This window comes from Vicia villosa, linkage group LG3 (assembly GCF_029867415.1).
Source record: "Vicia villosa cultivar HV-30 ecotype Madison, WI linkage group LG3, Vvil1.0, whole genome shotgun sequence".
In the NCBI taxonomy this organism is placed as follows: Eukaryota; Viridiplantae; Streptophyta; class Magnoliopsida; order Fabales; family Fabaceae; genus Vicia; species Vicia villosa.
Window position 1 is genome coordinate 44276464 of NC_081182.1, and position 65071 is coordinate 44341534.

Here is a 65071-nt window from a genome sequence, read left to right on the forward strand (position 1 = left end):
TTTATAGGGACTAAAAATGCAGGGTCACATATTTATAGGGACTAAAAACGTATTTAACCCAACAAAAAAAATAAAAGGGAAAGAGAAAGAAAAGAAAAGGAAAGAAAAAAATGAAGAAAAAAAGGTTTTGACAAAGAAAAACAAAAAATATCCCAAATAATTGTGTGAAGTGCTTCAGTGTGAAATTTTGGATTTTGAAGATGTTTAATTGGAATTTTGTGTTTGAATCTTTGGTGAACTGATCACTCCCTTAGGTTTAGGCAAGCTTTTGTTTCAATTAACCTTAGGAATTATCCCTTGTTTGTTCATCCGACCATACTACAACCTTGAAAAGCCCTTGTGATTCTTGCCTTTGTGTTTTCAACGTGATTTTTGAATGGTTGCCTAATTTAATCTATTGTTTGAAAGATTGTTGGATGAGTGAAAATACTCCACTTTTGTCTGTTTTTTCATCTATCGATGATTGTGTGCTAGGTATGATTCATTTGTGTACTAGTGTTGTTTTAAAATGTTTGGCATATTTTTTGTATTTGGCATTTGTTTCGTGCTTATGTTATCGTCGTAGTTTAGTGGTAAGTATTTACTTTGTGTGTATCGTTTTTCATTTGAGCCATGCATTTGTTTCTGTTTTTCAAAACTTGTTGATTCATGATTTTTAGATTCTTGTTTAGGAACAAACATGTTTAAGTTGGAGTGAGTTTGTTCAATACAAGAAAACTGGTTATTAGCTGGGTGAGTTTGCCAGGTGACAAACACTTCATAAATTATTGCATTTGTGGGGTGTAAACCACCTCGCAACCCAGTTTTCTTAAAAAAAAATTTTTTTAATGTTTTTCCATCTCGCAACCGAGGGAGGGAAGTTTTAAATTTTGGAAAAAAGTTGCAGAGTGTTAAACACCCCGCAACAAGATTTTATAAAAAGTTATTGGAAAATTAAATATTACATTTACTAAGAAGTCAGGGTGGCAGGTGACCTTTTGTTGATTTTACTGACACAAAAGTTGCAAAGTGCAAACCACCCCGCAAGTCTCAACGCCATTTTACGTTGCGAGGTAAGAACCACTTCGCAAGTTTTTTTTTTTGAAAATTTTGGACAAAAAAATTTGACAATTAATGATGGTACATAGTGGTAGGTACATGTGTCAGACACAGAGGTTGCAGGGTTAGAAGCACGCCGCAAGTGTCAACGAAAATAAAATTTGTTGGGTATTTCTCACCTCGCAAAGTTTCTTTAATTACCTTTTCATTTCCATCTCCCACATTCTCATTCTCTTTTTTTTCCACCCTTTGAGGAACCAGCCACCTCCCACACTTGATTCACTCAAATCAGAAAAAACAAAACAACCACAAAACCATTAACCCAACAGGAACCCTAACCCCCATTTCATTATCACGAATCAGAAAACAAATACTCCCACCTCACCCTCCTCCATCTGACGATGTTATCACGAATCTTCTCAACCTCCTCATCCACCTCACCCTCCTCCAGCCGACGATGTTCTCCCACCAGCCAACCTCTTTCGACGAACTTTCGCATTAGAGATACCGATATTCCTCATATAGGCTTTAACTTCCTATTCATACTCCTTCTGTCTCCAGCGACGATGTAGTTCAAGTGATTTTTCATTTTGATTTCATCAATTTTAAATCCAATTAGGCTATTTGTGAGATATTGGATCGAACTCTAGTATGGCCGAAGGGTAGCTTCTTGGTTCGACAGGGTTAAGCATGAAGTCGAAGGTTGTTCACATGCTTGTGTCGAAGATGCTAGGGTTGTTAGCATGTTAAATTAGGTTTTAGTGTTTAAACCCTAATTTATTAAGTTAGCTTGTTTATTAAGTTGGCTTGTGTAATGGACCTTGTGGAAAAAGCCCATTAGTTAGTATGTTAGGTTTTATTATAAATAACATACTAGTCTCTCATCATTGCTAAGCTGCAAATCCTAATTAGGGGTGAGAGAGGTTATTTGTTATTCTTGTAAACTTGTAATCTTGTTTTAAGAGAAAGTAAAAGAATAGCAGTTATAACCAATATTTGTGTTCTCCTCTTCTTCCTTGTCCTTTATTCTTCCCTTGTATTATACTTTGTTCTTGGCATTGAATTCACAACAAATTGGTGCGGTGAGTGTGGAGAAGATGCCTTCAACAAAGTATGAGATTGAAAAGTTCGCCGGAGTGAATGATTTCGGTCTGTGGCGCTTGAAGATGAAAGCCCTACTGGTTCAGCAGGGTTGTTTGGAAGCGTTGAAGGGAGAGGCAGCCATGAATGCAGAATTGACGGCAGCGGAGAAGACGAATATGATCGAGAAAGCACACAGTGCAATTTTGTTGAGCCTTGGTGATAAGGTTCTCCGGCAGGTATCAAAGGAGACGACGGCATCAGGGTTATGGGTGAAACTTGAAAGTTTGTATATGACCAAATCGCTGGTAAATCGACTCTACCTGAAGCAAGCTTTGTATTCATTCAAGATGATTGAAGACAAAGTGTTGGCTGAGCAGTTGGATATGTTCAACAAGCTGATTCTTGATCTTGAAAATATTGATGTGAAGATCGATGATGAAGATCAAGCGTTGTTATTATTGTGTTCTTTGCCTCGATCACATGCTCACTTCAAAGAAACTCTCCTGTATGGAAGGGAGTCCCTGACGTTTGAAGAAGTTCAATCAGCCTTGTACTCTAAGGACTTGAATGAACGAAAGGAGCATAAACCTTCGACTGTTGGCGAAGGTTTGGCCGTTAAAGGAAAACTCTTACGAAAGGATGGTAAGTTCGACAAGAAGAAAGGCAAAAGTCAGTCGAAGTCTTACAGTGGCGAAGCATCTGGCATTCGATGCTACCATTGTAAGAAGGAGGGTCACACAAGAAAGGTGTGCCCTGAACGCCTGAAATATCATGGAGGTAAGGATAATGGCAACGCTGCCATTGTTCAAGATGATTTCAAATCATCTGATGTTCTTGTGGTTTCAAGCAGTGACTCTAAGAAGGAGTGGATTATGGATTCAGGTTGCACTTGGCACATGACTCAAAACAAAGACTTGTTCGAGGAATTATGTGATCAAGATGGTGGATCAGTATTGCTGGGAAACAACAAGGCTTGCAATATTGCAGGTGTTGGATCTGTGAGATTCAAGCTCCATGATGAGTCAATAAGGTTGTTGACTGAAGTCAGGTATGTTCCTGATTTGAAGAGAAATCTGCTTTCTCTTGGTGAATTCGACAAGAAAGGATATGTTTTCCAAGGAGAGAAAAGTATCCTAAGAGTCATGAAGGGTTCGAAGGAAGTCTTGAGAGGCGTGAAGAAACAAGGCTTGTATACCCTTGAGGCTGAAGTTGTAAGTGGTTCGACAAATGTTGCATCCACGAAACCTTTGTCGAAAACAGAAATCTGGCACATGAGATTGGGCCATGTCAGTGAAAGGGGTCTGGTCGAATTAGGGAAACAAAATCTGCTTGGTGGAGACAAAGTCGAAAAGCTGAAGTTTTGTGAACCCTGTGTACTTGGAAAATCTTGCAGAGTGAAGTTCAACAAAGGCAAACAAAGAACACATGGATCCCTTGATTACATCCATGCTGATCTTTGGGGGCCTGCAAGGTGTCCATCACATTCAGGAGCAAGGTATTTTCTATCCATTGTAAATGATTATTCCAGAAAATTATGGGTATTCATCCATAAGACTAAGGATGAAACTTTTGAGAATTTCAAAAGTTGGAAGACTCTGGTTGAAAATCAGACTGGCAGAAAGGTCAAGAGGTTGAGAACCGACAATGGCCTTGAATTTTGCAATGAGGCATTCGACAGTTTTTGTGCTGCCTCTGGTATTGCAAGGCATAGAACTACTGCAGGTACTCCACAGCAAAATGGTTTGGCTGAAAGGTTTAATCGAACTATTTTGGAGAGAGTCAGATGCATGTTGACTAGTGCGGGGTTAACGAAGGTGTTTTGGGCTGAGGCTGTTTCGACAGCAACATATCTGATAAACAGATGTCCTTCGACAGCGTTAGATTTGAAGACACCTGAAGAAGTTTGGTCGGGACATCCACCAGATCTCGACAAACTGAGAGTATTTGGCTGCGTAGCCTATGCTCACATTAGGCAAGACAAGGTCGAACCTATAGCTCTGAAATGCATGTTCATGGGATACCCAGAAGGAGTCAAAGCTTATAGGCTATGGTGCCTAGAGCCAGGTCACAGGAGGTGTATCACCAGTCGAGATGTAGTTTTCAATGAAGCTGAAATGGATTTTAAGAAAACTGATGATGTTGGTCGAAGTACATAAACATCCGACGAAGAGCTGGAACAGGTAGAGATTCCTGTTGAGGTGGAGCATGTTGATGTTGAATTGCATATCCCTGATGAAGTCGAAGAAGAAGCAGAAGATGCTGAGGAAGTTAAGGAAACCGACGATGACTACCTATTGTTGAGAGATAGGTTGAGAAGAGTCATAAAGGCACCTCAGAGGCTTGGGTATGCAGATCTTATAGCTTATGCCTTAATCTCTGCAAGTGAGGTTCTAGACGAAGAACCTAGAGACTACAAGGAAGTTATGAGGAGTCGAAATAAGACTGAATGGCTGAAGGCCATGGATGATGAGATGAAATCTCTTCATGATAATCATACTTGGGAACTGATCAAGAAACCTGTTGGGGCAAGGTTAGTCAGTTGTAAACGAATTTTCAAAGTTAAGGAAGGAATTGAAGGAGTGACGTCGAAAAGATACAAGGCAAGGTTAGTTGCAAGGGGTTTCACTCAGAAAGAAGGTGTCGACTTCAATGATGTGTTTTCTCCTGTTGTGAAGCATAGGTCCATTCGAATGTTACTTGCCATGGTAGCACAGTCCGATCTTGAACTGGAACAAATGGATGTGAAGACTGCGTTCTTGTATGGTGATCTAGATGAAACGATCCTGATGAGGCAACCTGAAGGGTATGTCGAAAAGGGGAAGGAAGGTTATGTGTGCAAGTTAAAGAGATCTTTGTATGGGCTGAAACAATCTCCTCGACAGTGGAATAGGAGATTCGACAAGTTCATGGCACGCATAAGTTTCATTAGAAGTCAGTTCGACCACTGCGTTTACTTCAGATTTCGACCTGGTAATTCATTTGTTATTTTGTTGGTTTATGTGGTTGATATTCTCATAGCAAGCAACAATGTTGAAGATGTGACGAGGGTGAAGGCTGAACTCAATAAGGAGTTCGATATGAAGGATCTGGGAGCTGCTTCCAGAATTCTTGGAATTGACATTCGAAGAGATAGAAAGAAGTCTAAGTTATGTTTATCTCAAGAGGCATACCTACGGAAGATTCTTGAAAAGTTTGGTATGTCGAATTCGAAGCCAGTTGTGACTCCAACAAACCCTCAATTCAAGCTGAGTATTGATCAGTGTCCCAATACTGATGTCGAAAGAGCCTATATGAATAGAATCCCATATGCTAATATAGTTGGTTCTTTGATGTATGCTATGGTCTGTACTAGACCCGACATAGCATACGCAGTAAGTCTTGTAAGCAGGTACATGGCGAATCCTGGAAAGGCTCACTGGCAAGCATTGAAGTGGATTTTAAGGTACATAAATGGGTCTATGAAAAGAGTCCTAATTTATGGTGGAGCCTTGGGTGAAGATGGTAAAGCAGCAATTGGAGGATATGTCGACTCTGATTATGCAGGTTGTATGGATTCCAGGAAATCTATTTCTGGATATGTTTTCACTATGTTTGGCACAGCAATTAGTTGGAAAGCAACACTTCAGAAGGTTGTTGCTCTATCAACCACTGAAGCGGAGTATATTGCATTAACTGAAGCTGTGAAAGAAGCATTGTGGCTTGAAGGTTTTGCGAAGGAGCTGAAACTTCAAGGTCGAGGTATCACTGTTAAATGTGATAGTCAAAGTGCAATACACATGTCGAAGAATTCAGCCTATCATGAGCGAACTAAGCACATTGATGTGAGGCTGCATTTCGTCAGAGGAGTAATCGAGCGTGGAGAAGTCCAAGTGCTGAAGGTTTCGACTGAAGACAATGCTGCTGATATGATCACCAAGACATTACCGAGTTGCACGTTTTTCCACTGTATGCAGTTGCTAAAGCTGCATGAAGAAAGCCAGTTTGTTCCCTTGATGTTGTAGAGTTAGATCCAAGGTGGAGATTTGTGAGATATTGGATCGAACTCTAGTATGGCCGAAGGGTAGCTTCTTGGTTCGACAGGGTTAAGGGTTGTTAGCATGTTAAATTAGGTTTTAGTGTTTAAACCCTAATTTGTTAAGTTAGCTTGTTTATTAAGTTGGCTTGTGTAATGGGCCTTGTGGAAAAAGCCCATTAGTTAGTATGTTAGGTTTTATTATAAATAGCATACTAGTCTCTCATCATTGCTAAGCTGCAAATCCTAATTAGGGGTGAGTGAGGTTATTTGTTATTCTTGTAAACTTGTAATCTTGTTTTAAGAGAAAGTAAAAGAATAGCAGTTATAACCAATATTTGTGTTCTCCTCTTCTTCCTTGTCCTTTATTCTTCCCTTGTATTATACTTTGTTCTTGGTATTGAATTCACAACACTATTGTTAGTGTTAATAAAACTATTAGAAGTTAGTAGTTAATTCTTATTGGAAAATTATGTAGCTACTGTTAGTGTTATTTGACAGTGGGTAAAAGGCTGGTCTGAGATGTTTTTGTTTTGTATTTTGATTCCGTTTCATGATTGGACCCTCAACCATGACATATACAATCTTGTTTTAAAATTTCCAATTAGTATACCCAACATAGAATTGCCTCTTAACCATTTGTCTAAGAATGTGAAACCTTTAAGATAGTTCACTAGAAAAGACCTCACAATTGTTCTATACAATCTACTTCATATGTCTTGGCTGATTGGTATAATGAATTTACAGTCTAAAAAGTTCCCTGCAGTGTGTTTTACTGCATAATTCCAATTCTGCAGTTTTGAGACATAGTTTATTGTTTGTAATTGAACTTAGAAAGATGTATTGGTCATAAGATAATAGGTTGATTAAGGTTTGTCTTAGGGCTACTAAATTGTATTGATTCGGATTCCAATATAGTTTTATACAAAATATTCTAAACTACTAATGGTAACAAAAAATATATTATTACTATTATGGATGTTTAAATGATATGTAGTGCATGATTTTCCTTTATGGCTCTGAAATAGAAAAGTTTGAGTATGCATTGTTCTTGGCTCTTGAATGTTTGAACTTTTGAAATTGAATCTGTATGTATTATTTTGTGCGATTTGAATGTGTGAGCTTGGGGTTGATCTGGATTTGATGTGTGATTACAGGTCTTTTCTCTCGGATGGGTGCGAATTATGATGGCTCGAGTTGAACTGGTACAATGAATTAACTTTGGCCTTGAAGTGTTTTGGCTTGGTATGAATTTGTAGAACTTGAATTGGATGTTGAATTGAACAAACATGCTGGCTTTGGTTTGACTTGCAGGTTCATGTAGTCTTATTCTCTTGAATTGTTTTGGGCATGAATGCAATACTAATTTTCTGTATATTTTTGGCAGGTAATGTACTTGGCTTGACATATTTGTTTGGCGGATTTGTATTGGAATGCAGAATTGGTTCTGAGCTAGGTTTGAAGTTCGATTTGGTTTGAGGTGAGAATTAATCAAGCTATGGAACATTGAGTGAAGCTATTAGAATGTTATCGAATCAAATTGTTTATTTAGCTCTGAATTCCTCTTATGCATAGTTTCTGAACTGGTTTACAAATGTCAGCTCTTTTCACACAGAATTACCTTGTGTTTGGAGGTTATATTTTCCGCTCGCATTTTCTGTTCATATATAATTCTTGTAGTGCTGAAAATGTAATGCCATTCATTAAGATTACAACATCAATAGCTAAATTATGATGTTCATAAATAGTTAGTTTAAATTGTTAGTGTTAATAGTTAAAACTGTTAGTTGTCTAAAACAATTAGTAAGTTGATGAACCATATTTACTAATTAGTACAGCCCCCACATTATAAACAATGCCACTAATGTAGCATTGACCAATATGATTATGAATTATTATTTTCTTTTTTACTATGCTATCGATTAAATTCGTTTGTACATGATTACATTCCCTAGGTTTTATTATTTTACAGTGAGTGTAATTAGAACTATTTTTACTAATAACTTTAATAGCTAGCTGATTCAATTACAACGGTCAGCCGCGGTAAAGGATCCGGGTTTTGATATTATCTAATAGGGAGTTAAATCTTGTCCAGCCACTGGTTTTAAATACTTACAAAGTGAAAGTTTTAATGAAATCCATGAAAGTACTTTTCAATTCAACCAATGTGGGAATAGGACATTCAGATCCAGCTTTACAATTACTAGAATCATTACTTGTATACTGGCAGATCAAAGAGATAATCTTAGCTCCAAATCTGGTTCTTGAGTGTCACTTGATTCTGAATTCTGACTGCTTATGGAACCACTTCTATTGTGAGTCCTAATTATAGATAGATTATTTTAAATTGTGAGTCCTAACCATCTTGTTTTAATTTCTATATTGCAGGAGAAGTGTATATGGCACACACTAGATGATGAGCTGGTTGAGATTAATTTTAGGAAAAGAGCATCAGCACGACTTTCAGACATGCTTAGACGTGTCAGGCTTGAATTTGAAGAAAGAGGGACCAGGCCTCCATGGATGGACGAAAATGTGTTTAAAGAAATACTTGTTTATTGGAAATCAGATGAGTTTAAGAACAACTCTGAAAAAGCAAAGCAGCGTAGAGCATTAGAAAGGGGAGTCGCTAATCATAGAGCCATAAGCATTAGTATTGCTAATCATAGAACCGAAATGTTATTTTGAATTTAAATATTTTGGATTAATTATAAATTTCTTTATATTAAGTATGAAATTAAATATTTAGAATTAATTATAAATTTGCATTTTTAAATTTTTTAGAATATTTAAATTTTTTATTATATTTACATTATTCTAAATATTAATTTTAATATTTAGAATAATATAAATATATTTTTTTTATTATTGGTATCTCAATATTTGTCAGGTGAACTTCACCCTGCAAGTTTTTGAATATTTAAATATTGTTAGGTGAAATTTACCTAACATACTCCTACCCCTGCTCTGACTCAATTGTGGCACCTGCTTTGAACGAAGTCGTTCCAGTCTTAGAAAGCGTGTTTGCGGGGTGTTTTATTCCTGACAACGTTGTGGGGGTGAATACCACCTGGCAAAGTTGTGGGGTGCTAATCCCCTTACAACAAGTTGCGACTAACGTTTTTGCAGGATATTTGGTCAACCCCGCAATTATTGCGTTGCAGCGTGAGTTTTGCTTTTGCGAGGTGAAATTCACCTGGCTAATTGCAGTTTTTTTGTAGTGGTTGAGTGCTAAATTGTTGTGAATTTGAGCGTGAATAATTAGCACTCATCGGCTTAATTTATTTTCTTTTCATCAATAAACCTCAACTTTAGTGTATATTCGATATAATTTACGTTATAGTAGTGTATATATTGCGTTATCGTGTAAATATCATTGAGTTTAATTGTTTTTATCTCTCAATTGTTTTTATCTCATTTTTTGTAGGTATAGCAATGATATTTTGTCAATTTTAGAAAGATCATTTAATAAGTTTTCCAACACTCATAATATAACTCGGTCCACAACCTCTCATCCATTGTAACCTTTGACAATTGTAACCTTTGACAACAATTGCTTTCTTCCTTCAATTGGTTCACTCATCCATTGTAACCTTTGACAACAATTGGTTTCTTCCTTCAAGAAAGGTTTTTATAAATTCCTTTTTAATCAGGTTCACTTTCTCCTTCACAGTACTAACTCTTTGGTCTTTAGTAAAAATATCTCAGAACAACTATTTCGAAGGCTTAGATGCACATCTATCCGGTGGCTTGACCAGCGGCCGTGGCGTGGAAGTGGTGAAAACAAAACGCTCCATGCAAAAACTTCTCCCTATTCAAAAGTTGTTATCATATTTAGTGATTGATAAGTGTTGAATATAATTTTTATTTACTTTTAATAAGAGCTCCAAATAGAATATTTTCAAGTAGAATGAATTTTTGGGGGAAAATCACGCCTACTATCAAAATAAGCTCATGATTGTCTCAATATTTTTACATCTTCAGCGCCCGTTTTTGCTATAAAGATTTGAAAGTAGTGTAAAAATAATATAACAAAAGTATTATATAACTACATTGAAACTATATATACAGAGTAGTAGTACCTCTTAAGTTTTCACAAAATGAATTCATGTAGTTAATGACAACCACAGAGATTATTGAATTGTGCATTCAGTGCTATCTTTTGTAGCTAGCTGGTATCACTTGGATCACATGCATATATTGTTATCGTACGGAAGGTATACACTAATACATGTTGAAAAATCTAAGTTGAAAAATTGCTATTGCTGGTAGGTTCATTAAGTTGGCATAGTATTAGTAGTTTAGTACTATTTTACAAAGAAAATTGCTTATAATTGGTTGAACATATCTGTTGACAGAAACAAAAGAGTGAGTTATCTTATGGTGTCTGCACATTAGAATATTCAGACTCCGAGGATGTCCTGAAAAATCCCTTTGAGACTTGGAAGAAAAACAATACCTGAAAGCTCTTCGAGTATATACTGATTATAGTTCATTGTAATTACAACTTCACATCAGCATAAAAAGCACAGGTATTATCAACTTCAGATGAAGAATCGGCATAAAAAGCACAGGTATTATCAACTTCAGATGAAGAATCAACATAAATATATAAAAGCTTCAACAAACATGTCAATCCAATATAAATTTTATATAATTCAAAATACGAAAATTTATCAGAATTCAAAACTAAAAGAAACTTAATCAAACTCAATTACCAAAGTGATTGCATCTCCTTCTACGGTCAACAGGAGGAAACACATTATTATGAAATGTTTAGATGCATAACAGAAGAACAAAGAAAAACCAATAACAAGCAAAAAAAAATCTACAACTAAATGTAATGTTTGGAAACTACGCCATCATGCCTATAAGTCATTCAACGCTTGAATATGTCACTGTATCCACTCCAATTGTACTCAAGTGAATTCCATAGTTGCTTAACTGCCTCCTTCTTCTCCCCAGGCTTTTCTGCAGCCTTTTCTGAGATCACAACATTCTGTTTACTCACCTCTTTTTCAAGTTCTTCAACTCGCATTATCAGCTTATTTTCATCATTCACTTTAGTTCTATAGTGGACTTCCAGCTCCTTCAGTGACGTGTTCAGCTCGTCTATATGATTCTTCATATGTGATATTTGATCGCCCCGCGAGCATATCTCAGTCTTAAGCTTATCAATCTTGCCATTGGCTTCATTTATTTCAATCCTTACCTTGTTTGATTCCATATTCGCAGCTTTTGCATCATTCATCCTTTCACCAAGTTCTTTCTTCAAACAACTGATTTCGTTTTGCAAAAGTTTTACTTCGGCATAATGCAGCTTATTCTGACTCGATTTTTCAGCTCCGTGTAGCATTACTTTTTTTTCTAACTCCTTGTTTCTACTCTCGAATTCCTCCAGTTTAGAGGTCAATTGTTTTCTCAGTTTTGACAATCTTGCAATATCAGCATCCATCTTTTCTCTCTCCCAGGAGAACATAACCTGAGAATCAAGCAGTGTCTGATTCAATTTTCTCAACTCCTCCTCGTGGTTAATGTCATTCTCCTCTTTATTTAAAACCAAGGCTTCTATGTTGCATTCTAATGCAGCACGATTTTCCTTTGCCTCTTTAATCTGACATTGCAACTGATGAATCATAGATGACTTACTATCAAGTTCCTCTCTTAAATTTGCGACTTCATTTTTTGAAATCTTCTCCTTCTTTTGAGCCGCCTTAAGTTGTTCCATCAAATCTGTAATCTTGTTGGCAAATTCTGATATATGAATATCCAACTCATCAGTTTGTTTTTGCAGCTCCTCTTTTTTCAGACTCAATTCTTCGCGCACACTTTCGAGTCGATTCTCACTTTCTGTAATTTGAGTCTTCAACTTAAAAATCTCTTCATTCGAAAGTTCCTTTTGCTCATTCAACTCTTCCGCTTTCAGCTTCAATTCATCGCGGACATTATCAAGCTCATCTGCTTTCAGCTCCAATTCTTCCAGCATATTTTCAAGTTGATTCTCACTTTCTATAAGTTGAGTCTTCAACTTGAAAATCTCTTCTTTCGAAAGCTCCTTTTGTTCATTCAGCTCCTTCACTTTCTGCTTCAATTCTTCACGGACATTATCAAGCTGATGCTTTTTCAGCAACAACTCTTCCCGCATTTTATCAAGATCACCGTTTTTCAAATTTAATTCGCTCTCATAATCAAGTTGAACATGTTTCAAGTCCAGCTTCAACTTTTCACGCATCATAAAAAGCTGAGCATTCTTCAGCTTTAATTCTCTGTGCACACTATCAAGCTGGCCCTTTTTCAGATTTAATTCTCCGCGCACATCATCAAGTTGACTTCCACTTTCTCTAATTCGATTCTTCAACTTGAAAATCTCTTTATCCAAAAGCTCTTTTTGTTCATACAACTCATCCTCTTTCAGCTCCAATTTTTCATGCATATCATTAATCTGACTCTCTCTCTTCTCAGCTTGAACTTTCAACCCTACAATCTCTTGTTCCGAAAGATGAAGCTTAAAATTGGAAACTCTTAACTCTTCCTCCTTTTCAATGAACTTTTTGAGCAACTCTTCATAACTTCTATTGTCCATCTCCCACGAGAAACCATCATCATTGTTTTCCACACCGACGAACTGGTTTTCTCCTTCCAAATCAGGATAGTTTCCTTCAAGGTCAACATCCTGAAGGGATTCATCAGGCATTACATGACAACTGGTCACAGATGAGATATCAGTTTCGGGATCGGAAGCCCATGATGACATAGGTGATCCACAACCCTCCTTTATAGAAACCACAGAGCTAGCATCAGAGTCAGAGCAAGAAATCGAATCAATATTGATTGGTTGAAGGTCACATTTCAGCTCGGTAGTCATCTGATTTGGGATCACCCCTACACTCTGTCCATTACAAGGTGAATCACAGTTGGTAGAGTGCTCCATCTGATATTCTAAAAATAAAGTCAACTATTAGAACTCAACAATTACAAGAACTACATAGTAGAAGAACAATAAACACCATAAAAAGCTGCAAGTTTTCTATACCAATCAGAAATCAACATGATGTTCAAACTATAATAAAATGTCACGATGATTAAATTAATATAAACACACTAACATGATCAATAATAAACATGTATTGCAATTTGAAACCTACTTCGTGACCCTATTATTAACGTGCATGCAAAATTGACATTATTGTATACATAATAATAACAATAAGGCAAAACAAAGTACTCTTGCTATTAAAATAACCCATTACGTTTGAAAATTTCACAGCAATTAAACAAAAATTGTGAAAATATGAAGGGATGACGAAAATTTTCACCTGCTGAGAGAATGGAGTTGCGGTAGGGTTTAGAATAGAGTAGGGTTTGGAAATTGGAAAAGAGCTGAGTTTAGTTGATATTTTAGGGTTTATAATCCTTACGTGTTTGTTAAGTATATATTATGGAGGGTGGCTACTTCATGACCCAACAAAATAAGTTGGGTAACCCTACTCATTATGAGTTGTAAGCCATGCATTGGTTTAAGAAAATATCACTTGCCATGTCATTATGAAAATTATATATTATAAATTATGGTATTATACTTTTTAATAATTATAAATTTATCCATGTTATTAAATTGATGTTAATTCCCCATCTATAGTTATAATCAATGTTTTAAAAATCGGATCAGATCGGACGGTCGGACCGATTGAACCGGGAATCGGACAGGTAATCGGTCTGGTTCAATAGCTGAATCAGAAATATCATCGAACCGGTGTGAACCGAATAAAATCGGTTTAAACAGCTAAAACCGAGAAAACCGGCGGTTTAAATGCATTTTTTTATTTTTTTATTTTAAAAAAATTAAAGCGACATCGTTTTAATTATTTTTAATGAAAAATTAAAATATTAAAATAAAAAATAAAATAAAATAAAAAATAAAAATAAAATAAAAAATTTGTAGATGCGGTTGGTTTTGTTATCGATGATTGATATTGAAGAAGGAGATCACAATATTTAAACAGTTTTTCCTTTCTTAAATTAAATTTAGTAAACAATGGAATTGTTTTGTTACAAATTATTCAATTAGATTATGTTGCAATTAAACTTTGTTTGCAATTACACTTGTGATTTTGTACTATTTTATTATGTGTGATATTGAATTTAAATTATAAACTTGAAAATTTATTTTTAATATGATATTTTCATAAAATTTAAGTGCTAGTTATATTTTGTAGAGACTGAATCATCCGGTTCGACAAGTTTTATACCTATATAATTTTGTTATAACGACCGGTCTATTCAACCGAGTTATCCGGTTTAACTCGGTTCAGACATGCGGTTCGACCAATAAACTAGTGACCCAATACCCTCACCGGTTTGATGTCCGGTCCGATTTTTAAAACACTGATTTTAATTTCTTAGGAATATCACATATTATTTGAATATGCATAAAAAAACTAACACAATTGATTTTTTAGTTTTTTTTTTCTTTTTCGGTATTTTTTTTTAATTTCTAATGTTTTGAATTTTTTTATATTTTCAAATACTTGATTCCAAATACTATTTTTAATAGTAAGATTTACAATTTCTTTTATAAAAATAATATGATAGAGTTAATTAAGATATATTTGGTGACTATTCTTCTCAGATAAAATATGTTTTATTTAGATTGTGTGTAGTTTTTTAAAAAGTTTAACTATTAAATATGCATTGTATTTATTAAAATATTTTTTTTATGAATTTTATTTTATGAAATAATAAGGTGAAATGAGATTCAATAAATTGACTATATTATTAAAAAAAGCTTATCGATATTTTAGAGTAAATATTATTTCGAAATAAAAATACTGTAAATGAAAATCCTTTTTATAAACTAAATAGAGTAGTAAAAAAAGACTTGAATTAACTTTTTTTTAAGCAAATAGAAAATATATTAAATAAAAAGGAGGAAATACAAAGATTTGGTGTTTTGGATTGGTCCAATGGCTAGGCATGACCCAATCCACTCCTGCACCCAGAATGACCCAATAGCCTTAGCCCAACCAACTGAGAGTAAATGACACCCTTTTTCCTCCTGCATCTCTATCGATGACACATTTACATCTTGTCTGAGGAAAGCGGACCATCGATATCCGCGGCCAAACCTCCATATGTGCCAACAGCAATATATTCGACCTGCCCCTCGGCCGGGGACAATTGGCCTTCTGCTTGCTAAGCACCTATGTCGCCCAAAAGAACATCTTTGTCTGACCAACGGCTAGTTTCGGGCAGCCTCTCAGGATTCCTAAACATACCCCTAGAATCCTGGAAGTCACACATTTTAGGCCTAGATCCACGATCTAGCACAAAAGGTGGACCAATAGTCAAGCGCTGAGGGCAATATAAAAATCCTCTCATTGGAGAGGGTCAAGGAACACATTTTGAAACCCTAGAAACATTCAAACGTATATATGCTCCTACCTACTTCATCATCAGAGTGCCTTGCAGGTACACCCCATTCTCCTCATCACCGACATTATGCAAGAAGATTGGGCTTCTATTCTTAAGAGCAGGGCTCTTAGGTGTAGTGGAAGAATAAATCATCATATTGCCTCTACTATTTGGCAAAGGATCAAATCAAAATACTACACTGTATTGGATCACTTTTGTTGGTCATTGGGTGATGGTGCTAAGATTAACTTCTAGAAAGATGCTTGGTGTGGAAAGCATCCTCTTAATGACTTAGACTTGCATAGCTTCAATCATTTGAATTTATACTTTAATACCAAAGTCTTCTATTTCTTTGTTTATAGCAGTTGGTTCTTTCCAACAGATTAGTTGGACCTGTTCCCAATTTTTAGAAGAAAGAACCAAAGATATTACTCTTTCATAAGAGTGTGGTGATTTTCTATCATGGAAGGACTCTAGTAATGGTAAATTGTCCTTACAAGAAGTTTATTAGTTCAAGTATCATTCTCATTCATTTATTCCTTGGGTTGCTTTGATATGGAGCACTCATATCCCTACCTCTCATTCTCTCCTTGCTTGGAGATTGCTCAATAACAAATTGCCTAATTATGAGCAACTTCGGTGAAAAGGCATAAACATGGTATCAATGTGCCCACTCTTTAAAACTCATCAAGAAACCACAAATCACCTCTTCTTTTCCCGTTCAGTTGCCTCTAGACTTTGGAACTAGTTATGTAAGCTTTTAAATATTGATGTTTAAATCTCTTTCTATGTCATTTAGAAATCGTGTTCAAAAGCTACCCCCCTAAGGCTCTTTTACAATTCAAGTCTCTAATATTTCCTTGGTCAACGCCATCTGGAGCACAAGGAATTATGCAAGGTTCAACGACCAACCATTCTAATTTTCTTCTATATGTAATCATATTAGAGCTCAGGTGCAGTTGTCATGCTCTAAATCACCTCTTTCTTACAAGCACAATTGGTTTGATTAAGCAGTTCTTAAGGCCTTTAATATGTCGATTCATCATACAAAGGCCCTTAATATCAAAGAGATTTTTTGGAATCCTCCTCTTCCAAATTGGATAAAGTGTAATATTGATGGAGCATACTTATCTAATCTTGGATTAGGTGGGGGGATTTTTAGGTTGAACTCAGGCCTCTTCACTTTGGCGTTTGCTAAACCACATCCTTGGAAGAACTCCTTGTTACCAAAATTTTGTGGTGTACTTCATAGCATAGAAATCGCAAAAGATAAAGGTCGAAAGCAATTTTGGGCGGAGTCTGATTCTATAACAGTGGTTAAAGCTTTCTCATCCTTAAATTTCAATTTGGTCCCCTGGTAGTTGAAAAACATGTGGTGTTCTTGTATCAAGCTTCTTTTCGACATGTCATTCATCATTTCGCATACTTACAAAAAAGAAATAGTTGTGCATATTTTTTTGCTAACGTAGGTCGCGCATCTACAGGCTTCACACTTTTTAACTCTATACATATTGACATTAGAAATGACTATGTAAAAAATAGGCAAAATTTTCCTTTTTTTATAAATTTAAGTACTTTTGAGTGGGTATTGGCCTAATTCCCCATATTTTTTGTGTATCAATCTTCTTTTTAATATCTTCACCTTCATTTTTAAAAAGTGAGAAATTAGTTTTATTTTGGAATATCATTAGATCTTATATTAACATCGAAAGGGCATTACAATAGTGTGATTTAGATGAACTTCTCAAAATTAAAGAACAGATCCAATTAACATTTGTTGAAAATTTTAAACATTATATTTATAATTTATATAATGTATTAATTATTTAGTTTATAAGAATGATAGTTGATTTAGAAAAAGTAGAAAAAATTATAATTGAATATAAGTATAGTAATTAAAAAATAATATGAAAACAATTATTAGATTTAAACATTATTATTTTATTTAATCATAAATATTTATATTAATCGCAATGTTATTTTCTATGACTTGTATTTAGTATTATATTTTTCTTAACTATTAAATGGTAAAAAAACTTATTAAATCTATGTCAAGTATTTCTTTAAAAAGTTTTTGTTTTTAATGTTTTCTTTTAGAACATTGTTTATAATGAAACAAATTTAAATTTTTTATTTTAAAAACAGTTATCGATTTTAAAAATGATAAGATGTGACCAACTGATTTTGTTTAATTTTTTCGTCGTTAAAATTTATGTAGTTATAATATTTTGTTAAAATGAGTATTTTAATTTATGTGAATTATTGTATAGATTTTTTTTTCAAGAATTATAATTATAATTTATATTACTAAATGATTGTATAAGTTTGAAATTTTTTGGATAAATATTGATTAAGTTTTTAATTATTTGTATATATTATTTTTTTCATTTCATCATAAATTAACCATAATTATGTATTAAACAATTTAATTAAAACTTGTAAACGTTAATTTTATTACAATATATGAATTATATAAAAAAAAATATGAAAGGACATATTATTATTGCATATTTATAACTATTATTTATATATAAAAATAAAAATAAAAATTATTAAATAATTAATTAATATGTTTCTAATTAATATAAAGGATATTAATACAAAAGAAAAAAGTTTCTAAAGAGATGAGAGAGAAAATGCTCTCTTCTCTCTCCTAGCGTTGTATTTCGCTTTTTGTTTTTTCTCTGATTTCTTTTTCAATGGAGTAAGTGGTTGTTTTTGGTTCTATAGCTTCTCAGGGGTGGTCGACACAGAAGAGGAAGGTGTTTCGTTTCGTTTCCCCCAGATGGAACGTGTTTTCGACGAATCGGCGGTCGGAGGAGAGGAAGGAGGATTCGATTAATTCTATCTATTTTTCAGAAATTCCTGATAGGGTTAAAGTGGGAGAGGTGTTCAACATTTTTGGTTGCATTGGTAAGGTGGTATAGGTAGTTATTTCGCCGAGGAGGAATCGTTTGGGGAAAAGATTTGGGTTTGCTAGGTTTGGGGAGGTTGAAGATTTGAGGATCCTGGCTGTGAGATTGAATAATGTACAGTTTGATGGGAAGAAAATCCATGCCAACCCACCAAGGTTTGAGCGAAATGTCGTTTCGGTTCGTTCCAAAGGAGGGGTTCAGGACAACCGAATGAGGGAGGATTTGCGGAGGAGAGGTGGGGTTTTAGGAGGGATGCGCGATAAGAGATCTTTTGTGGATGTGGTTGGGGACAAGGCTTGTGTGAATACGAAGGGTGGGGATTGCTTGATGAGCTATCAGGCGGAGGAGGAAGATAAGTTACGATTAGCTAAGGCTCATGTTGGTCGCGTTTGCGTCCCTGGGTATGTGTATAATCTACAAGCTTACTTCGATATGGAAGGTGTATTCAGTATTAAGGTCACTTCGATGGGAGCCAATTTGTGCTTGCTTGAGGAGTCTAAAATTGGTTTTATTCAAGAGTTGATTAGCGAAGGGGAGTCATGGTGGAAGTAGTGGTTCTTGGAGGTTACTCCTTGGAAGGAAGAAGTTGTGGACGATGCGAGAGTGATGTGGATTAGAGTGTATGGTGTTCCTTGTCATTGTTGGAATGGTGATTTTTTTGTAAAGCTGGCTAATTCTTTGGGTTCTTTTGTTTCGTTGGATGAGATTTATTCGAAAAACACGCATATGGATATAGCGAGAATCCTGGTAAGAGTATCAAATGGTTTTATGTGCAGGTGGTGGTGGATGGTATTGTGTTTAGGTTGACTCTTAGGGAAGACACATATGGGCCCATAAGGTTATCGGCGAATCGACCTAAATCCAAGGCAATATCTTTGAGTTCGTCTGTTTCGGACGATGGATGGTCTGACGGCGTGTTGGGTGGGAAAGATGGTAACGAGGACGGGGGAAATAATACCATATTGGGTTTTTCTTCGGAGGAGGGGGGGGATGATAAGAATCCATTGGCTGGTAAGATTTCAGTAGAGGTTGAGACTAAGGTGAATGGCAGGGGCAATTCGGAGAATTCCAGATTTAGTAGCTCTTTTAATAATCATAATTCTTATCAGAGACATGACGTTGTTGAGTCCATAGAGTCTTTTGATTTAGTGGTTTTCAATGCTATGAGTAAATAGGTGGGGCCCGTTTCTGATGTGGGGGGAAATATGGAGGGCTATTGAGGATTTGGGGGTTGTTAATTTGGAGGGTAAGAGGGATTATAGAAAACATATTGAGGTTTTGGAAAAAGTTGATAAAAATATAGGGTTGGTTGGGAAGGAGAAAGTAATAGTGTCTCAATGATTATAGGTTCTTTAAGTATAAGAGGTGGTGGGAGTCAATTGAAGAGAAGGAGAATAGTGATATTATTAAAAGAGGTAAAGCGGATATGTTTTTGATTAAGTGGTCAAGAGTTTTTGGTCCAAGGAGAACATTAGTTACTCGTTTTCTAACGCCAACGGTCAATTGGGTGGATTGATTATTCCTTGGAAGGAAGGAGGGGTGGAAGTGGTTCATAGCTTTAAGGAAGAGGGCTTTTTGGGTGTAAAGTTAATATGGAGGAGTTATGTGTATTATATTGTCAATGTGTACTCTTCTTGCGATCTCAATAAGAAGAAGGAATTATGGAATGCGCTTTTATTGAGGAAGAACAACTATGTCGATGGCGAGTGGGTCATTGGTGGGGACTTTAATTCCATTAAGAATCATTCAGAGAGGAAGGGGAGGACGGATCGAGAGAGGAGCGAAGATTCGAAGGCTTTTGTAAATTTTATTATTGATAGTAAGCTTCTTGATATTCCTTGCAAAGGCAAATCTTTTACTTGGTATAGCGGTAATGGTGCTTATATGAGTAGGATCGATCATTTTCTTGTGTCGGATGTCATTGTGAATAATTGGGGTCTTGTGGGGAAATTTATTGGCTAAAGGGATATTTCAGACCAATGTCCTATTTGGCTAATCAAGGATGGGGTGAATTGGGGTCCTAAACCGTTCAAGGTTAATAACGAATGGTTTTCGAATAGTTCTTTTCTTCCTTTTGTGGAGAAAAAATGGAGGGAGATAAAGGTAGAAGGGAGGGGAGATTTTGTGTTGAAGGAAAAGTTGTGTGTTCTTAAAGATTGTCTTAAATGGTGGAACACTGCGATTTTTGGGAAGTTTGATTTAGATGTTGAAAATAATGTTCATGGGTTGAATGAAGGGGATTGTGCTTTAGAAAGAGCTTCGGAGGGGGAGAGGATTGAGATGCTTGCTAATAGAAATGAGACAACTAGTCGCTTTTGGTTGAATTTGAGAATAAAGGAGAATATGCTAGTTCAAAAATCTAGATTGAAGTGGTTAAACGGCGGAGAATAGTGCATTTTTCCATAGGGTGATGAAATAGAGGAGGATACATAATCATATTGGCCCGATTACGACTCCGGGAGGTATAGTGGAAGCGGTGATTGATGTTAAGGAGGAGGTTTTCTCTTTTTTCTCGAATAAATTCTTGGAGGTGGATGCTGCGAGACCCGTTTTAGAAGGTGTTCCTTTTAATGCATTATCTTTGACCGAGAGCTTGCTCCTTGAAGTTCCTTTTCTCGAATCTGAGATTAAGGAGGCTATATGGAGTTGTGGGGGTACTAAAAGTCCAGGTCCATATGGATATTCATTTACGTTCATCAAAAAGTGTTAATTTTTTCTCAAGGAAGACTTTATTCGCTTTTTCGATTCTTTCCATTCGGGTGAGTCTCTTTCTAAGTCGATAACCTCTTCTTTCTTGAGTCTAATTCCAAAACACCCTAATCCTTTGGGTTTGGGGGATTATATACCTATTTTCTTGATGGGTTGTTTGTATAAAGTTCTTTCTAAAGTTTTGGCGGCTAGATTAAAGGTGGTGTTAAATGTTCTAGTTTCTCCTTGTCAAAGCGCATTTGTTCCGGGTAGGAAATTATTAGACGGTGTGTTGGTGGTCAATGAGACGGTGGATTTTTCTAATAGGAAAGGCAAGTCTTGTATTCTCTTCAAGGTGGATTTTGAAAAGGCTTACGATAATGTAAGTTGGGATTTCTTACATTACATGTTAAAAAGGATGGGTTTTGGTATTAGGTGGAGGAGGTGGATGGAACTTTTGGTTTTTCAAAGTAAAATATCGGTTTTAGTTAATGGTAGCCCCACGAAGGAATTTTTGGTTGAAAATGGTCTTCGGCAAGGTGATCCCCTCTCTCCATTCTTTTCGTTCTTGTAACCGAAGAATTAATGGGTTTGGTGAGGAAAGCGGTTATTAATGAATCGTTCTAAGGGATAAACATTAATGGTAAATGTAGGGTGTATATTCTCCAATTTGCAGATGACACTCTCTTGGTGGGGATGGCAACTTGGAAGCATCTTTGGGCGATTAAGGCAACTTTGAGAGCTTTTGAATTAGTTTCGGGTCTCTGAATTAATTTTCACAAAAGCAAGCTTATTGGTATCAACATCAATAGTAATTTCTTATAGGCGACGGCTTTATTATTTTCTTGTAAAATTGAAGAAAATAAGTTCATCTTTCTTGGCATTCCGATTGGTCATGATCCGAGGAAGATTGCAACTTGGAAACCGCTTCTTGAAAAGTTAAAAAAGAGACTTTTGAATTGGAAGAATCGTTTTCTTTCTTTTGGAGGTAGGATTACTCTTCTTAAATCAGTTATTTTTTCAATGTCGATTTTTACTCTCTCGTTTTTTAAGTTGCCAAGGTTTGTTGCGAAGGAGATTATTAAGCATCAAAGTAACTTTCTTTGGGGAAGAACGGGAAAGAATTGGAAAATTCATTGGATGAGATGGGCGGAGGTGTGTTTGCCGATTGATAAAGGTGGTTTGGGTATTAGGTGCATAGAGGATTTCAACAAGGCCCTTCTTTTTAAATGGAGATAGAGGATATTGAGTAGGTCGAAGTCTCTTTGGTTTGTTTTGTTGAAGGCTAGATATGGGGATATTTGCTTGAAAATGATTAATGGAGGCGGCAATACAAAGGATTTCTCTTCTTCCTCTTCTTGGTGGAAAGATTTATTGTGCATCGATGATCGGTTAAAAGGAGACTTCTTCGTTAACAATGTTAGATTTGTCATTGCTAATGATTTTAATACTTCTTTTTGGCATTCCAAGTGGCTAGGAGATTTTTACTTGAAGGATTTGTTTTCGCAGTTGTTTGGGTTATTGTCTTTGAAGGAGGTAGCGGTAGAGGGTATGGGCGGTTGGCGTGATGGTATTTGGTCTTGGGGGGATTTTGGTTTTTCTATTGAGGCGGGACAGCAGCAGTCCGGGTTGGAGCTACAGTTTTAGCGGCTGCGGGGGTTGTTGGAGGGGCGGTGATTTCCCCTATCGGAAAGGATTCTGTTTCTTGGGCGGTTGGCCACGAACTTTCTTTCACGGTTGGTTCCGCTTATTTAGCTTTATTTTCCCGTTGCTTTCCTTTTGGTCCCGAGCATAAACATGACAAATCTTTGATATTGGTTTGGAAATCCCACGTTCCTTTCAATATAAAAACTTTCGGTTGGAGAATCCTTATCGATAGGCTTCCAACAAAAAAACTTTTTATGTTTAGAGGTGTGCATTTTACCGTGGATTCTTATAATTGTGTGTTGTGTGGGGTTATAGTTGAATCTTCAGATCATTTGTTTTTTTCTTGTTCGGTGGTTCGGTTGATATGGAAAGACGTGGCGGAGTGGTTGGATGTTACGGAAGGGAATGTTGGTGGGTGTAGGGAGAGTTTCATGAAGTGGTTTTTATTTTGCAAATTCAAAAAGATTTAAGGAAGGTAAAGAAGTTTGTTTATGGTTAGCTTTTTGTTGAAATATTTGGCAACGGTTTGGAGGTGATCTTTTATTGGTGATATTACTCACTCCAATTATAACTTTTACGATTTTTGCAAAGATCCGGTGTTCTTTCTACCACAATTGGTTTGTAATCTCCCCTTTTTTGTCGAGACTCTTGTTCTCGTTTTTGTGTAAAAAGGATTGAGAACCCTTAGTTCTCTTTTTATTAAAACCTAGCTTACACAAAAAAAAATTATAAAAGTATTAAATATGTTATTATTTATAATTAAAAAAATATTCATATTTTAAAAGGAAATTATGCTATATTTTTATTAAAATTAAAGAAAATAAATGAGTTTAAATGCATATTCATTAGAAAAATAAATATATAATCATACAAGAGGAAAATGTTAAACTCTTTTTAAAAATTATTTAGGATAATAATGCTCAATTGTTGAATAGAAAATAAGGAATTGAAGTTTAGTACAAAAACATAATCTATAATTAGGAAGAAAAAAAAAGTATAATATAAGAGAGAATGATTGTATAATTGATATTTCTACACTTTAATTTTATTATGTAGGAATTATGAAAAGAATTTTTTTTATTACATGAAATAGATAAGAGATAAATAAGAAACAACCAATAACATCCAAAAAATCTACCAAACAAAACAAAATAAAACCACAACACACCAAAATGTTAAAGTAGGAAGCTATAAACCATATCCAAAATCAAACTGTTCTGTTTTGTTCTACATCATTTATTCTGTCACCAAGTTTTTTCTTCAAATAACTGATTCCATTATGCAAGGCCATTAGTTGAGCAGAATGCAGTTTTTTCTGTTTCAGTTTTTCAGCTTCATATCCTTGTTCTAATGCCTTGTTTCTAGACTCATAATACTCTAGTTTTGAGGTCAATTGTTCTTTTTGTTTTGACAAACTTGCAATATCAGAATGCAACTCTTCTTTCTTCCAAAAGGACTTAACATGCAAATCAAACATTGTTGAAATCAATTTTCTCAACTCCTCCTGGTGGTTAATGTCATTCTCCTCATTTATTCTAACCAAGCTTTCTAACTTGCTTTTTAATATTGCCGTATTTTCCTTTTCCTCTTTAATCCGATATTGCAACTCAAGAGTCATAGATGACTTATTATCAAGTTCCTTTTTCTTTTGTTCATTCAACTCATCTGATTCCAGCTTCAATTCTTCGCAGACATTATCAAACTGACTCGCTTTCAACTCCAATTCTTTGCGCACATTATCGAGCTCGACATTTTTCAGGTTTAATTCTCCATGCACATTATCAAGCTCAACATTTTTCAGATTCAATTTTTCATGCATCATAAAAAGCTGACCCTTATTCACCATTAATTCTTCAAGCACATTATCAAGATGACTCTCACTTTTTTTGATATGAGTCATCAACTTGAAAATCTCTTTATTCAAAAGCTCTTTTTGTTCATTCAACTCATACTCTTTTAACTCCAACTTTTCATGCATATCACTAATCTGACTCTCACTCTTCTCAACCTTAACTTTCAACCCTATAATCTCTTGTTCCGAAAGTTGAAACTTGAAATTGGAAACTCTTAATTCTTCCTCCTTTTCAATGAACTTTTTGAGCAACTCTTCATAACTTCTATTGTCCATCTCCCAAGAAAAATCATCGTCATTGTTTTCCACCGCAACGAACTGGTTTTCATAGTTTCCTTCAAGGTCAACATCCTGAAGAAATTCCTCAGGCATTACATGACAACTGGTGACAGCTTTGATGTCAGTTTCGGGATCGGAAACCCGTGATGACATAGGTGACCCACAATCCTCCTTCATAGAAACCACAGAGGTAACATCACAGTCAGAGCAAAAAAACGAATCGATATTGAGGGGTTGAAGGTCACATTTCGGCACCGTAGTCATCTCATTTAGGATCATCCCTCCAGTCTCTCCATCACAAGCTTTATCACAATTGCTAGAGTCCTCCATCTGAGATTCTAACTATAAATTCAATGATTAGAACTATACAATTACAAGAACTAAGCAGTAGAAGAAAAATAAAAACTAAAAAAAGTGCATGCTTTCAATTTCAATCATCAACAATCAAAAATCAACAATCTATTTGAAAGCTATATATCCTATATTGCAATTTGAAAGCTATATAAACCTATATTGCAATTTGAGAGCTATATAAACCTATATTGCAATTTGAAAGCTATATAAACCTATATTGCAATTTGAAAGCTACATAGTAACCTAGTGTATCATATACTAAAACTATAAAATGATAAAGTATCGTCATCATCATCATGAAACAAAAAACAACTTGAAAACTCAAGCAAAAATTTTGAAACCCTATTATTAACGTGCATGCAAAATTGACATTATTGTATACATTATAACAACAATAATGCAAAATAAAGTACTCTTGTTCTTAAAATAACCATTGCATTTGAAAATTTCACAGCAATTAAACAAAAATTGTAAAAATATGAAGGGATAACGTGATTTTTCACCTGATTAAGAGAATGGAGTTGCCGTAGGGCTTGGAATAGAGCTCACTTTAGGAGTTGCCGTAGGGTTTGGAAATTGGAATAGAGCTGAGTTTAGTTGATATTTTAGGGTCTTTTATAATCGTTACGTGTTTGTTAAGTATGTATTCATAGGTATCGCTGGTTTGAAGCATAATTACTAGCTTGCTGTTTTGATTTTTTTTTAAATATTTGATATTCATAAAAATAATGTTTTGTTGTATAATAAAATCAAAATTATTGAATGTTAGATACCTATCAACATAAATGAGATATTAGTTTTTTTTTAATAAGCAAGATTCATGATTCATTAATGGAGAATAAAATTCTCGAACCCGATTACAAAAATATCGAGATACTATTTGGGAAAGGAAAAATTACACACCAAATAAAATCCAATTACAAAAATTTCTTATTTATATTTTATTCTATTGATTCAGGTATATTTTTATTGAGAATTTTTTTCATCATTTTTCTATACATCTTCAACAATTTTTTTGAAAGACAAAGTATATATATATATATATATATATATATATATATATATATATATATACTTTGTCTTTCAAAAAAATTGTTGAAGATGTATAGAAAAATGATGAAAAAATGACCAATACATGAGGGGCTGATTCAATCCAATCCCTACAAATTATACAAGATATACACTCTGGGTTGACAATGACCTTTCGCTTGAATAGGTTTTCCTTAATAGAGATTTTGTCTTGTAGATATTGCCAAGGAGGTGGTGAAGAGTCTATGAAACCTATTCCTAAGAGGTATGTAATACTTATCCAAGGGTCTTTCCAAAAAGATGAAGGCGTGAAAAACACTAGAAAGGGGGGAGGGGTTGAATAGGATTTTTAACAAACAAAACTTGATCAAAAAACAACTTCCCTCTTTAAAAACACAAACTCTTTACTCTTGATAATAACTATAGATTACAAGAAGGAAAGAACAAGGTATGTTTATACTAGTTCACTTGAGAAATTCCCAAGCTAGTCTAGTCCACCCGCCAAGATGATTTCGTTTCTCTCAATCGAGGTCTTAATCCACTATAACCAAACTGGTAACAATGCACGGGCAGTCGCCCGTGACTAACACTGCACAAGCAACCGCAAGTGATTAACTACAATGCACAAGCTACCCGCAAATGACTAATCCTGCGCAAGCTACCCGCAAATGACTAACCCTGCACAAGCAACCGCCTGTGACTAACCCTGCACAAGCAACCGCCTGTGACTAACAACCTTTAAGACTCTCTAGTCCTAAACTTCCCAAAACTACTGACCAACAGGTCTCTTGAGACAAAATCAAACAATAGTTTGAATCAGAGATTGTTTACAATGTAAGTGCTTCTACACAAAGTTGAATGTAAACGATATATTTTAAAACTAGACTAAGAGTATAAAGCTATGAACAGTCTTCCCATAATGGATATGATCGTGAATTAGCAGCTTTTCTCTTTAGTCTTCAAGCCCTTTATATAGCCAATATAATAATATATATGTTGGAGGGAAATCCTGAAACTTCCAGAAAATTGGCGGCTTGAACGTAGTGGGAGACAAGATAGTACGCAATGTCTGTCATTTCTTGGTAGTGGAACGAACATTCGTCTGTACCTTATACCTCGTACTACATAATTCTATCTTCTATTCTTCTTGAACTTCAGAGGCTCACAACATAAGTTGGAAGAAAGGAAAATAAGCTTTGGATCTTCGGAACTTCAAGTCTTCAGCACTTGGTCTTCAGAACCATTTGTCTTAAGAAACTTGAGTCTTCAGAACTTTAAGTCTTCAGAACCACGTCTTCAGAGTCTTCAGCACTTAGTCTTCAGAATGGTTTCTTCGGACTTCGTATTAGAGTAATGACTTTAGATGCTTCTGAAGCTTTGCTACTGTTTATCAGAACTTGTGTAGCGCGAAAACATAACTTGGTAGCTTCTGATGTTTTGGCCACGCCTTACAGTGACAAACGGAAGATTGTTAAGCTCGAGTATCGGTCACCTTCATTTGACGACGGAGGGAACGTCATTTACAACAACTTTGAGCTCAAGGACCGAGCGGATGTTTTGGCGATGTGGCGAACGTATGAAGGTTTCGAAAAGAAAATCACTCGAGTTCGTAGCAACGGTGCAAAGAACGCTTGAGCAAATCTTAGAGATGTGCAAGCGTCCACCGGGCTATTGATATGTAATATTTAATTTTCTGTTGGAATTATCGATGTAATGCCGACCGATTTTAATAAAAAAAATTGTTGCTTTTCTCATTATAAATGTTGTTTTTCTGGTTTACTGGTTATGGGTTTATTTCGTAAATGTACCTACGGAATGTTCCGTATGTGCATCTACGGAACGTATTTACGCAAATATAAAAAAAATATTTTCGGATGTACATCTACGAAAACAGATGGGCATTTTTTGAAGCACACATGGTAGATAAGAGATTCAAGGGGTGGGATTAGAGTTTCTCTCTGATAAAAAGAAAGTTATATTTACAAGAATAAAACATTGTACCTACGGAATGTTCCGTATGTGCATCTACGGAACGTATTTACGCAAATATAAAAAAAATATTTTCGGATGTACATCTACGAAAACAGATGGGCATTTTTTGAAGCACACATGGTAGATAAGAGATTCAAGGGGTGGGATTAGAGTTTCTCTCTGATAAAAAGAAAGTTATATTTACAAGAATAAAACATTTGAGTCCATTTAAAAAAATGGTATATTATTGCAAAAATCACGGCGACAAAACTGAAAGATGTTGATACTGGTACCATTATTCATTTTTTAATAAAAAGAAATTATGATTGATTCACACCCCAACAACCACAATAACTATTAACCGAAATCACAAGTCTTTGTCTGACCGCGACTTAAAACATGCAATGGATATACCTTGAAGAAAATTTACAAGATTACGTGGTCTGCAATGGATAATAGTTAAATTTAAATTATTTCCAATGACTAAACAACAATCAGCCAAAAGTTTCAAAAGGTAACAAATAAGTTGATACATGAAAACTTTTACTACCAACTTGAAAACAAAGATTAGTAGTAGTACTATTTTACAAACAAAAATTGCTTATTATTGGTTGAACATATATCTGTTGACAGAAGCAAAAGAGTGAGTTATCTTATGGTGTTTGCAAATTAGAATATTCAGACTCCGAGGATGTCCTGTTCTTAAACTCAGGATGTTTAATTTCCTCTATCATTCTAACAGCTTCATCCATTCTCGGCCTCATATCCGGCGTCTTACCGACACACGCAAGTGCAATCTGAAGCATCTGAACCATTTCCTCTTCAACATATTGTCCTCTAAGAAGTTCTTCATCGAATACTTCAGCCGTCCACTCCTCTCTCACAACGGACTTAACCCATCTTGGAAGTTCGACAACATCTTCATAACCGGGATATCTCAGCGGAGTCTTTCCTGTTAGCATTTCAAGTAGCAGCACACCGAAGCTGTATACGTCGGACTTCTGCGTGATCTTTTTGGAATCGGTTACTTCTGGTGCTCCGTATCCGTTTGTTCTAGACATTGTTGCTGGCGCGTTCATCAGAGGAGGTAGTCCAACATCGGAAATGCAGCTATCGAATTCTTGTGTTATTAGTACATTGGTCGACTTTATGTTTCCGTGTGTAAATTTTGAACCTCCTTCTGAGTGAATGAAAGCGATTCCTTTAGCTGTTCCGAGTGCGACTTTTACTCTTGAATCCCAATCAAATGGTGTTCTTCCTGCACCTTTGTTTCCTATTGTTTGAAGTGATACAATCATGCAATACAGTTAAGCAAAGATATATTATAACATACATTACAAATGCATGCATGTGTCAACACAATTCGGCCCTGCTTGGATAAAAAGCTTCAATAAGCGCTTATAACATAAGCTCTTATCATATAAATGCTTATGTATACACTACAAATGACATAGGTGAAGGCATGCATGTGTCATCTAGCTTAAAATTTAGAAAAACTTACCATGCAACAAGAAAAATAAGCTGCCTCCTGGCATGTAATTGTAAACCAAAAGTTTCTCATCTTTGGAATAGTAATAAGCTCTAAGCGGCATGACATTAGGGTGGCGTCCGAATCTCCCGACAATATCCAACTGTTGTTCAAACTCCTTCTTTCCTACCACAACTTCCTTCAACCTTTTAACCACCATTGTCACCCCCTCCTCCAAAACCGCCTTGTACGCTGTACCGTAGCTCCCTTTACCGAGAACTTCAGCAGAAGCCTTCAGCAGATCTTCAAGGTCAAAGGTATAAGAAGAACCTTCAAAAAAAAATAGCTTGTTCTTTTCAGCAGCCTGCACTCCGCTTCCAAAACTCTTCGAAACTTCGGTCTTTCCAGCACAAGAAGAAGCCTTTCCTTTCAGTATGCCGCTTCTTTTATTGGTTTTTTTCTTCAAGAAGCATACAAAGAACACTAACACTAGTAGAGATAGTAAGGCGATTCCTCCAATGACTAGAGCAAGTATAACCGCTATGCCAAAGCTTTTCTTATGGGCCGTCGTATCTTTTTCGTTTTGTGTGAGTGTAGGGGAAGGAGATGGAGAAGGAGAGATTGAAGAGCAATTATTGAGAAGAGGTGGACCGCATAAGAGAGAGTTTCCGAGAAAAGAAGTAGACGGGAATGTTTTGATGGAATTTGGAATAGAACCGTTCAAGTTATTATTGCTCAAATTCAAGTATCTGAGACTTGGGAGGTTGAAGTCGGGGATAGGCCCAGATATAGAATTGTTTTGGAGATAAAACCAAGTGAGTCTTCTCAGGTTCTGAAACTCGGATGGTATGATACCAGAGAAAGAGTTAAAGGAAATATCGAATACAACTAGTTTAGGAGAGACGGAAGACGGAATTAGACCTGAGAAGTTGTTTTTCTGCAGGTGTGCGAATTGGAGTGAAGGAATGGAAAGGATGTTAGAAGGAAGACTCCCTCTAAGACCGTTGGAATGAAGGCTTAGAACTCTAAGAGCATCTAGTTTTCCTATTGTGTTCTCCGGAATCGAACCGGTTAATCCGATTCCTGGAAGATGGATGCCTACGACACGAGTTCGGTTTGAGTTGCAAGTTACACCAGTCCATGAGGTACAAATTGAAGATGAGTCATTCCAGTTGAGCCTTGGTGCATGTGGAACAGAAGAAGCAAACTCCAATAGAGCTTGTCGGTCCGAGTTCAAATCAGAAGCAGCTACAATCAAGCTAAAGAGAGACAGTGATGCGATTAATAGAACAAAAGCAACATTAGAGAGTTTCAACTTCATGTCTTGTTTGATGAGAAATCAAGGCTAGTAGTCACTAGTGATTGTTCCAAGTTCCGAGCTTAACCGTTCTTCATCCTTTCCTGGTTTTGTTTCGCAAAATACAACAAGTTGTTAGTTGGTCATGGAGCTATGAATCTATAACATATACAAAGTTTAAACTAACTAGTTTTTATTCAGGCAAATATAGAAGCACTTGATCTAAGCATAATTGCAGAATTCAAACATAAATGTTGCAAGTTTACAGAATTATTATCGAACAATATGAACCGATTTTTTTCTCTGAAAATTTGAAAGTGAGAAATGTTTCTGTTCATGCAGATGACATCACTTATTGCAGCTTTTTCTTAGAAACAAAAACTAAAATAAAATAGACAATCTTATTCGTACTTACCGTTGAGAAGGTTTTCAAGGAAAGAGAGCTCCTTCTGTCAGATGCATAAGTTTATTATGCATTTTCATTATTTCAATGCTTGAAGTGTTATGCTGACTCTTCCATTTAAAAAAGAAAAAGAAAAAGCCAAAGGTTTGGCTGTGAACTTTAAATTTTGTGGGACTAAAGTTCATTTTTCATGAAGAATAAAGAAATCATCTCACAAATTGGTGCTTATATGTTTCAGCAACAACCAAATAAAAGCACTGTGATAATTGAGAATCCAAGAAAAAATAGAACTAAAAAAGAAAAAGCTAAAGTTTGATTCTCCTTTGTACTTTATAAAGAAAAAGCACTCTTTAACAAAAGTGGACTATACAATGTATTCTAATTTTAAAAAGATGAACATAAATCATAGGTGTTGATTTCTCAACATTGCCACCATATATCTGGCCAGTGAATACTGCAGAAAGGTCACTTAGAAGTACTCAAACTATTTGATGAACCAACTTTATTCGACACGTAATTAAACAGAAGATAATTATTAAAGAGATATTGCATTAAAAAACTTAAAGCAAGCGCTTAATCAAAGACAACTTGTTAATTATTTATTCCTTTGAAGGATTACTAGTAATCAAACTAGAAATTTGACAGCAGTGAGAGAGATATTACCTTAGCATGAAATTCAGCTTTAGGACATCAAAAACACATCATAGAGTGAAGCATCACATCAGAAAAAAGAGCAAAGAGATATCATTGTGGTCAAGAATAAACCAAGTTTCAAAAAGAATAAAGCATCACAACAGTACTTAACTTTAGTGCATTGAACACTTGCATGACTTGAAAAACATTAGCATTAAGAATAAGGTTAGTTTCACTATACCGTTTGAGTTGGTGGCAGAAAAAGAGTCCTTAACTATAATGACAGCAATAATAGTTGGAGAGTTTAAGATCAAAGTCTTTAAGAATGTTGATTTGATATTGAAAAAAGCGCGGCATAAATGGAAGGAACAGTGGATGGATCTAATCTAATAGTATGAAAAGAAGTACCAAGAGTAGAGGCACATAAATGAGAATTTGATGACATGCCATGAGGTCCCAACTAACTAACCCATTATCACTTCATGATTATTGCACTCAACAAGACTCAAACTTTAACTCTTTTATTTCTATCTAAAGTAAAATACCAAAACTTTGGCTAGTGAGTGACATATGGGTCTGTCAGAACTTACATGAAAAACTGTCTCAGTAGTTATGATGGAGATGGAAACCTTTCACAGAGTGAGTAATTAGTAATTACAGAGTTCAAAAAGAGGACAATCATTGTGTTTTGATTTCATACTCACCGGCAAAATTCATCACAGTGGTCCCTACATGAGGATGAAAACCGAATTGCACTGGATTCTGTTCATATCTTATAGTTCATATACAATCTGTTATTTATGAAGGACTGGTTCAGCTCAAAAGTCAAAACAGACCTATTTTTGTTAACTAGCTATCAATATCATTAACCAACAGATTCAACCGAAAGGTAAGTAGTAATATCTAATCAATAACTTCGATTCAGCCAAAATTTAAACTCGAATATGCACAGTTGATTTTGCTATTGTTGTTTGACCGAAGAGGAATTAGAAGACAAGGACCAATCACAAACCGTTTGTTGAGCATAAACTGAACATCTAAAGTTGGCACATATTGGCTAGGTTGGAGAGAGGAGAGAGACTAGACCAAGATGGGACCAACTGTATAATGAGCTATTCATATAAGCACAAAGAAGGTAGTTGGGTGTTGCATATAATATAGGTGGACTGTCACTTATATTTCATTATGTCGACATTAACCATCAATGCCCCTTTCTCTATTTGGATTTTTGAAAATAGAACATTAAGTTTACATTGTTGGTTATTATATGTTTCAAGGAGTTGTTTTCCTCTTGGCTTATATTCCATGATAAGGATGAGGTCTTAAGAAGATTATTTCATGATGAGACTTGTGAGAGAGAAGATTAAACTGAGTTTGCTGATAATTGTCATTTTATAAGCTATGAAAAAGTAATTTATTTGAACAAAAAAACAATTTATCGAATCAGTCTTTGACACTCAGCATTCGCCTGTGCTCATTATTGCTTACTAATTTAACCATGTCATAGACAAGGATTGTACACTCAAGACAAGGCAACATAGAAACCAACAGACAGTTGAGTTGGTTTTAATGTATGTTGATACCTGTCATCTTTATTTTATCCACTTTGGTTCAGATAAACTCAGCAATTGGTGTTACAAGATTCAGTAAAAGCCTTGAGAAAACTCAAACTAATACAAAATTAATTTGTTCTAAACAACAAAAACAACTCTTGTAATCAACAAGAGAAGAAACCGGAAGGGAAACATTATGGATGATCATTGCTTGGTATCACTACTATTTTCAACCTTTTCAATCTCTTCACGGACCTTTCGTTCGGCCTCCTGTCTTTCTTTTTCAGCATCCTCCTCTTCCTCAATCTCGTCAAGATCATCAAATTCTTTGGTTGCTGCCATTGCTTTCACTACAGGGTCTCTAAGCACAGATATCAGTCCCCCGCCAACTCTGTACTCTTCTTCATCCCCAATCAGATACAACCGCTGGTCTGGGCCAGATGCCATGGGAACATCAACGGCCAGAAGCTTCATATCATACTGCACATGAAAATAACAGGAAAGGTGGAGTAAGCGAACCTTGAAGCATGAAGCATGAGTTTCCCCTCTGCATTATACATATTTTTTCCTCTAGGAAATCATTTTAGCTAATATTTCACACATAATAATTATTCTTGCATTATATATTTCTTTCTTGTGTTATATCACACACACACGCGCGGAGGAAGAGAGGATGAAAATTAAAATAAACAAAAAAAAGACAACTCTCTCTCCCAAAGTCTCATAAGGTGATGTAGATAGCATGTGAGTTTCAAATCTCTGTTATATCAGTACATAAGGAGAGAAAATTAAGAAAGATTTCTCTTCTCTTTAGCAAATTTGTCAAAAATCATAATTGTTGGTTAAAAAAATTGAGCCACGTTGAAGGGCTATAAGCACAGTAGGTACGATTTTGAGGTTGTTACTTGTTGTTCTGCTGTTTTAAATCATGCCAAAGATAATGCCAAATTCAGAGACTGTTACTCCTCCCAATTTTCACTCCAAAACCAAAGGAATAACTATGAGTTGGAATCAAAAGTACAAGCTCTGCACCGCCACTGCAAAACCACTCATCTATGGTGCAAACCACCATGGTCATCCTCCTCATGCACCTGCAAATTTGAACAATCACTCACAAATCGACAATGAACATCCCTCTTAGGGCATAGAACGAACATGATGCCTCTTCGTCGTCTTTCATCAACTTATGGTTTCTTCGACAACCTCTGTCTCACGAATAGGAATTTTTTTTCCAAAGAGAGAACGAAAAACAATTTGGGACAGAATTGTCATTTTTGTTTGTTTTAATTTTTAGTCTCCCAGCCGTGAGATTAATTTACTGGTTGAGATTTAATGTTGTAGAGTGAAGGAGAGGTTAATTGTTGCTGAGGATCTGGATCCAGGAAAGACAAACAATCAAAGAATAGGTAGGAAGTTTATTATTGGAAAATTAAAAGAAAATGAATAGAAGTCTCCCCAAGGGTTCTTTTTTCACTAACAATATCAAATGTACAGGATTAGTATCCTTCTTTCTCCTATTTATACATGACGTCCTCTCTAATTAACAAACTACCCTAACTACTTTAAGTCACTTCCAATCTTTACCCTAATAATATACCATTTAACTCTAAATCTCTCCTAATATAACCGGTTCCTTTAATCTTCCTCCACCTCTACTTATTGGACATGGAATCCTCCTTAACAAACAAGGAAAATGAACAAGTAATATAAAATCATCAACAAAGCAAAGTAGCTCAATCCCTCAGCAAAGTGTTATATAAATCGGCCCAGACCGACTTGAAACGGCTTGCTGGTATTTGTGGTTAAACTGGTGACCAGACCGGTTTATAAATTCTGTACAAGTTTGCGCTACCTATAAACAAGTGCAAACAAAATTATAAATTATTCCAACGAAATTACAAAAAAGTTATCACCACAACAACAACCAAGTCTTATCTCACTTGGTGGGGTCGGCTACATGGATCAAATGACGCCATAATGTTTTATCAAATACCATATTTCTATGCAATGTAACTCATTAATCTATAGATCTTTTTTAATAGTTTCTCTTTTAGTTTTTCCAAGGTCTTCCTCTAACTCTAGCGGTTTGACTACCCTCCATTTGATCTACTCGCCTTAATAATAATTTTTAATTTGGCTAGGTGGTTATTTATTCTCTTAGTTACTATTAACTATTCTTAGAATTTTGGGTTGGTCCAACTCAACTTTACAAAACCGGAATGTAAAGTGAAGGTTGTCCAACCTTTATAAACACGACACAACACAAGTCAAATCTCTAAACAATGTGAGACTAAATCCACTCTTTCACACTCAACACAATGAAGATGTTGGAGGCTACAATGAAGGCAATTGAATTGACAACCCAAATGCCGCAATTCGATGGCTAGGGGTAGACTGCTATGAAGGTGAAATTTCCAACACACACCCCTCACGCTCTAGCCTTAATGAGCCTGAAGTGTGGACAGTGTGGGAATCCCAACAACATATTTAGGATAAACTCTAATACTATCTTAGAATTTTGGGTTGCAACTAACTCCACCTTTTAAAACTGGCTAGTAAGGGGAGTGCTGTATGAGAGCTTTATAAACACCACACGGGCCATATTTCTAGGCAATGAAGGACGAAATCAACCCCTTCACAACCAATATAAGGAACAAGTGGGAGGTTGCAATGAAGGCAACCCAAATGCTGCAATTAGACGGCTAGCAGCGGACCGCAATGAAGATGGAATTTCCAACAATTTTAAACAATGTTCTATATTAGATCCATGAAGTTATAATAAACTATGAACATCTATTGAAGTACAGTGAATTTTTAAATAGTTGATTTTGTAATTTTTTTTTTAAGTATACAACTTTATAAGATAAATGGGTTCATTTGACTCATTGGTTTGACCAGTGGCCTCACCAAGTCAGTGACTGGTCCAGGTTTAATAAGATTGCCTTCCCTTATATGTAAAGGCAATGTTGCAGAAGAAAGCTACAAGATATAATATCATTCATGAGCTCTCAACTAACAATAGTTAGATCATGACGTGGTATCAAATGCCTCAATGACCACGTGGTGAAGAGTTTACTACTTGTTTCCCATGTTACTCTAATAAAAATATAAAATTCAGCACAAATCATTGTAGGCATGTGCATTGTTTGTGACCATGTTTCAAGTCCAAAGGAAACTTATGTAAGCATCATTAGGTGATGTTACCTAATAGCTTTAGCTTTGGGCATATATGATAATGATAAAAACCACAATTTTTGCACCAATTATAAGCTAGACCTCTAATAAAGCCCATATCAGCTTCAATGTCAAAGAAGCTTCCTTAAAATATGACCATTATGCTTCAATGAAATGTACCAAGGAACACTGATCACATAATGCCTAAAAGACTTAAACTCATTGCTATGTTCATTAAAGCATGCAGTATATTAGTATCTTACAATCATAGGCAGCATCCCCACCCTATCCAATCAAGCCATGTTGTGCACAGGAACCACATGAATATGAAATTTCATGTGCTCACATATGTGAGCAAACCCCTAATTTAAAGAGTAGCATACAACCATATCAATCAATAGATTTACAATATATATTTAAAAGTAAAAACACCCTTTAGAAATTGTCCTTTCTGTACATGATCAGAGTTTGATAGTCGGTATGTTTCCATTCGAATACTTGCATATATTCTGGGTTAGGTAGTTTATTACTCACTTCTACTCATAGTCTAAACACAATACTGATGTGGTTATTTTAAGAATTAGGAGGACATAATTCGGGGGGTGGGGGGGACCATGAATGTTTCCAAGAAAACAAAGTTGACGCTAGCTAACAAATCTCATAAGACGGGTAAAACAAAAGGTACGAAAGTTTACAATTTAATGGAGAATGGAAAGATGGCGTGAAGCAGAATATGAAATACAACAAATTCTAATGTAAGACAAAAAATTCTAACAAGTAATTAATGATATAAACAAGAGGAGCCTTAATTTACCTTGCCCTGCTTTTTCTTGACTTCGACATTGACTAGACCCTTTCTCTCGGAACCTTTAATAGGGAAAATGAGAAAACAACGTCGGCTCCTCAGACTTGGTTTGATTTTCTTTAACGTAAGGCTACCCCCTGACATCACATAGGCTCTTAAATCAGTTCCTGTAAGAGGAGCACCCATAACTTCAAGAATCTCAGCAGATGTGTTAAGTCTTGTCATGGCCATTCTATAAACTTTATCAGGGTTGATTGTGAACCTTGAGCGGATATACAAACCCTTAAAGTTGTTAAAAACAAAATAATCAGACAACAATCCATATATCAATGCAAAATTCACTAATAACAGGTTCCACCAGACGCAGTCTGCATATACCTCAAACGAAAAATTCACAAATTTCACCCCAATCTAAACAAAAACATTATTGAACTAGATATGATCACAATTAACATAATCAGTAGTGTATTGCCTAATGCACATAAAAGTACTATTGTCAATCGCTGATCATGGAAAACATGGGTTTATTCAAATTCCGCTACACTACAACACAATAGCATATCTATAGCAGTTAATTTGCTATCACTTGAACAAAAATTTGCATTCAATCATTGAAATTGGAAATGAAAGAAAGGAACTTACAGTAAAAGCAACAATGGCAGATGAAAGGGCAAGGAAGCCATACTTAGCCATGCCTTCAGAAAGTACAACAAAAGTATTAGCAACGCCAAACAGAATCCTCCATAGAAGAGCACAGAACACAACTCCAGCAGCACCGAACAGAAAAAGCTGATTTCTCTTGAAGAAAGCCTCAAGCTGCAAAACCATGGCCTCGCGGTACCGCGAGAAAGCAGACGTCAACGCGGCCGTAGGTTTATCGAAAACCTTCTTGGCATTGAAGCCGAGGTTAGGTGACTTTGAGGAGAAGAATCTGAAAGCGCCGATACGAGCGGCGGAAGGGTGGAAAATTGGCGATGAGTGGAGAAAGGAAGAGAGTGTGGATTTAGGGTGAGGTGCGAATAGTGAAGATGATGAAGAGGGGTGTAGTGGAGGAGGAGATGTGGAAGTGAAGGGTTTGCGGAGGAAAAGTTGGTGGAGTTGGGTGATTCTTTGGGAACAACCACCGCATCTTCCTCTTGACATTTGCATTTCCGATCTGCGATGGAAACCGACCGCCGCTGCTGCCGTGAATTGTGGTTACAGTCGGGTCGACCCGTTGGTCGCTAAAATTGATATTAATTTATTCGTCAATTGCGTCTCATTGTTGTCTTGCCAGTAGCTAAGTTACGCAGGAACAAACAATCAATTGAGGCAGAGACACCTTCTCAACAAATCTATTATCATCTATTATCAATGTTACTAGTAAAGGACTCGTGCGCCCGCACGAGTCACGTAAAGTCGATATAAATATTAAATAAATATAATATGGTTATGCTTAAAAAATGTATTTTAATTTATACGAATTAACAGAAAAAAATCAATATTAATTGTCATATAAATATTAATTTAATTTATTATGTTGTACAGTTGTAGTAGTTGTTAGGATATAGATAGATTGTTTAATTGCTATTAAACCAAATATATGGTGAAAAAAAAAGGTTTGGCCCGTCGGGCATGCCAATAATTTTTATAATTGTTTATAATTTTAATTTTACAATTTCTATCAATATTATAAAATAAAATATATTATACAACAAAAAAACTATATTGGTTTAATAATTTGATTAGGTTTAATGTAAAATAAAAAAATATACACCAAAAAAAGATGGATAACACAATTTGATTATGTTTGTTAAATTTGTGTAGTAATTTATAAGTTATATGCTATAATAATTTAGAATTCATTAATATATGATCTCTATATTTGTTCAAATATTTTGTCGGTCCGTCAAAATAATAGGTTAGGCACGTCGGGCATGCCTATAATTTTTAAATTTTCTGTATTGTAAATTTATTAATTCTATTGATAATATATAATTTTATCATCTAATAGAAAATAAATTTAAACACAGTTAAATTTTATAAGGAATCTCTGACAAATCTTAAACAAATAATCATTGTTGAAAAATTTAAAAGAAAAAGTTTTTATAAAATGCAATGTGATAAGTAAATTGTAAAAGATATTATATGAGTATAAAATTCATATGAATATAAAATTTATATATTATGAATTTATATATGCAAAAATATAGTATGAATTTATCCATCTTTTTTATAAATATTGAATACATAATAAAATAAATTAAATAAAAATAATAACAAATTTGAGTTTTTCATAAGAAAATTGTGTTATCCATCTTTTTTATCAATTTAATACATGCAAATTTCTCCCAATTAAGAATTTTTTATAATATTTAATATGTAATAAATATATAAAATAAATTTTATAAATATTCACCATTTACAATACTAATAAATTATTATTATTATTATTATTAATAATAATATTATTATTTTATTTTTTTTATAGAAAGTATTTTTATTATTGTTGTTGTTATATTGTTATTATTATTATTATTAGGCTTAATTAGTCACGAAGTCCTTTAATTTAATTTTAGAATTCACTTTAGTCCCTTAGTTAATAAACGTTACGTATCGGTCCCTTAACAATAGTTGTGTTAGCCAAATTGATCCTGTTAAATGTTGCTGAAAAACGTTAAGTCTGACTTATGGGGCATGACAACAAAGCATTTTTTAAATATCTGAGTCAGCATATGCATGGTAAATGAACAACAAAAAACAAGTATGAATAGCGGGGTTTTTTTAAATCTAATTTGATGTGGTTTTTGACTTCCGCAATATATATATATATATATATATATATATATATATATATATATATATATATATATATATATATATATATATATATATATATATATATATATATATATATATATATATATATATATTCTTACAAAACAACATCTTTCAATAGAATTATTCTATGATAGAGAGCAACTCCTAAGATCTGAATGCCTAGTATCTCTTTACAACTAAATACTAATAAAAAGAAGAATCTATCTAATTAAACAAAATAAATACTAAACTTGAAGACCAACATCCAATGCAGATTCTTTATCAGCTTCATCACATTCTTCATTGATGTAGAAGAAAGATCACAGGTATCAACAAAAGCTCTGTTTTCTACACGTTACGATTAAACATAAGAACATAAAACCACAATAAACCTTAAGGCTATGTTTGGGAGTTTGGAGAGGAGGGGAGGGGAAGGCTTCCAAAAATAAAATTTTAAAAAAATATAGGAAAATATTTGACATTTTTTGAAAAAATGATTTTGTTTGGAATGATAAAAGAGTCATTATCATTAATAAATTTTTAATTTTCATAATACTATAACAACCTAAAACATATTTGGAAAATTTATGTAAGCCCTTCAAAACCCTCCAAAACCCTCCTACAATACAATTTTTATGTTCCCCCATTTTATGGGGTTTTTGGTGTTATGAATAAACTTAAACCCTCCAAAACCCTCATACCCAAAATCTTTTTACCCTTTTCACTCAATTCTTCCTATTTTTTAAAACCCTCCCCTCCCTTCCCCTCCAAACTCTCAAACATAGCCTAAAAGTATTATCATTGTCAGATGGTGAATATTTGGTTTCAATAAGTGGAAAGCTACTGGTGTGAACTACACTAATGGATGAGACAGGGGACAAACAAAGGGCAAGAGCTTCAAGCTGCGAGAAAAGTCGAAATACAAGAGTTAATAGTGAATTCAAGGAGCACATCTCAAGTTTCAACTTCAAGGAAGTTTGCTGTTATTTTCACAAAAGAAAATTTACAAGTCAACAAAATCCAATCTACACAATTCAAAATACTCAAATGTGACACTATGTGAAGGAACAACCAAAGATTTGATTATGTTTCACTTAAATACAATGAATATGTATGATTCTATTCTTAATTGATTTCTAAATGACCATGACACATAAATGATCTTCTATTATGAAAAGGTCAATGTACTGCTACTATCTAAGCACATACATTTAAGATTAAGCACATACCGGGCAAGAATTTCAGCAAAGATAAGGATAAGAATCATTCCAACAAAAAGTTTTGGCTGTTTTGCATTGGCTCTGTAAAGGAATAAATTTATTAAGAATGATTATAAACAATTTCATCAAGAATGAAATTTATCAAGAATGATTCAAAAGAAAAATACATTTTCCACTACCAAGCTCATACCTCTATTTCACCGGACGAAGCAAGAAAAACACGAAGTTTGTACCTCATATCACCGGACAACAACAAAATCTCAATTAAAATACAAGAATCACTCGAAGCAAGAACAATAGACTTGGAATCAATTTCCCTTCAAGAACGGTTCACTTCTTTTTGTGATAATCGTCAGATATGAATGCTTCATTGAACAACAAAACCAAAATGAAATTGACGGAGTTTTCGAGATCTAGAAAATGTCGGGATTGCAACAGTTTCATATCCTTGCTGCTGCGACTTTGTTGGTTCTCTTCCCATCTCTTAACGATTTTTGCTGGTCGATTTTCTCATCTCTAAGGCTTTGCATGTTCTCTTCCTATCTCTAACTATCCTTCTGCAACAACAAACACAAGATCGCTGGTAAGTTTGGAGTTTACCTTTGATCGATGGTGAGAAAATCATGGAAATGAAGATGGTGTTTAGGAATTTTAGAGTTACTGTTGATAGATTGAGGGTGAGTTAGGGGATTAGGATTCACTGACTTTAGCGCGCTAAAGTTACTCTAACTTTCAACTTTTACAGACCATTAGATCGAGCCTATGTTTTAGATACAGCCACGTGTTGTTGTTTTTTATTTTTTACATGTTAGCATTTCGTCTTCTTCCTCTAACTTACAAGGTTGTTGAACCATTTTCAAATTCAGCCACTGCACCACCGTGAAATTCAGCCATCGCTATTGACTCCGACCACCGCATGTCTAGTTTCTAAACGCCCCAACTACATAAACATTGACAGTGTTCCATTTCTAACAGTTTTTATTTATGCTTTGGTTGATTCAAAAATCCTCAAGCTCTGCAACTCCACTGCCATGGCTAACATTTATGCTTTGAAGTTTTAATAGAAGGTTGTTCACATTTTTTAATTTATTTTGGATCGCTTTGCTAATCTCTTTCTCAACCTTGTTTTGCATTAGTTGTTGTGCACACCACAGGTTTCTGCCGCCGCCGGTGGTGTGACGGTTAGCACTTCATCTCGCTTAGACATTGCAGAAAGAGTTTAGATTCTCCGAAGCTAGCCAGCTAGGCCAAGTTTAGCTAGCAATGGAGTAATGCAAAAAAAGAGCATGATAGAAACGGTGAGAATGGTTTTTGGTTCATGACTGCAACAGTGTGGTAACATCGGCAATCGGTGGGGGATGGCTTTGGATGATAACCTTCCGGTGGTGGGCGTGGCGGCAAGACGATAAGGTTCACCCCTTTTTTCGTGTTTAAAAATTGATTTTTAAATTTGCAACAAGCAACAATTCCACGCGGCATCATCTCAAGCTCTCAAATTCATCCAACGAACATAAATACTTGAACGGTAGACTAACTTTCCCGCAATAACGTTAGACGATCCATATCCGTGAGTTAGGTGAGAGATGGAAAGAAAGAAAAGGAATCTAGGGTTCCTCAATGGTGAGGGACACTCTTGAGCTTTGAGACAGAGAGATATTAAGAGAGATATTGTAAAAGCCAGTTCAGATAATAAAATGCCACATATACTGCCACATAAGCGAAAGTTAACGTTTTCCCCCAACATTTAACAGAAAGGATTAAGTTAGATAACAGAATTATTGTCAAGGGACCAACACGTAACGTTTATTAAACAAGGGACTAATGTGAAACTTTAAATTAAATTAAGGGACGAAAGGATGTATTAAGCCAAAAGATTTAAAGACAAATTAAAATATTTTTATAAAAAATTATGGCAAAACATATAAACTAAAAAGTTAAATATAAGTCTCACATGATTTTTATTATAATATAAAAAAATTATATAAAAATATTCAACAATTTCAACAACATTGCTTATTAATACTATTAATTTATTGGTTGTTATATTTACAAAAATGATGAAATCAAGTACATTAAAATGTAATAAAAATGATTAAACCTTATACATGAATAACTTATTGATATTTGTTAAAATATATTATATATTAACTACAATTATGAATATTATTATTACACATTAAATATAATTTATAATATTAAAATTTAAATTAATGCATTTTGAAATAATGACATGTTTAAAAAATTTATTGGTTGCTATATTTACAAAAAAAAAATGATGAAATCAAGTCCATTAAAATTTAATAAAAATGATTAAACCTTATAAATGAATAACTTATTGATATTTGTTAAAATGATTTAAAAATATATTATACATTAACTGCAATTATCAATATCCTTATTACACATTAAATATAATTTATAATATTAAATTTTAAATTAGTGATGAAATTTGAATTTATAATGTTACATTTTAATATAGTAGTTTAAATCAATTTAATGACTTTAAATAAATAAATTAAATTTAGAATGATTAAGCTATATAGTTTTATTAAAATCAATTTCAAATCTATCAAATTATTTTCTATCTATTATTATAAATTTTTGTGTAAAATATCAATTCATTTTGACAAACATAAAATAAAATGATCATTTGTTATTTGATTTTAAAAAGATCACTTAATTATGATTATTAACACACACACACATATATATATATATATATATATATATATATATATATATATATATATATATATATATATATATATATATATATATATATATATATATATATATATATATATATATATATATATATATATATTACCTCTATCAAAGAGTTTTTCTCTTCTGTTGAAGTTTAAAAATAAATTTACTTAAATGTAGCATGGAAAAAATGTGTGTTTTTTTGCAATTATTTATATTACTAATATAGAAATCAATGAGACAAATATTTATAAGTAAAAAAATACTAGACAAACATACATAAGTAATGTATAAATTAAATAACATTATAATTATATACTAATATAAACAATTTATAATTATTTTATGATCACTAAAACTAAAAAAAATCATAATTATTTTGTGTGAATTTGTATGATATATTTTATTTCATTTTACTAATGGTGTGAATTTTATAATAATAAATACTTTATAAATTAAATCAATTACATGAACTTAAACACAAATAATAATAGAATTAACACACCAATATCGGTACAAACACACGGATATTCATATCAAAATTCGGGTGAACTGACGAGTTGTTAGTTTTTTTTTTGTATGATTTAGAAAACATATGAGTGTAATGGGTCAGTACCGATACAAACACACGGATGTCCAGATCAAAATTTATGTGAATCCACGAGTTATTACATTTTTTTGGAAAATAAAAAATAAATAAAAAAATTTAAAAATATATGAATTCAAACACGAGAAAAATTTATTATTTTTTAACTATTCATAAAAATATTGAATAATAAAAGAACAACTTTACTATTTGTTTAAATATTTTTGACAATAATTCCAAAACAAAAATAAGATATATATATATATATATATATATATATATATATATATATATATATATATATATATATATATATATATATATATATATATATATATATATATATATATATATATATATATATATATATATATAATTGATTCAAATATTTTATATATTGAAAGAATTATAGGCACCAATTTATTATATCATTTTAAAAAAATCTCATTTTATTTTTATTATATTTTTTGAACAAATGAGCGTATCAATTTTCCTTCATATCTTCATATTCATTTTTTCATATCATTTTTATTTAAATATCCTATTTAATTTTCTATGTAAAATAAACCATTTAAAAAAAATGAGCGTACCACACTCGTACCCGTGAGAATGCACAGGTATCCCGTTAATATTCAAAATATTAAATATTAACGGGAGCATGCAGTTATTGATTAAAATATTGAATATTAACGGGAGCACGAAGTTACTGATCAAAATTTTGAATATTATCGGAAACATTAAGTTACTGATCCAAATTTTTAATATTAACAGGAACAAATTTTAAATATTAACGAGAACACGAAGTTACTGATCAAAATAATAAATATTAACGGGAACACAGAGTTATTGACAAAATATTGAATATTAACGAAAACACGAAGTTAGTGATAATTTTTTTGAATATTAACATAAACATTAAGTTACTGATAAATTTTTTGAATATTAACGGAAACAAATTTAGAATATTAACGGGAACACGGAATTATTGATCAAAATAATGAATATTAACGGGAACACGGAGTTATTGATCAAAATAGTGAATATTAACGAAAACATGAAGTTACTGATCATAATATTGAATATTAACGGGAACAAATTTGGAATATTAACGGGAATATGAAGTTACTGATCAAAATAATTAATATTAGTGGGAACATGAAGTTACTGATCAAAATATTGAATATTAACGGGAACATGGAGTTACTGAATAAAATATTGAATATTAACCAGAACATGAATTACTGATTAAAATATTGAATATTAGTGGGAACATGAAGTTACTTTTGGTAAAACAGTAATATTTTAAGCCAAATATATGATCTTTCTAATTTTTATTGCATACTAAGAAAATAACACTTAATTATTCTTTTATTTAAAAATAATAATTTCTCAACCCAATGAATGTACCCGACCGGTACCCGTGCGAACGCACGGGTATCCCGCTAGTTTTATTTATAAAAATATAGATGGTCTTGCCAACATAACTTAAACCCCGTTTACACTTTTATTCGAGTGGGTTTATTAATTTATTCATCGTTTTCATAAATATTTAATTTATAATAAAATATTTATTAAATAATATTTATACAATACAAATGAATAGTATAAATTATAATATTAATATTTTATTAAATATTATTCATGCAATACAAAAAATTTATATAAATTAAAATAATTTTTTTTATTTGATTTTACAGTTTGTCGGCTTAAAATTCTATGTTACGAAATTGAAATAATCAAAAAATAAATTAAATAATAAAAAAATGAAGTGATTAACCTATGTTTTGGTAATACTAAATTTAAATAAGCAAATTAATTGAAATAATATTAGAGGTAATTATTATTCTTGTTTACAATTTAAACTCAACAAAATAAAATTCTTAATCCTGCCCCATTTTTTGGGACGCAAGCGGTTGAGAATGAATTTTGTTTTAGATTTTAAGGAGCAATTGGCTTTGGAAATATATATAAATGTTGATCCTATATAATAGGTTATACTTTGTTCAAAACCAATACAAAATATTTATGAGTAACAAATACATTTTTTTTAAAAGAACATCACAAATAAATAAAATTATAAACATATAATTATTATAAAATATTTTCTACATTATTTAATGTGATTAAATTTTTTTCTCGCGCTAATTTTGTGTGTACTAATTATAATAAAAAAATAATTATCTTTGGTTGTTTCTTATGTTATGTTAAACTGCTTCTTATAGAACAAACTAAAATTGAATTAATTAGGCCTCAAAATTTATTGGGTGATTCTATGTTTAAAAGAAGTAGAATATTAATAATTCACCCCCTGCCAAATAAGCGAGATTCGGTTTTCCCCCTTATTAAAAAAAAATTTAGCCTTCGCCCCTTAGAAAACAAGTTTCTATTTCCAGGAAACCCCTATCACCTGTTTGGCTGACTGGACATGTGGAATCTTGCTGACTGGGCGCCTGATTTCTTTGTTTGGCTGCTAAAGGATAAGTTGGACAACCCAGGATTCAAACCTAGCTCCAAGGGGTTCACATGCATTCCTTCTACCACTAGGCTATAGAAACTTTCATGTTTTACATATGGAAGGATCTGTATATGTAACATATTTTCTACTTTTCTACTTTTTTTTCAATAAAAGTATATATTCATATTTATAATGTATTATTTATTTATAAATTTATTATTAATATGTATATATTACTTTATGTATTATTTATTTATTTATTTATTTATTTATTTTACATAAAAAATTTTTTAATAATTTTATTTAAATGTTTTTTTTATTCAGTATTTTTAATTTATATAAAAAATTTTTTAATAATTTTATTTAAATGTAATATTTAATAATTTATATAAACATTTTTTTAATAATTTTCATAAACATTTTTAATAATTTTATTTAATTTACTTTTTTTTAATAAATAATTAAGTACATAAATAAATAAATTAATTGAGTAATAAATTAATATTAATAATATTAATAATAAATAATTAAGTAATAAATAAATATTAATAATATTAATAATAACTAATTAATACATAACTAATATTAATAATTAATAAATAAAATAAATAAATAAAGTAATATATAAAATATTAAATAAATATAATATATAAATATTAATAATATTAATAATAAATAAATAAATAAATAACTAAATAAAATTATTAAAAAAACGTAAATTAAAAAAATTTATTAAAAAACCATAAATTAAAAAAATTATTAAAAAAAACGTAAATTAAAAAAATTTATTAAAAAAACATAAATTAAATAAAATTATTAAAAAAACGTAAATTGAAAAAAATTATTAAAAAAACGTAAATTAAAAAAAATATATTAAAAAAACGTAAATTAAAAAAAATTATTAAAAAAACGTAAATTAAAAAAAATTATTAAAAAAACGTAAATTATAAAAAATAATATATATATATATATATATATATATATATATATATATATATATATGTTACATTATTTATATATTACATTTTTTTATATTTATTATTAATATACTTTATTATTAATATATGTTTATATATATGTTTATTAATAATAAATAAGTAAATAAATAAAGTAATATATAAATATTAATAATAAACCATTTAATAAATAAATTTAATTTAAATATTAATAATAATAAATAAAGTAATATATAACTATTAATAATAAATAAATAAAGTATATTAATAAATAAATAAAGTAATATATAAATAGTAATAATAAACACATATATAAGAAAACGTGAATGGTGCAATGGTTGGAGGCTCCCCCTACATGCATTAAGACCTTGGTGCGAATCCCAGGTTTTGCAAATCAATTAATTGGGATTTTTGCAACCTATCCACGCCACCTAAGCAAGCAATGAAGATTCTGTGCCACCTCAACAGATTCAGCGCCATCTCAACACTCCCAGTCAGCCAAACAGGTGATAGGGGGTTCCTGGAAACAGAATCTTGTTTTCTAAGGGGCGAAGGCTAAATTTTTTTTTAATAAGGGGGAAAACCGAATCTCGCTTATTTGGCAGGGGGTGAACACTATTTAACCCTAAAATTTATTTTTCTTTATAATTTATTTTCTTATATGATAGTATTGTATGCTTCAACATCTTTGCATTCATCAATATTAGATCCCTGTTGAATGGAATGCAAATCGCGTAGTAGATCGAAGAAACGAAAGTGATTACCTTTCGTGAATCTGTCCTTGAGATCCTCCCAAAGATCGTACGCGGAGTCAAAGCAAATAGTGCTCTGAGCAATGTGAGGAGAAAGAGTGTGAGTTATCCACGATAGAACCATACTGTTGGTAAAGATCCATTGATGAAAGGCAATTTGTTCTTTGAAGTCAATGCTCGATGCATTGATTTGCTCCAATTATGATAATTGTTGTCATCCAAAGGAGGAGCAACAATGGTGGCACCTGGATTTTCTCCAGGATGAAGATAGTAAGGGTTTCTGATGAAGATGACATGTTTGTGAATGAAATGGAAAAGAAAAAGGTGATTGCAGAAGAAAAGATGGATGCGGAATGAGATTTTGGGTCACTGATATACCATATTACAACTTGTGTGAAGAAGATGAAGAAGCCATGGTGGCGGCAAAAAGAAGGTTTAAATTGAATAATATGCATTGAGTATAATTGATAGAAAAGAGTACAATATATACAAAGTGACAATGGGCTTACACTACTAGAAATTTGGCCTACGGCCACGCTAAAATTGTCCACAGCTCAGAAACTGTGGCCACATATATGATTTGGCCATGCTTATCAAAGCGTAGACGTATGTTATAGAATATTGAATCCGGAGTGTAAAACTGTGGCTTGTACTTCAATTGCCACGGTTATAGAACTGCGGATATTTTAAGGCGCAAAGAAAAACCGCGGCCTTATAATTTTGACTAAAAATTGTGGACAAGTCCAAAAATTTAGTGCCCGCCATGTTTTCCCTCTTTTTTTTTTAAGTTTCCCTCTCATTAATTATTTTTTTTCTAATTTATTTTAAATTAAAAAAACAACATTGAAAATGTAAATACAATAGGTCCCTCGTTTTAACCTAATTTTTTCTCTTCTCTTCCTGAATCGCCGCCGAAGAAGAACAACACCAATCTGCATCACCATTCACTAAACCTACCTCACTCTAAAACTATTATCATTCATTCAACAACACCTCTCTCCTCTCCTTTTTCTCTTCTCTGTTTGTTCGGATCCAACTCGAGGAAAGAAACAAATTGGGGGTTAGGGTTTGCACTTTTCAGAAAATTTTCAAAATCGAATTTCCATCGCAATGGCTTCCACAAAGAAAATCACTCTCAAGAGTTCTGATGGTGAGTCATTTGAGGTTGACAAAGTTGTGGCTTTGGAATTCTCAATTCTAATTTTTTTCCTTTTCGAATTTTTCAATCCGCTGTAACGGAATGGTCCAGCGACCTCATCGCCTTCATCTCAGAATGGAGGATATATTGGCGAGGGCGAAGTACGCGGTGGTGGAGAATGAGGATTACGGTAGCCTCATGTGTGAGCAATGTGGCACCGGGGAGCAGCCGGAGGAGTTGCTGTTGTGCGACAAATGTGACAAAGGATTCCATATGAAATGTGTGAGGCCGATTGTTGTGAGGATTCCAATTGGTTCTTGGATTTGCCCTAAGTGTTCAGGGGTGAAGAAAGTGAAAAGTAAGTGATTCTCTTTGTCTTCAAAACGTGATTATTTGATTGGGATTTTTTCTTAACGTGATTATGAATGTGGCATTGTTTTGATGATCGTTTAATGTGTTTCAGAGTTCACGCAAAGGAGAATACTTGATTTCTTCGGGCTTCCAAGGAATTTGCCTGATTTCAGAAGGAATAATTCTTCTTCTTGGGGTAATGTACTGTTAATTTCAGACATGTTTAATATCTACTTTATATTTTTTTATTGTTATTTATTAATCCGTTTGATGATTATTTTTGTTAATGTGCTATGTGGATATTTGTTTTTCCATTTCGAATTGAGCTTCTCAATAGTTGCTTGCTTTTGTGAAAGTGATGTTGGTTGAATACTGTTATGCCATTGGAGCTTGACTTGTGAATTATAAATATTTTGAAGCTTGTTCTTTCAAATTTATTAGATATATGAATGAGTTTTTGTAATGATGTTTGGAGCTTGTTTTAATTTTTTTGTGAACGAAGCATGCATGTGTAGTTGATGGAAATCCATTGTACCTCTTCATTTAAAAGGAAAATCTGTGACTTGTTTTTCGTTATTTCGCAAAGTAAATTCAGTTAGCCATGGACATGGAAAAACTCCAATTTATCTCAATGTGTATGACATATGCTACAAGCTGACAGGAAAAGCAATTCCAACTCATAGATTGAAATTTTCATATCTACTTTAGAAATTAAGGCTTAAAAAAGTGAATTTAACTCAATCTTAATTACAATAATTTTTTATTATATTTATGGAGAGATACAATATTGTCTAAATTCATGTCATCCTTTTCAATTTTGAAGATATTGACACTACTGTTTAATGTTGGAGTAGGTTTATTGGTGGCATGAAAAATACAGACCAAGGAAGCCGAAGTATTTCAACCGTGTTCACTGCAAAAGTGAAGTTAAGTTTATTCTTTGAGTACTGTTTTTTCTGTTATAGGTTCAATGCAACAAAAATGTTGGAGTTGATAATAGAGTGGTGCAGAAACGAAGACCGACGCTGCGAGTTGATGCCATTGATCACGGTTCGTTGAGATGGAGAGGAGCTGATATTTTGGTTTTCAACACAGCTCATTGGTGGTCTCATTACAAAACCAAAGCTGGTAATTCTGGGTCTCATTGTTGCTACAGTCGAGCCCGTTATTGCTGCTACTGTAATTCTGGGTGAGCCAATGGACATCATGCAGTTATCTTTCTGTATAAATCCCTAATTTGCAGGTAATCAACTTTTATGACTGATTCTATCGATAAGAGTTAGAACTCTTACTCAACCGATTATATCGATATTGTTATGTTGGACACTCTCCGATGTAATGTGATACTTTAATTCAATTTTTTGTGGTATGAATAGAATGACAAAGTCCATATCATCCATTAGGTTGGCGAAATACGGAAAGGTTAGTTATCTAATTTCCAGATATAAAGCAAAGTATGCAATCTTTATAAACTCTTTGCTTTACTCCTTATTGCTCTCTAGATTGAAAGAGTACAGTTTCTGACATCAATTGAAACTGTCATGTGCTCATTTGATTTCCCATCCTTCAATTTTGGCAGGCTCTAAGCCAAACTGATGGAAGATGGCGCTACAGCTCTGATAATCCAGAGTCTAGTACCTATGCTGCTGGTAATATTTTGCATGGATATTTGTTGATATTCAGAGCTTGTTTGTTTTTTGTTTTTGAAAAAAAATCAGTTTTTTTTGGAGAAATAATCACTTTTGAAATAATTTTTCTCAATACATGTAAATTTTGTTGCTGAAGCTAGCATTTCGTGGTTCTTTCGAAAGATTTCAATCCTTATCATTTGTCTGTCCTGACATTAGAATCATCTATTGTGTTCACAGGATTAGCTCTCGAAGCTCTTAGTGGAGTGATTTCACTTGCATCTTCTGAAATCGATCAGAGTAAGGTAAAGTTCTGGATCTCTGTAATAGTTGCTTCACTACTTCCCTATTATAAAGCTCATATAGTTTAGTAATAATTTCTTACACTAACCAGAAATTCATGCATAGAATTGTGTTATACGCAATATGTTATGGGACAAATTATGGAATGTGAATTTGTAGTTAAACTCACTGGTGCTTTTGCTGTAATTAGCTGAATATCTATTTTAGCCTCTGCTTCACATACTTATCTAGCTTTTAAATACTTCTTACCAACATACCTTTATATAGGAAATTATATTAATATCTTATATTTGCCCCATATTGGCAGGTCAATATAGTAAAAACTGGTATAGTAAAGCTATTTGACAGCATCGAGAAATATGGTATGTGGAGCCTTTTGCTTTTAATTGGTCTGTTTTGGTTTAGTGGATGATGCTAAATTGGTAATTCTTTTTGGTTTTCTGTTTTTGTAGAATGTAGACCATAGTGGTTAATAGATCCAAATTTAACTGGCTTAAAGTAGGAATCCACTTCAGTAAATAAGTAACCTTTTAAAATAACCTCTAATGTTAATTTTTTTTAAAAGCAAAGTGTTTTCCTGATCCAGATTTGGATATTTTATGGGTAATTAGTTTATCAGAAATATTCTATGATTTGTTCAATACCTATATGTTCTGTAAATTTTTGTATGAGGAAGAGGAATCATGATTTAAATTTTGTTTTTCCAGATATTTGTGGCTTCTAGATTGAATCTGCACTGTGTGGTTATTGGAGGTGGTCATATAGGGGTGGAATTTAGTGGTGAATTGAGTGATTTCATCACGAAAGTCTTTGCCACTCAAGTTTTAAACTACGTCTTCTACATATCTAAAGTCATTATCACTCAAGTTTTTATATTTAGTTTTGGTTCAGGTTTATTAGATATATAATGTACTTAGTCAATCATATACTGATGCTATGGTCATTGATATGTAGACAATAAAATAATTTGTATTCATAAAATTATAGTGATCAAATTTTAAATTCTTTAAAATTGGTGCAAGTGATTGTTGTGTTGGATTAATATAAGCCACTAAATTTATTTACATTAAATTTATATTAAACCGTGGCAAGATAAATGGTTTAGAAAGCATAACATATAACAACGGTTTTAAATATGTGGTCATAACCAAACCGTGGCTATATCTTGAACCAAAACTGTATCGTAAACGTTAAATTGAAACTGTGGCTTTACCATATAGCCACAGTTTTGCAGTCATGGCAAATACAAACCGCGGTCTTAATCAAGCTACCTAAACCGTGGCCTAAAAAAGCCACGGTTGTAAAAAAGACGTGGTCTATACCAAAAAACCGTGGACTTTACTTTAGGCCACGGCCGTATACTCCACAGTTGGTTTTCCGTGGCCAAACCGTGGCCTCAGCGTTACGCCACGGTTATTTTGCATATAGCCTCGGTTTTCTGGGCGTGGCAGGAGGTCTTTTTTCTTGTAGTGTTAGCATATGGACTGCAGGCCCAATACGGAATACAACATATAAATGGCCCAATAATAAACTCTAATAAATATTGGGGCAAGATAGGTTAGCAAGTGCATGAACTAGGTAAGGAAGAATGTACTCAAGATAAGTGGTCAAGGAATTTGCATCTGATTTCCCTGAAAGTTGTCCTGCCCTTTCTTGGTGATGCATGTGAATAATATCAGTTAAGTTCTGCTTATCCTACATTAACAAACACAATTCATCAATAATGACACAATTGATGTAAAAATTACGAAATTTTCAACTGCAAAAGGATTAAACCAATCAAAATATTACCTCTGCAAACTCATCTGGGTTGGTTCCGAATATGTTGAGTATAAAGGCACATGCATATTCGGCTTCTAAAAGGCGGTCTTTTATATATTGATGAACTTTGCATGAGAAAACCTTCTTAACTTGAGGGAAGCCAATCTATTAGATCAAATATAAGACAAGAGAAGTAGTTATTTCTACACTGGAAAGAAAAAAATCAACATATCAATTTCACCCTATACACATAACTTGTTTACCTAATAGAGTCTTGGGGTACGAGAATCTAATGGGCATATCCTCCACATTCTACCCTATCTACACGCTACAATACAAGTAACATTGTTCCTAAAATTATTAGGTGTGTCATTTTTCCATGGTTACACTCAAAACAGTAAGAAACCAATCCGGTGGCTATCAAATGTGTCGTTGTGAGCTATCGTTTGACCCAAAATGGAGACAAGTGTAATTACTTATTGGCTTACAGCCCTTTGTCCATATGTTTTTTTGTTTACAGGGGTAGTACATTCAGTGAAGAGGAGTTATATTTCACCAACCCTATCTCAAGGGTCAAATTCAACGAGAGGACGATAATGTTTTATGCTTCATTTGTCTCTACAAAATCATTTCTCATGCCTGAGACTCGACCTTCTACTTGAAAAAACAAAAGAAATATTAGGTGTCCATGAGCCTAAACCTCCTTTTTAAGAACTCAGGTTCAGCCTTATAAGGACTATTTTGCTCACGTCACAACTTGCAAAAACAACAAATAACAACACAACAACAATGCTTTCTAGATCCCAAACATATATGACTATAGACTATAGTCATATATGCTTGGGATCTAGAAACCATGTAACACCAAACACAAACAAAAAATTGAATAAAACAGACAGTATATAGACCTTTCTGCTACAATACTAAACACTTAAAAATGTTGGCGATCATCCTCCAAATGTCAAGAACACTTCTGCATGGCACTTTAATCTTTCCAATCTCTATTTTTCAACTTGTAGGTACTCTTCTACAAGCCAATTCACATTTATCCCCATTGTTGTTTTTCGGTTTAATAAAATAATGCCACCGAAGAAATTACCGGGTCGAGTCGCGGATCAGTACGCTTTCTTTAAGACGTTTCGCGGTACTGCCCAAATTATGCAAAGCAGCTCTTAATAACCACGACGCCTCCAGGATAAAACAGCCCAGTTCTATACTATACGATTACTACTTGCACGGTAGATAATCGGTCTAGAAATACACCCTCAGATGGTACTAAGACCATTTAAATATGGTATACATACCATCTTAGTATCTGGTATAATGACCAGTCATAGTAATTTCTCAAACCAAGAGAAATTTCAATAATTCTCTAAAGAGAATCCAAGAAAAAATTAAACTTGATAATTTCTCAACTCAAACGAGGAGAAATTAACATTATTCTCTAAGGAGAACTCAAGAAAGTACTCGGAAAATTCAACGAGTAGAAAGAAAGGGGGAGAAGTTGGCGCTTCGACAATTCGAAAGACGCAGAGTTATGAGAGTGAGGAAGGAAAAACTCAAAATAAGTTTTTGGTGTGTTTTGGAATGAAACAAGTGACTTCATTATATAATGAAATAAACTAGCTAAGATTTCTAATCTAAGCAATGTGGGACTAAGAAGTTTTTTCAACTAATATACAATGTGGGACTTCACTTAATGAACTTTTTCAATTCATCTCCCTATATTGGAATATATGCATAATGTTCCAACAATCCCCCACTTGAATTTAAAAAAGTGTTTCAGAAGTAACGTCAAACGTTTCTAAGATTGTGCATAAACAGAGGTGTCTACGACTTGAACCTTTGCGTAGCAAGTAGGATTCCGATTCAACAAGAGTGACACTATTGTCTTGAACTCTATCTCAGACATCAAACTCGCACACAACCTTTTCTTAAGGTGTATTCTTAATAGCCCGTGCTTTAATGGCCCTGCACGTGTATCCCGGTTTAGTGAAGGCTCTAGGAATTCTGCCTCGAAATTCCATAGGAACCGGCCTCAGTTCCACAATCACATAGGTGAGTCTATCAAGAGTACTCCTGTAGCCTAGGTACTCCCTCATACAAAGTATAGATCTCATTAAGAGTTTCTATTATCTCATCCTCTTATTACTTCAGGATTCATGCTTATTTTATTTACTCTAGCATGATCGCCTCATATTACTCACAACTTGTTATTACCCATTGAACCTATTTCTTGGGATCTCCAGTCATTTAGGTCGGGTTACCATCATGAGCAACTCATTTCTGTATAGGCATTAGTCCCATCTTTTTTAGATGTATTATGGACTTTCTCTCTAGCTAATCCTTTCGTCAAAGGATCTGCTAAGTTTTCATCAGTGCGTACATGATCCATTCTTACAGCTCCTTTAGAGATACAATCTCTAAAGGCATTGTGCTTTCTTCTTATTTGACGTCTTTTACCATTATAATAACGGTTCTCAATTTTTGCAATAGCCGCGGTACTATCGCAGTGGATCAACACAACTGACATAGGTTTTTCCCATAAGGGAATCTCAGCTAGCAAGCATCTTAACCAACTTGCTTCTTCACTAGCATTTTCTAATGCTATCATTTCAGACTCCATCGTGGACTGAGCCAGGATAGTCTGTTTCTTTGATTTCCAAGATACAGCTCCTCCGGCTATGTTGAATACATAGCCACTAGTAGCTTTGGAATCATCTGATAAAGTATTCCAATCTGCATCACTGTATCCTTCAAGTACTGCAGGAAATCTCTGATAATGTAGACCGAGGTTCATTGTCTTTTTAAGGTACCGCATGACTCGCTCAATAGCTCGCCAATGCTCATTACTCGGTCTACTTGTAAACCTACACAACAATCCTACAACATATGCAATGTCTGGTCTAGTACAATCAGTGGCATACCTAAGACTGCCAATGATGCTTGCATATTCTGCCTGTCTGACACTTTCACCAGTGTTCTTAAACAGTTTCATACTTGGATCATATGGTGTACTTGATGGTTTACATTCAAAATAGTTATATTTCTTTAAGATCTTTTCCACGTAGTGTGATTGATCCAAAGAAATTCCTCATTCAGATTTTGTGATCTTGATGCCAAGAATCACACTCGCTTCTCCGAGGTCTTTCATATCAAAGTTGTTGCACAACAATGATTTCATAGTGTTAACGGCATGAATGTTTGATCCAAATATGAGTAGGTCGTCTACGTATAGACAGATGATAGTGCAAATGCGATTCTCAGATTTGTAATAAACGCATTTGTCACTTTCATTCACTTTGTACCCATTCGATATCATTAAGTTATCAAACTTTTCATGCCATTGCTTAGGAGCTTGTTTTAATCCATACAAGGATTTATCTAACTTACAGACCTTGTTCTCTTGTCCATGGATCACAAAACCTTCAGGTTGTTCCATATAGATTTCTTCTTCTAAGTCACCGTTTAGAAAAGCTGTTTTTACATCCATTTGGTGTACTATCAAATTATAGATAGCAGCGATTGATATAAGTACCCTAATGGATGTAATTCTAGTGACTGGAGAGTAAGTATCAAAGAAATCTACATTTTCTCTTTGTCTAAAACCCTTGGCTACAAGACGAGCCTTGTATTTATCAATAGTTCCATCAGGTTTTAGTTTCTTTTTCAAAACCCATTTACAACCAATTGGTTTGCATCCAGGAGGCAAGTCTACTAAGTGCCAGGTCTTGTTAGATTCAAGAGAATCTATCTCATCATTAATGGCTTCCTGCCATAAGTCTGCATCTAGCGATGACAAAGCTTCTTGAAGATTTATTGGATCTTCTTCTACATTATAAGCCGCATAGTCAGGCCCATAATCTTTAGAGACTCTTACTCGTTTACTTCGTCGAAGTTCTGTTTCTACCTTGTCGTTGCTTTCTGTGCTTCTTATCACAGGAATGTGACTCGATTGAGTGCCCCCACTATTTCTTGATCTGAAGGGAAATTTGTCTTCATAGAAATCAACATCATTCGATTCTATGATCACTTTTGCATTTAGGTCATAAAACCTATATGCCTTACTGTTTGCTGCATAACCAATGAATACACATTCGTATGCTCTACTAGCGAGTTTAACTCGTTTCGGATCCGGAATTCTGACATAAGCCAGACAGCCCCAAGTTCTCAAATAAGACAAGTTTGGTTGTCTTTTCTTTAATATCTCATAAGGTGAGATCTTAATTTTTGACTTGGGTATTCTATTCAGGACATAGCAAACAGTCAATAAAATTTCCACCCACCAGTGAGGTGCAGCACCAGAATTCATCATAATTGCAACAACAAGTTCAGTAAAAGTTCTATTCTTTCTCTCTGCTTTACCATTCATTTCAGGAGAGTATGGAGCAGTAGTTTCATGTACAATTCAATGTTGTTTATAAAAATTATTAAATAAACTAGAATCATACATATTACCTATCACTACAAATTCTTACTAAATCATTTTCAAATTCTTTACAAAGTTTTTGAACTTATCAATTTCATTCACAAAAATATCATTCTTTATGATGATGGTGTACAAATCTACCCCAATAAATTGACTAAATATTTCCTTATTTATAAGAAGAAGAGAAAACATAAACATGATTCTTTATAATATCAGAAGTATACATGACATTCTTCAAGATTAAAGTCTTTTCATAGGTGGACCATGTTCCACTCCTCCAATATCGACAACATTAGTGGTGTGGGCATCTCCCAACAACACTTTCTTATCTTTAGTATTCGTGTATGTTTTAAACATAACACGATCATAACAAACACGACGAGAGACGCCTGTGTTTATCCACCAACCATCAAATCTATCAACCATGTTGATTTCAATGATCATATGAATAAATTTTCCATTAGCCAGGTTAACTCGTGCATTACGGGCCACACCAAGTTCAAGCATTACATGCTACATCTCTTAGCCATATGACTTAGTTTTCCACAGTTGAAACAAAAGCAAAACCACGTCATTTCTTTGAGGTGGTGGTTGTTGCCTAGTTGGAGCAATTGGGGCCATAGAAGGGTTCCCATTCTTAATTCGGTTCACAATATTGCAGTTCTAATTCTATAATGATTTGCCATATGGCTTTAGAACCATACCGAATTTATTTTTGTTGTTTAAAGCAACCAAGACTTTTCTATTTAATCATGTCTCTGATATTCTTCTTTAATGAGAATAATCAGTCTCTAAATAAAATATTATTTTATTTTTTAACAAGGCATAATTCATAAAAACTTTCAAACTAGGGGCAGTTTGTCAATAATAAAAGAAATTCAAATTGCTTATAAATACATACCTTCAGTGATGATCTTATGAGCAATATTTTGAAGTTCGTGACTTTGAGTTTCTATGGACCTTTCAACTACCATCTGATACTTCACGTAGCTGCTAAAATCATTCTTCTGTTCTCCAGCTTCTTCAATGTCATACTTGTTTTTCAGAGTCTCTTAAACATATTTTGAAGTATCACAATTACTGTAATAGTCATACAGATCATTTGTGATTCTATTCAGAATGTTATAACCATTCTTTCTATAAGGTGCTTTCATTCCTAAGCTGTAAATTGTTCGCTTTAATCTGTGCAGCAGATTCAGCTTCAACACTATTATGTGTTCCTTTTGATCCTCAAATTTCTTACCGTTAGTATGTTCGGTTGATCCAAAGGGAGCAACAAAATGTCCTCGGTCAAAATGTTAGCTATTTTTTTTTCTTTCAACATTAAGAAGAAAATCATCATTTGTTGCCAACATTTGAAGTGACATCTCTCAAACATGACGGTTTGTCAAAGAAAGTATCCGCAGAAGTACCAATAATTTCTTCAGTAGCCATGGCAATTCGAAACGTCTTAAAATTGTTGTTTTTCGGTTTAATAAAATAATGCCACCGAAGAAATTACCGGGTCGAGTCGCGGATCAGTACGCTTTCTTTAAGACGTTTCGCGGTACTGCCCAAATTATGCAAAGCAGCTCTTAATAACCACGACGCCTCCAGGATAAAACAGCCCAGTTCTATACTATACGATTACTACTTGCACGGTAGATAATCGGTCTAGAAATACACCCTCAGATGGTACTAAGACCATTTAAATATGGTATACATACCATCTTAGTATCTGGTATAATGACCAGTCATAGTAATTTCTCAAACCAAGAGAAATTTCAATAATTCTCTAAAGAGAATCCAAGAAAAAATTAAACTTGATAATTTCTCAACTCAAACGAGGAGAAATTAACATTATTCTCTAAGGAGAACTCAAGAAAGTACTCGGAAAATTCAACGAGTAGAAAGAAAGGGGGAGAAGTTGGCGCTTCGACAATTCGAAAGACGCAGAGTTATGAGAGTGAGGAAGGAAAAACTCAAAATAAGTTTTTGGTGTGTTTTGGAATGAAACAAGTGACTTCATTATATAATGAAATAAACTAGCTAAGATTTCTAATCTAAGCAATGTGGGACTAAGAAGTTTTTTCAACTAATATACAATGTGGGACTTCACTTAATGAACTTTTTCAATTCATCTCCCTATATTGGAATATATGCATAATGTTCCAACACCCATTATATCAACTTTTCTTTTGGTTTCCCACATTATTTTCAATTCTTTAACCCAAGTAGGATGTTTCATTACCCAGGGCTTATTCAGCATTTTCTTCACATTTGACAATTCTTTTTCGCTCATGGGTTTTATATATTCAGAGATGTGGAATTCCTCAATATTAGTCGGCCTAACTCCCAACCAATAAATGTCGGGAGTGGTCAAATTCTCACTATCATACGCCATTCTTGCTGATCCATTTTTGTAACACGTTAATATTTCAAATCCATATATATCACCATCCATTAATGCAAGGACAGGTAATTTTAGATGTAAACTTATTTTTCTTAGAAATTTTCTTGAGCACATGTCTGGTATGCCGGATCCACTAACTAATACATCTGTATTTTTCCTCAAACCTGAATGGAGAACGGTGAGGATCGCATTACTTTCCACTAATAAAATAAAAAGAGCTCCACTTTTTATATTTCTAATCTTATCGATCAGTATTGGTACAGGACACCCCAACAAATCACTCTTTTTCTAATCAATGGAATCCGCCTTTTTGTAATCAACCGCCTCTTCATAAGCATAGTAGGTAAATTCTAAATCTCCTACAACTTTGCCATATGGTTCGGCATGCACGGGCAGACAGTCAAGACTGCAATTAAATGCTAAAGCAACAAGGTGAAGTATATTATTTGATCGTGCCTGTTAAAAATAAAAACAAATTATAATTTGCAAAATAAAAATGGAAAGATTCGTCATTAAAGAAAGAAACTTGTTTGTTGTGTTACCTGTTTATTGTTAAATAAACTCGGATTAGTGTAAAACAATCCTCTTTTATAGTGATTTGCTTGTTTTTCAATAATTCCATGATTCTGGCCAAATGATGTAGAAATTGATTGAATGTACGTTCAGACATTGAGGCTACGTTGGATGTTAGCACTAAGCGATCAAGTGTATAGTAATATTTAGAGAATTTGGCCGTGATAATACAGTAAAAGAATTGTTGAGTTTCTTTACCTCCATTGCCCTAGACAAGAGTTCACCCCGTCTTTATCAAAAGCTCCGAACTAACCTCCTTCTTTACTTTGACAAATTTTAAATCGGGATAGATTTGAGGACGTGGTACTGTTAAGCGTGCAAATCCAGGAAATCCAAACACCACTTGAAGATCTTTTTTCAATGCCTCCAAAATAGAATCGAGAGTTGTGTAGGTGGATGATGTGGAGGTGGATTCGTTGTTATCCATAGATTGATCAGAGGGTATGAGAAGAGATCGAGAGATTTTCACACGAGAGTAGAGAGCGAGGGTAGGAATGAATAGAGCGATTTTCACACGAGAGTAGAGATCGATTGTAGGAAGGAGATTTTCACAGGAATGAATAGAGCGATTTTCGCACGAGAGTAGAGAGCGACTGTAACGATTTTCACTTGTACAAATTTTCAGAGGGTTTTTAGGAAAATTATACCTCATATCCCTACTATTATCCCTCTACCCCTACATTTTTTTAAATATTTCAATTCTATCCTTTTAATTTATAAAATAATTTTATTATTTAATATTTACTATTTCACACCCCTACCAAAGTGTATCGGATAACTTGCTAACAAGTTTTCCGGTTTTAAATTTTTCTTCTTCGGATAACTTGCAGTCAAGTTATCCGATTTGTAATTTTTCCTCACCGGATAACTTGCAGTGAAGTTATTCAGTTTGTAATATTATAGATAACGATTTTATTTACGTTTGGCAACGGTTTTTCCTTGTTGCCTAAAGTTTTTTATTTTTTATTTTATTTACTTTTGGCCACGGTTGTTCCTTATTGCCTAAACTTTTTTTTTAACTTTGGGGTTAGTTAAAAACTATCATCATCATTTTTAAATGGTTAGATTTTTTTTCCTAACAACCATTTCATGTTTCCATCATATTTTGACTTCATCAAGATTAAATGTAGTGTCTGCAACGTCTCAAACTACTTTCAAGATTACCGACTAACCCCACAAACCAACACAAGTCTTTTCATCATATGTTTTCCTCACTCACACGTTCTGAGGTCAGTCAATAATCTTGAAAGTAGCTTGGGGCGTTATAGACACTACATTTAATCTTGATGAAGTCAAAATATGATAGAAACATGAAAGGTTTGTTAGGAAAAAAATCTAAAACCATTTAAAAATGATGATGGTGCATAGTTTTTAACTAACCCAAAAATTAAAAAAAAAATTAAAAATTTAGGCAACAAGGAACAACCGTGTCCAAAACTAAATAAAATAAAAAATAAAAAAGTTTAGGCAACAAGGAAAAACCGTTGCCAAAAGTAAATAAAATCGTTATCTATAATATTACAAACCGGATAACTTGACTGCAAGTTATCTGGTGAAGAAAAATTACAAACCGGATAACTTGACTGCAAGTTATCCGGTGAAGAAAAATTACAAACCGGATAACTTGACTGCAAGTTATCCGGTGAAGAAAAATTACAAACCAGATAACTTGATTGCAAGTTATCCGGTGAAGAAATATTACAAACCGGATAACTTGACTGCAAGTTATCCGGTGAAGAAAAATTACAAACCGGATAACTTGACTGCAAGTTATCCGATGAACTTTGGTAGGGGTGTAAAATCGTAAATATTAAATAATAAAATTATTTTATAAATTAAAAGGATAGAATTGTAATATTTTAAAAAATGTAGGGGGTAGAGGGATAATGGTAGGGGTACGAGGTATAATTTTTGGTTTTTAGTAGTAAACTTAAACCCAATAAACCCTATCTTGAGAAAAAAAATTTAAATAACCATGTTTAATAAAAAAATACCAAAAAAACTAAGTTTTGGGGATATTTACCAAACTGTCTAGGTTTGGGGTACCAGACAGTTGGATGCGCCAAATGGTTTGGCGCATGCTTATAAAAATAGCCAAACCAAATGGCGCAAACATGTAGAAATTAGGGCTAGAAAGTTTTAGCCATTTCAAATGGTGCATAAGGTCATCATGCAACACATAGGCGCCATTTCATTTGGCTCCTATGTGTTGTGCCTTTTTTTTTTCAAAATTAACCCGTTTCGGATATTTTCGCGCAAAGTTTTTATTTCCGGTCTTTTATTTTCGTAAAAACGTCTGATAAATCGAGTTCGTAAAATTTTTATTAACCCTAAATAATGTTTGCATCGTCGATTTTGGTTTTTTACTAAAGCACAATTTATTGATGAAAGACTGAGGAAAGGTTACAAGAGTTGCATGCGAAATTGTTACATTGTCGGAAAAAAATACAGAGTAGATTAAACTTGCGACGAGGTTGAGCCACGACTAGGGCATCTTTTTCTATTGTGCCCCACTTGACGACAAATGCTGCATTTTCGTTCCATTTTGTCGTGGACGTCCATTTCGGTTCTAATCCGTGTACTATTGGGATGACCCTTTTTCTTTCGCCGCATTGCGTCGTTATGCCAAACTACCTCTCCATCATACTCAGGCCAGTAATCCTCCTTGGCTACCACTGGAAACACAGCACTGTAAACTCGGAGCAATGTCTGAGTCTTGTAAAATGGAGACAGTAGTGATTTTGCGTCGCGGTGCGCATACGCACATGCAGCTATGACGTGTGAGCAAGGCATACGAAAAGCTTGAAACCTTCCACAGTCGCACCAATCTTCGTCCAGAAGAACCCTATATTGTTGTCTTGGCAAACCCTCATTGTGGTCAATTGTTTTGCACACACTGAACGTGCGGTTGAATCGGTCGAAAGAAGTAACTTGATGAGTGTTTGCTTTTGCCGCTTGCTGTTGCATAAATTTCATGCAACTATCACTTAATAGTTGACCAGATTGCCTAACATCACCTCATTTCCTGCCTCTCGTTGAGAAGAGCGAAGCCATCCTAAAGTAGGTAGCCTCCACTAGTGCTGTGATAGGAAGGTTACGAATGCCTTTGAAAACGCCATTCATGGATTCCACGAGATTTGTCGTCATATGGCCCCATCGCACGCCTTTGTCGTAAGCCCCTGTCCATTTCTCCCTAGAAAGGTTATCTATCCAACTACCTGCCTCTGGATTTGTCATTACAATCTCACTCCGATAATGCTGGAATGTGGGTTGGGTCAATGCATAACCAGCATTGACCAGGGCCTTTCTTAGATGTCTGTCCTTGATCTCTCGCATGAAGTTCTGGGCAATGTGGCGAATACAATAGACGTGTTTTGATGGCGGGTCATGCCATCCGTTTGCTGGATTAT

At 33.9% G+C, this 65071-nt stretch overlaps 6 protein-coding genes and 1 long non-coding RNA gene across 11 annotated transcripts; 3 read left to right on the plus strand and 4 right to left on the minus strand.

Annotated features, from left to right (window-relative positions):
* Window positions 1-11012: 11012 nt before the first annotated feature.
* Window positions 11013-13064, minus strand: LOC131657967 (uncharacterized). The gene has a single exon (XM_058927308.1). The coding sequence runs from the start codon at window positions 13062-13064 to the stop codon at window positions 11013-11015; it is 2052 nt and encodes a 683-aa protein (XP_058783291.1).
* Window positions 13065-19650: 6586 nt separating this feature from the next.
* Window positions 19651-20850, plus strand: LOC131657968 (uncharacterized). Its single transcript, XM_058927309.1, has 3 exons — window positions 19651-19782; window positions 19924-20321; window positions 20424-20850. Exons 1-3 carry the CDS (start codon window positions 19651-19653, stop codon window positions 20848-20850), a joined length of 957 nt encoding a protein of 318 aa, XP_058783292.1.
* Window positions 20851-24001: 3151 nt separating this feature from the next.
* LOC131657969 (uncharacterized) lies at window positions 24002-25255 on the minus strand. The gene has a single exon (XM_058927310.1). It carries the CDS (start codon window positions 25253-25255, stop codon window positions 24002-24004), a length of 1254 nt encoding a protein of 417 aa, XP_058783293.1.
* A 3529-nt stretch (window positions 25256-28784) lies between these two features.
* LOC131661202 (probable inactive receptor kinase At5g58300) lies at window positions 28785-32265 on the minus strand. Of its 3 annotated transcripts, none has more exons than XM_058930656.1 (3): window positions 32111-32265; window positions 29781-31148; window positions 28785-29552 (listed from the first exon to the last, which is right to left on the minus strand). In XM_058930656.1, the coding sequence occupies exons 2-3, from the start codon at window positions 31066-31068 to the stop codon at window positions 28933-28935; spliced, it is 1908 nt and encodes a 635-aa protein (XP_058786639.1). In that variant the 5' UTR covers window positions 31069-31148; window positions 32111-32265; the 3' UTR covers window positions 28785-28932. The 3 variants fall into 3 exon arrangements, with proteins under 3 accessions (XP_058786639.1, XP_058786637.1, XP_058786638.1); XM_058930654.1 differs by lacking the exon at window positions 32111-32265 and adding an exon at window positions 31460-31667; XM_058930655.1 differs by lacking the exon at window positions 32111-32265 and having other exon boundaries at window positions 29781-31406.
* A 1216-nt stretch (window positions 32266-33481) lies between these two features.
* Window positions 33482-38938, minus strand: LOC131661203 (uncharacterized). The gene is made up of 3 exons (XM_058930657.1): window positions 38255-38938; window positions 37622-37894; window positions 33482-34113 (listed from the first exon to the last, which is right to left on the minus strand). Exons 1-3 carry the CDS (start codon window positions 38759-38761, stop codon window positions 33838-33840), a joined length of 1056 nt encoding a protein of 351 aa, XP_058786640.1. The 5' UTR covers window positions 38762-38938; the 3' UTR covers window positions 33482-33837.
* Window positions 38939-49959: 11021 nt separating this feature from the next.
* LOC131655567 (probable Histone-lysine N-methyltransferase ATXR5) lies at window positions 49960-52079 on the plus strand. 3 transcript variants are annotated; one of them, XR_009299820.1, is made up of 6 exons: window positions 49960-50236; window positions 50336-50582; window positions 50688-50771; window positions 51430-51501; window positions 51586-51818; window positions 51952-52072. XR_009299820.1 is itself a non-coding variant. In XM_058925413.1 (5 exons), exons 1-4 carry the CDS (start codon window positions 50234-50236, stop codon window positions 51444-51446), a joined length of 351 nt encoding a protein of 116 aa, XP_058781396.1. In that variant the 5' UTR covers window positions 49960-50233; the 3' UTR covers window positions 51447-51501; window positions 51586-52076. The 3 variants fall into 3 exon arrangements, 2 of the variants coding, with proteins under 2 accessions (XP_058781396.1, XP_058781395.1); XM_058925413.1 differs by having other exon boundaries at window positions 51586-52076; XM_058925412.1 differs by having other exon boundaries at window positions 49960-50582; window positions 51586-52079.
* A 47-nt stretch (window positions 52080-52126) lies between these two features.
* Window positions 52127-53357, plus strand: LOC131655568 (uncharacterized). Its single transcript, XR_009299821.1, has 4 exons — window positions 52127-52224; window positions 52444-52508; window positions 52814-52868; window positions 53214-53357. It is a non-coding gene; the product is annotated as an uncharacterized LOC131655568 (long non-coding RNA).
* Window positions 53358-65071: the final 11714 nt, after the last annotated feature.

Coding starts and splice junctions, on each gene's coding strand:
- LOC131657968 (XM_058927309.1), top strand. CDS start 19,651: ATGTGGGGGGAAATATGGAGGGCTATTGAGGATTTGGGGGTTGTTAAT. Junction 19,783..19,923: donor GGTTGGTTGGGAAGGAGAAA/GTAATAGTGTCT, acceptor TTTTGGTCCAAG/GAGAACATTAGTTACTCGTT. Junction 20,322..20,423: donor AAAGGCAAATCTTTTACTTG/GTATAGCGGTAA, acceptor TATTGGCTAAAG/GGATATTTCAGACCAATGTC.
- LOC131657967 (XM_058927308.1), bottom strand. CDS start 13,064: ATGGAGCACTCTACCAACTGTGATTCACCTTGTAATGGACAGAGTGTA.
- LOC131661203 (XM_058930657.1), bottom strand. CDS start 38,761: ATGCAAATGTCAAGAGGAAGATGCGGTGGTTGTTCCCAAAGAATCACC. Junction 37,895..38,254: donor CTGCCATTGTTGCTTTTACT/GTAAGTTCCTTT, acceptor AACAACTTTAAG/GGTTTGTATATCCGCTCAAG. Junction 34,114..37,621: donor TCAAGAAAAAGCAGGGCAAG/GTAAATTAAGGC, acceptor TTTCATGTGCAG/TATGATATGAAGCTTCTGGC.
- LOC131655567 (XM_058925412.1), top strand. CDS start 50,327: ATGGTCCAGCGACCTCATCGCCTTCATCTCAGAATGGAGGATATATTG. Junction 50,583..50,687: donor AGGGGTGAAGAAAGTGAAAA/GTAAGTGATTCT, acceptor AATGTGTTTCAG/AGTTCACGCAAAGGAGAATA.
- LOC131661202 (XM_058930656.1), bottom strand. CDS start 31,068: ATGAAGTTGAAACTCTCTAATGTTGCTTTTGTTCTATTAATCGCATCA. Junction 29,553..29,780: donor CTTATTTTTCTTGTTGCATG/GTAAGTTTTTCT, acceptor TTCAAACAATAG/GAAACAAAGGTGCAGGAAGA.
- LOC131657969 (XM_058927310.1), bottom strand. CDS start 25,255: ATGGAGGACTCTAGCAATTGTGATAAAGCTTGTGATGGAGAGACTGGA.